Source organism: Mesoplodon mirus (assembly GCF_964341445.2).
Source record: "Mesoplodon mirus genome assembly, chromosome: 1".
NCBI lineage: Eukaryota > Metazoa > Chordata > Mammalia > Artiodactyla > Ziphiidae > Mesoplodon > Mesoplodon mirus.
The window spans coordinates 106,657,550-106,729,638 of record NC_138976.1 but is presented as its reverse complement, the minus strand read 5'-3'; positions in this window follow the sequence as shown (position 1 = coordinate 106,729,638).

Here is a 72,089-nt window from a genome sequence, read left to right as displayed (position 1 = left end):
ACATGGCTCATGGTGACACACCACATTGTGCCAGTGCCCATGGTGACTGTGCTCATGGTTGCAATACCCATGGTGACAGTGCTCAAAATGACAGTGACGGTGGTGGCAGTGACCATGGTGACAGTGCCTACGGTGACATCGCCTATAGTGACACTTCTCACGGTGACATTGCCAATGGTGACAGGGCTCATGTTGACGTGCTTATATTGACAGTGCTCACAGTGATAGTGCTCCTGGTGACATTGCCCATGGTGGAATTGCACACAATGCCAGTTCCCACAGTGGCAGTGCTCACGCTGAGAGTTGTCATGGTGATAGTGCCCATGGTGACAGTGCACATGGTCATACTGCCAATGGTGATAGTACTCATGGTTGCAGTACCCATGGTGACAGTGTGCAAAATGGCATTTCCTATGGTGACATTGCCCATGGTGACATTACCTATGGTGACACATCTCACGGTGACATTTCCCATGGTGACATTGCTCAAGGTGACACACGACATTGTGCCAGTGCCCATGGTGACAGTGCACATTGTGATACTCGCAATGGTGACAGTACTCATGGTGACAGCGCTTATGGTTGCAGTACCCATGGTGACAGTGCTCAAAATGATAGTGACAGTGGTGGCAGTGACCATGGTGACAGTGCCCACGATGACATTGCCTATAGTGACACTTCTCACAGTGACATTGCCCATGGTGACAGGGCTCATGTTGACGTGTTCATATTGACAGTGCTCACAACGATAATGTCCATGGTGACAATGACCATGGTGGAATTGCACACAATGCCAGTTCCCACAGTGACAGTGCTCATGCTGAGAGTTGTCATGGTGATAGTGCCCATGGTGACAATGCACATGGTCATACAGCCAATGGTTAAATTACTCATGGTGTTAGTACTCATGGTGGCAGTACCCATGGTGACAGTGCTCAAAATGGCAGTTCCCATGGTTACATTGACCATGGTGACATTGCCTATGGTGACAATTCTCACGTTGACATTTCCCATGGTGACATGGCTCATGGTGACACACCACATTGTGCCAGTGCCCTTGGTGACAGTGTTCACAGTGAAAGTGCTCATGGTAATACTGTTTACGTTGAGAGTGCCCAAGGTGAAAATACACATGGTGACATTACTCATTGAGAAATTGCCCATGGTTACAATTCTCATAGCAACAGTTATGTTGACAGTGCTCTTGGTGGAACTGCCCTGGGTGGCAGTGCTCGTGGTGTCAGTGCTCATGGTGGCAGTTCCCATGGTGAGAGTACCGATGGGGCAGTGCACATGGTGACAGTGCCCATGGTAACCGTGCTTACGGTGATATGACCCATGGTTACATTTATCATGATTGTGGTACCGATGCTGATAATGCTCCCGGAGTTAGTGCCCATGGTTAAGGTGCCCATGGTGACTGTGTTCAGTGTAATAGTGAGCATAGTGATAGTGTACTTGGTGACCGTGCCCATGGTGACAGTGCCCTTGGTGACAGTACACATGGTGATACTGCTCCATGTGATAGTGCCCTTGGGGACCCTGAGCATGGTGACAGTTCTCACGGTGACAGTGCCTATGGTGACAATGCTCATGGTGACAGTGCCCATGGTGACCGTTCTCATGTTCATAGTACCCATGGTGACAGTTCGTATGGTGAAAGTGCTCATGATGAGAGTGCCCATGTTGGTAGTTCCATTGGTGACTGTGCTCACAGTGATAGTGACCATGGTAAGATTGCAGATGGTGGCTGTGACATTGCCCATGATGAGAGTACTCATGGTGCCAGTGCTCATGGTGATAGTGTCCAAGGTGACAGTGCACATGGTTTTAATGCACATGGTGGCACAGAAAAATAGTTATAGTGCCCATGGTGACAGTGCTCATGTTGACAGTGCACAATGTGACAACCCATGCTGACAGTGCTCACGGTGACTGGGCTCATGGTTGCATTACCCATTGTGACAGTGCTCACAGTTACAATGCTCATGTTAACTGTGCTCACTCTGATAGTGTCTATGGTGACAGTGATCACAGTGATAGTGCCGATGGTGATAGTGCTAGGGTGATAGTGCCCATGATTAAGGTGCCCATGGTGACAGTGCTCACGGTCATAGTGAGCATAGTGGTAGTGCACTTGTTGACCGTGACCACGCTGAGAGTACAAATAGTGATAATTCTCAAGTTGGTTGTGTCCATGGTGGCAGTGCCCATGGACACCACCGGCAAAGTGATAGTGCTCACTGTGACAGGGCCCAAGGGGACAGTGCAAACCGTGACTTTGCCTATCGTGACAGTGTTCACAGTGACAAATTCCATCGTGACAGTGACCACCGTAACAGTTCTAATGCTGATAGTGCCCATAATGACAATACCCACGGTGACAGTACTCATGGTGATAATTCTCAAGGTGTTAGTGCCCATGGCGATCATTCCCATGGTGAGAGTCCTCACAGTGATAGTGTCCATGGTGACAGTTCCCATTCTGAAAGTGCTCATGATGACAGTGCCTATGTTGGTAATTCCCATGGTGACACTTCTCACAGTGATACTGACAATTGTTACAGTTCATATGTTGGCCATGCCCTTGGTGACAGTGCCCATGAAGACAGTACTTATGGTGACAGTGTTCTCGGTGATAGTGCCCATGGTGAGAGTGCACATGGTTGTAGTGCACATGGTGGCACTGAAAAATGGTGACAGTGCTCACGGTAAAAACCCATGCTGACAGTACTCACAGAGACACTGCTCATGGTGGCAGTACCCATGGTGACCGTGCTCACAGTGGCAGCGCCCACTGTATGAGTGCCCATGTTGACAGTGCTCATGGTGACAGTGCTCATGGTTGCAGTACCCATGGTTACAGTGCTCAAAATGACGGTGACAGTGGTGGCAGTGACCATGGGGACAGTGCCTACGGTGACATTGCCTATAGTGACACTTCTCACGGTGACATTGCTCATGGTGACAGGGCTCATGTAGACGTGCTCATATTGACAGAGCTTGCAGTGATAGTGCCCATGGTGACATTGCCCATGGTGGAATTGCACACAATGCCAGTGCTCACGCTGAGAGTTGTCATGGTGATAGTGCCCATGGTGACAGTGCACATGGTCATACTGCCAATGGTGACAGTACTCATGGTGACAGTACTCATGGTTGCAGTACCCATGGTGACAGTGCTAAAAAATGGCATTTCCCATGGTGACATTGCCCATGGTGACATTGCCTATGGTGACACTTCTCACGGTGACATTTCCCATGGTGACATGGCTCACGGTGACACACCGCATTGTGCCAGTGCCCATGGTGACAGTGCTCACAGTGAAAGTGCTAATGGTAATACTGTTTACGTTGAGAGTGCCCAAGGTGAAAATACACATGGTGACATTACTCATTGAGAAATTGCCCATGGTTACAATTCTCATAGCAACAGTTATGGTGACAGTGCTCATGGTGGTACTGCCCTGGGTGGCACTGCTCGTGGTGTCAGTGCTCATGGTGACAGTGCTCATGGTGGCAGTTCCCATGGTGAGAGTACCGATGGGGCAGTGCACATTGTGACAGTGCCCATGGTAACCGTGCTTACGGTGATATGACCCATGGTTACAGTTATCATGATTGTGGTACCGATGCTGATAATGCTCCCGGAGATAGTGCCCATGGTTAAGGTGCCCATGGTGACAGTGTTCAGAGTAATAGTGAGCATAGTGATAGTGTACTTGGTGACCGTGCCCATGGTGACAGTGCCCCTGGTGACAGTACACATGGTGATACTGCTCCATGTGATAGTGCCCTTGTTGACCCTGCACATGGTGACAGTTCTCACGGTGACAGTGCCTATGGTGACAATGCTCATGGTGACAGTGCCCATGGTGACCGTTCTCACGTTCATAGTGCCCATGGTGACAGTTCGTATGGTGAAAGTGCTCATGATGAGAGTGCCCATGTTGGTAGGTCGATTGGTGACTGTGCTCACAGTGATAGTGACCATGGTAAGATTGCAGATGGTGGCTGTGCCATTGCCCATGATGAGAGTACTCATGGTGACAGTGCTCATGGTGATAGTGTCCAAGGTGACAGTGCACATGGTTTTAATGCACATGGTGGCACAGAAAAATAGTTATAGTGCCCATGGTGACAGTGCTCATGTTGACAGTGCACAATGTAACAACCCATGCTGACAGTGCTCACGGTGACTGGGCTCATGGTTGCATTACCCATTGTGACAGTGCTCACAGTTACAATGCTCATGTTAACGGTGCTCACTCTGATAGTGTCTATGGTGACAGTGATCACAGTGATAGTGCCGATGGTGATAGTGCTAGGGTGATAGTGCCCATGATTAAGGTGCCCATGGTGACAGTGCTCACGGTCATAGTGAGCATAGTGGTAGTGCACTTGTTGACCGTGACCACGCTGAGAGTACAAATAGTGATAATTCTCAAGTTGGTAGTGTTCATGGTGGCAGTGCCCATGGACACCACCATCAAAGTGATATTGCTCACTGTGACAGGGCCCAAGTGGACAGTGCAAACCGGGACTTTGCCTATCGTGACAGTGCTCACAGTGACAAATTCCATCGTGACAGTGACCACGTTGACAGTTCTAATGCTGATAGTGCCCATGGCAATAATACCCATGGTGAGAGTCCTCACGCTGATAGTGCCCATGGTGACATTTCCCATTCTGAAAGTGCTCATGATGACAGTGCCAATGTTGGTAATTCCCATGGTGACACTTCTAACAGTGATACTGACAATGGTTACAGTTCACATGTTGGCCGTGCCCTTGGTGACAGTGCCCATGAAGACAGTACTTATGGTGACAGTGTTCTTGGTGATAGTGCCCATGGTGAGAGTGGACATGGTGGTAGTGCACATGGTGGCACTGAAAAATAGTGACAGGACTCATGGTGACTGTGCTCACGGTAAAAACCCATGCTGACAGTACTCACAGACACACTGTTCATGGTGGCAGTACCCAAGGTGACAGTGCTCACAGTGACAGTGCCCACTGTATGAGTGCCCATGTTGACAGTGCTCATGGTGACACTGACCATGGTGACATTGCCTATGGTGACAGTGCTCATGGTGACAGTGCCCATGGTGACACGGACCACAGTGAGAATGCTCACAGTGATAGTGCCAATGGTGCCAGCACTCATGTTGACAGCCCCCATTGTGCAAGGTGCCATGGTGACAGTGACCATGGTGAGAGATCTCACGGTGATAGCGCTCACGGTAATAATCCTCATGGTGACAGTGCAAATGGTGACAATACACAGGGTGACAGTACACATGGTGAAAATACCCATGGTAGCAGTTCTCATAGTGACAGTGCTCATGGGGGATGTGCCCATGCTGACAGTGCTCATTGGGGCAGTGCTCATGGTGACAGTACCGATGAGGCCCGTGATTATGGTGATGGTGTTCACAGCGGCTGTGCTCATGGAGATAGTGCTCACGGTGACCGTGCCCATGATGACAGTACCCAGGGTGACAGTGCTCACGGGGAAAGTGCCAATGATAACATTAACCATGGTGATAGTGCCCCTGGTGACACGGCCCACAGTGACATTGCTCATGGTGATAGTGCCTTTGGTGACAGTGCTCACGGAGAAGTTGCCCATCCTGACAATGCTCATGGTGACATTGACCTTCGAGATAGTACCCATGTTGACAGTGCCCATGGTGACGTGCTCATGTTGACAGTGCTCAAAGTGATAGTGCCCATGGTGACATTGCCAAGAGTGACAGTGCCCATGCTGACAGTTCTCATTGTGATAGTGCCCATGGTGACAGTGCACATGGTGATACTTGCAATGGTGACAGTGCTCATGGTGACAGCGCTCATGGTTGCAGTACCCATGGTGACAGTGCTCAAAATGACAGTGACAGTGGTGGCAGTGACCATGGTGACAGTGCCCACGGTGACATTGCCTATAGTGACACTTCTCACAGTGACATTGCCCATGGTGACAGGGCTCATGTTGACGTGCTCATATTGACAGTGCTCACAGCGATAATGTCCATGGTGACATTGCCCATGGTGGAATTGCACACAATGCCATTTCCAACAGTGACAGTGCTCACGCTGAGAGTTGTCATGGTGATAGTGCCCATGGTGACAGTGCACATGGTCATACTGCCAATGGTTAAATTACTCATGGTGACAGTACTCATGGTTGCAGTACCCATGGTGACAGTGCTCAAAATGGCAGTTCCCATGGTGACATTGCCCATGGTGACATTGTCTATGGTGACACTTCTCACGGTGACATTTCCCATGGTGACATGGCTCATGGTGACACACCACATTGTGCCAGTGCCCATGGTGACAGTGTTCACAGCGAAAGTTCTCATGGTAATACTGTTTACTTTGAGAGTGCCCAAGGTGAAAATACACATGGTGACATTACTCATTGAGAAATTGCCCATGGTTACAATTCTCATAGCAACAGTTATGGTGACAGTGCTCATGGTGGCACTGCCCTGGGTGACAGTGCTCGTGGTGTCAGTGCTCATGGTGACAGTGCTCATGATGAGAGTGCCTATGTTGTTAATTCCCATGGTGACATTTCTCACAGTGACACTGACAATGGTTACAGGTCACATGTTGGCCGTGCCCTTGGTGACAGTGCCCATGCAGACAGTACTTATGGTGACAGTGTTATCGGTGATAGTGCCCATGGTGAGAGTGCACATGGTGGTAGTGCACATGGTGGCACTGAAAAATGGTGACAGGGCTCATGGTGACCGTGCTCACGGTAAAAACCCATGCTGACAGTACTCACAGAGACACTGCTCATAGTGGCAGTAACCATGGTGACAGTTCGCACAGTGACAGTGCCCACTGTAGGAGTGCCCATGGAGACATTGCTCATGGTGACACTGACCACGGTGACATTGCCTATGGTGACAGTGCTCATGGTGACAGAGCCCATATTGACTCTGACCACAGTGAGAATGCTCACGGTGATAGTGCCAATGGTGACAGCACTCATGTTGACAGCACGCATTGTGCAAGGTGCCATGGTGACAGTGACCATGGTGAGAGATCTCACGGTGATAGCACTCACGGTAATAGTCCTGATGGTGACAGTGCAAATGGTGACAATACAGAGGGTGACAGTACTCATGGTGAAAATACCCATGCTAGGAGTTCTCATAGTGACAGTGATCATGGGGGAAGTGCCCATGCTGACAGTGCTCATTGTGGCAGTGCTCATGGTGACAGTACCGATGAGGCCAGTGATTATGGTGATGGTGTTCACAGTGGCTGTGCTCATGGAGATAGTGCTCACGGTGACCGTGCCCATGATGACAGTGCCCAGGGTGACAGTGCTCATGGGGAAAGTGCCAATGATAACATTAACCATGGTGATAGTGCCCCTGGTGACACGGCCCACAGTGACATTGCTCATGGTGATAGTGCCTTTGGTGACAGTGCTCATGGTGAAATTGCCCTTCCTGACAATGCTCATGGTGACATTGCCCTTCGAGATAGTACCCATGTTGACAGTGCCCATGGTGACGTGCTCATGTTGACAGTGCTCACAGTGATAGTGCCCATGGTGACATTGCCCATGGTGGAAGTGCCCACGGTGCCCTTGCCAACAGTGACAGTGCCCACGCTGACAGTTCTCATTGTGATAGTGCCCATGGTGACAGTACACATGGTGATAATCGCAATGGTGACAGTGCTCATGGTGACAGTGCTCATGGTTGCAATACCCATGGTGACAGTGCTCAAAATGACAGTGACAGTGGTGGCAGTGACCATGGTGACAGTGCCCACGGTGACATCGCCTATAGTGACACTTCTCACGGTGACATTGCCAATGGTGACAGGGCTCATGTTGACGTGCTTATATTGACAGTGCTCACAGTGATAGTGCCCATGGTGACATTGCCCATGGTGGAATTGCCCACAATGCCAGTTCCCACAGTGACAGTGCTCACGCTGAGAGTTGTCATGGTGATAGTGCCCATGGTGACAGTGCACATGGTCATACTGCCAATGGTGACAGTACTCATGGTTGCAGTACCCATGGTGACAGTGTGCAAAATGGCATTTCCCATGGTGACATTGCCCATGGTGACATTGCCTATGGTGACACATCTCACGGTGACATTTCCCATGGTGACATTGCTCAAGGTGACACACGACATTGTGACAGTGCCCATGGTGACAGTGCACATTGTGATACTCGCAATGGTGACAGTGCTCATGGTGAGAGCGCTCATGGTGGCAGTACCCAAAGTGACAGTGCTCACAGTGACAGTGCCCACTGTATGAGTGCCCATGTTGACAGTGCTCATGGTGACACTGACCATGGTGACATTGTCTATGGTGACAGTGCTCATGGTGACAGTGCCCATGGTGACACTGACCACAGTGAGAATGCTCACAGTGATAGTGCCAATGGTGCCAGCACTCATGTTGACAGCCCCCATTGTGCAAGGTGCCATGGTGACAGTGACCATGGTGAGAGATCTCACGGTGATAGCGCTCACGGTAATAGTCCTCATGGTGACAGTGCAAATGGTGACAATACACAGGGTGACAGTACACATGGTGAAAATACCCATGGTAGCAGTTCTCATAGTGACAGTGCTCATGGGGGATGTGCCCATGGTGACAGTGCTCATTGTGGCCGTGCTCATGGTGAGAGTACCGATGAGGCCACTGATTATGGTGATGGTGTTCACAGTGGCTGTGCTCATGGAGATAGTGCTCACGGTGACCGTGCCCATGATGACAGTGCCCAGGGTGACAGTGCTCACGGGGAAAGTGCCAATGATAACATTAACCATGGTGATAGTGCCCCTGGTGACACGGCCCACAGTGACATTGCTCATGGTGATAGTGCCATTGGTGACAGTGCTCACGGTGAAGTTGCCCATCCTGACAATGCTCATGGTGACATTGACCTTCGAGATAGTACCCATGTTGACAGTGCCCATGGTGACGTGCTCATGTTGACAGTGCTCAAAGTGATAGTGCCCATGGTGACATTGCCAAGAGTGACAGTGCCCATGCTGACAGTTGTCATTGTGATAGTGCCCATGGTTACAGTGCACATGGTGATACTTGCAATGGTGACAGTGCTCATGGTGACAGCGCTCATGGTTGCAGTACCCATGGTGACAGTGCTCAAAATGACAGTGACAGTGGTGGCAGTGACCATGGTGACAGTGCCCACGGTGACATTGCCTTTAGTGACACTTCTCACAGTGACATTGCCCATGGTGACAGGGCTCATGTTGACGTGCTCATATTGACAGTGCTCACAGCGATAATGTCCATGGTGACATTGCCCATGGTGGAATTGCACACAATGCCATTTCCAACAGTGACAGTGCTCACGCTGAGAGTTGTCATGATGATAGTGCCCATGGTGACAGTGCACATGGTCATACTGCCAATGGTTAAATTACTCATGGTGACAGTACTCATGGTTGCAGTACACATGGTGACAGTGCTCAAAATGGCAGTTCCCATGGTGACATTGCCCATGGTGACATTGCCTATGGTGACACTTCTCACGGTGACATTTCCCATGGTGACATGGCTCATGGTGACACACCACATTGTGCCAGTGCCCATGGTGACAGTGTTCACAGCGAAAGTACTCATGGTAATACTGTTTACTTTGAGAGTGCCCAAGGTGAAAATACACATGGTGACATTACTCATTGAGAAATTGCCCATGGTTACAATTCTCATAGCAACAGTTATGGTGACAGTGCTCATGGTGGCACTGCCCTGGGTGACAGTGCTCGTGGTGTCAGTGCTCATGGTGACAGTGCTCATGATGAGAGTGCCTATGTTGTTAATTCCCATGGTGACACTTCTCACAGTGACACTGACCATGGTTACATGTCACATGTTGGCCGTGCCCTTGGTGACAGTGCCCATGCAGACAGTACTTATGGTGACAGTGTTATCGGTGATAGTGCCCATGGTGAGAGTGCACATGGTGGTAGTGCACATGGTGGCACTGAAAAATGGTGAAAGGGCTCATGGTGACAGTGCTCACGGTAAAAACCCATGCTGACAGTACTCACAGAGACACTGCTCATAGTGGCAGTAACCATGGTGACAGTTCGCCCAGTGACAGTGCCCACTGTAGGGGTGCCCATGGAGACATTGCTCATGGTGACACTGACCACGGTGACATTGCCTATGGTGACAGTGCTCATGGTGACAGAGCCCATGTTGACTCTGACCACAGTGAGAATGCTCACGGTGATAGTGCCAATGGTGACAGCACTCATGTTGACAGCACGCATTGTGCAAGGTGCCATGGTGACAGTGACCATGGTGAGAGATCTCATGGTGATAGCACTCACGGTAATAGTCCTGATGGTGACAGTGCAAATGGTGACAATACAGAGGGTGACAGTACTCATGGTGAAAATACCCATGCTAGCAGTTCTCATAGTGACAGTGCTCATGGGGGAAGTGCCCATGCTGACAGTGCTCATTGTGGCAGTGCTCATGGTGACAGTACCGATGAGGCCAGTGATTATGGTGATGGTGTTCACAGTGGCTGTGCTCATGGAGATAGTGCTCACGGTGACCGTGCCCATGATGACAGTGCCCAGGGTTACAGTGCTCACGGGGAAAGTGCCAATGATAACATTAACCATGGTGATAGTGCCCCCGGTGACACGGCCCACAGTGACATTGCTCATGGTGATAGTGCCATTGGTGACAGTGCTCATGGTGAAGTTGCCCATCCTGACAATGCTCATGGTGACATTGACCTTCGAGATAGTACCCATGTTGACAGTGCCCATGGTGACGTGCTCATGTTGACAGTGCTCAAAGTGACAGTGCCCATGGTGACATTTCCAAGAGTGACAGTGCCCACGCTTACAGTGCTCATTGTGATAGTGCCCATGGTGACAGTGCACATGGTGATACTTGCAATGGTGACAGTGCTCATGGTGACAGCGCTCATGGTTGCAGTACCCATGGTGACAGTGCTCAAAATGACAGTGACAGTGGTGGCAGTGACCATGGTGACAGTGCCCACGGTGACATTGCCTATAGTGACACTTCTCACAGTGACATTGCCCATGGTGACAGGGCTCATGTTGACGTGCTCCTATTGACAGTGCTCACAGCGATAATGTCCATGGTGACATTGCCCATGGTGGAATTGCACACAATGCCATTTCCAACAGTGACAGTGCTCACGCTGAGAGTTGTCATGGTGATAGTGCCCATGGTGACAGTGCACATGGTCATACTGCCAATGGTTAAATTACTCATGGTGACAGTACTCATGGTTGCAGTACCCATGGTGACAGTGCTCAAAATGGCAGTTCCCATGGTGACATTGCCCATGGTGACATTGCCTATGGTGACACTTCTCACGGTGACATTTCCCATGGTGACATGGCTCATGGTGACACACCACATTGTGCCAGTGCCCATGGTGACAGTGTTCACAGCGAAAGTGCTCATGGTAATACTGTTTACTTTGAGAGTGCACAAGGTGGAAATACACATGGTGACATTACTCATTGAGAAATTGCCCATGGTTACAATTCTCATAGCAACAGTTATGGTGACAGTGCTCATGGTGGCACTGCCCTGGGTGACAGTGCTCGTGGTGTCAGTGCTCATGGTGACAGTGCTCATGATGAGAGTGCCTATGTTGTTAATTCCCATGGTGACACTTCTCACAGTGACACTGACAATGGTTACAGGTCACATGTTGGCCGTGCCCTTGGTGACAGTGCCCATGCAGACAGTACTTATGGTGACAGTGTTATCGGTGATAGTGCCCATGGTGAGAGTGCACATGGTGGTAGTGCACATGGTGGCACTGAAAAATGGTGACAGGTCTCATGGTGACAGTGCTCACGGTAAAAACCCATGCTGACAGTACTCACAGAGACACTGCTCATAGTGGCAGTAACCATGGTGACAGTTCGCACAGTGACAGTGCCCACTGTAGGAGTGCCCATGGAGACATTGCTCATGGTGACACTGACCACGGTGACATTGCCTATGGTGACAGTGCTCATGGTGACAGAGCCCATGTTGACTCTGACCACAGTGAGAATGCTCACGGTGATAATGCCAATGGTGACAGCACTCATGTTGACAGCACGCATTGTGCAAGGTGCCATGGTGACAGTGACCATGGTGAGAGATCTCACGGTGATAGCACTCACGGTAATAGTCCTGATGGTGACAGTGCAAATGGTGACAATACAGAGGGTGACAGTACTCATGGTGAAAATACCCATGCTAGCAGTTCTCATAGTGACAGTGCTCATGGGGGAAGTGCCCATGCTGACAGTGCTCATTGTGGCAGTGCTCATGGTGACAGTACCGATGAGGCCAGTGATTATGGTGATGGTTTTAACAGTGGCTGTGCTCATGGAGATAGTGCTCACGGTGACCGTGCCCATGATGACAGTGCCCAGGGTTACAGTGCTCATGGGGAAAGTGCCAATGATAACATTAACCATGGTGATAGTGCCCCCGGTGACACGGCCCACAGTGACATTGCTCATGGTGATAGTGCCATTGGTGAGAGTGCTCACGGTGAAGTTGCCCATCCTGACAATGCTCATGGTGACATTGACCTTCGAGATAGTACCCATGTTGACAGTGCCCATGGTGACGTGCTCATGTTGACAGTGCTCAAAGTGATAGTGCCCATGGTGACATTGCCAAGAGTGACAGTGCCCACGCTGACAGTTCTCATTGTGATAGTGCCCATGGTGACAGTGCACATGGTGATACTTGCAATGGTGACAGTGCTCATGGTGACAGCGCTCATGGTTGCAGTACCCATGGTGACAGTGCTCAAAATGACAGTGACAGTGGTGGCAGTGACCATGGTGACAGTGCCCACGGTGACATTGCCTATAGTGACACTTCTCACAGTGACATTGCCCATGGTGACAGGGCTCATGTTGACGTGCTCATATTGACAGTGCTCACAGCGATAATGTCCATGGTGACATTGCCCATGGTGGAATTGCACACAATGCCATTTCCAACAGTGACAGTGCTCACGCTGAGAGTTGTCATGGTGATAGTGCCCATGGTGACAGTGCACATGGTCATACTGCCAATGTTTAAATTACTCATGGTGACAGTACTCATGGTTGCAGTACCCATGGTGACAGTGCTCAAAATGGCAGTTCCCATGGTGACATTGCCCATGGTGACATTGCCTATGGTGACACTTCTCACGGTGACATTTCCCATGGTGACATGGCTCATGGTGACACACCACATTGTGCCAGTGCCCATGGTGACAGTGTTCACAGCGAAAGTGCTCATGGTAATACTGTTTACTTTGAGAGTGCACAAGGTGGAAATACACATGGTGACATTACTCATTGAGAAATTGCCCATGGTTACAATTCTCATAGCAACAGTTATGGTGACAGTGCTCATGGTGGCACTGCCCTGGGTGACAGTGCTCGTGGTGTCAGTGCTCATGGTGACAGTGCTCATGATGAGAGTGCCTATGTTGTTAATTCCCATGGTGACACTTCTCACAGTGACACTGACAATGGTTACAGGTCACATGTTGGCCGTGCCCTTGGTGACAGTGCCCATGCAGACAGTACTTATGGTGACAGTGTTATCGGTGATAGTGCCCATGGTGAGAGTGCACATGGTGGTAGTGCACATGGTGGCACTGAAAAATGGTGACAGGGCTCATGGTGACAGTGCTCACGGTAAAAACCCATGCTGACAGTACTCACAGAGACACTGCTCATAGTGGCAGTAACCATGGTGACAGTTCTCACAGTGACAGTGCCCACTGTAGGAGTGCCCATGGAGACATTGCTCATGGTGACACTGACCACGGTGACATTGCCTATGGTGACAGTGCTCATGGTGACAGAGACCATGTTGACTCTGACCACAGTGAGAATGCTCACGGTGATAGTGCCAATGGTGACAGCACTCATGTTGACAGCACGCATTGTGCAAGGTGCCATGGTGACAGTGACCATGGTGAGAGATCTCACGGTGATAGCGCTCACGGTAATAGTCCTGATGGTGACAGTGCAAATGGTGACAATACAGAGGGCGACAGTACTCATGGTGAAAATACCCATGCTAGCAGTTCTCATAGTGACAGTGCTCATGGGGGAAGTGCCCATGCTGACAGTGCTCATTGTGGCAGTGCTCATGGTGACAGTACCGATGAGGCCAGTGATTATGGTGATGGTGTTCCCAGTGGCTGTGCTCATGGAGATAGTGCTCACGGTGACCGTGCCCATGATGACAGTGCCCAGGGTGACAGTGCTCATGGGGAAAGTGCCAATGATAACATTAACCATGGTGATAGTGCCCCCGGTGACACGGCCCACAGTGACATTGCTCATGGTGATAGTGCCATTGGTGACAGTGCTCATGGTGATGTTGCCCATCCTGACAATGCTCATGGTGACATTGACCTTCGAGATAGTACCCATGTTGACAGTGCCCATGGTGACGTGCTCATGTTGACAGTGCTCAAAGTGATAGTGCCCATGGTGACATTGCCAAGAGTGACAGTGCCCACGCTGACAGTTCTCATTGTGATAGTGCCCATGGTGACAGTGCACATGGTGATACTTGCTTGCAATGGTGACAGTGCTCATGGTGACAGCGCTCATGGTTGCAGTACCCATGGTGACAGTGCTCAAAATGACAGTGACAGTGGTGGCAGTGACCATGGTGACAGTGCCCACGGTGACATTGCCTATAGTGACACTTCTCACAGTGACATTGCCCATGGTGACAGGGCTCATGTTGACGTGCTCATATTGACAGTGCTCACAGCGATAATGTCCATGGTGACATTGCCCATGGTGGAATTGCACACAATGCCATTTCCAACAGTGACAGTGCTCACGCTGAGAGTTGTCATGGTGATAGTGCCCATGGTGACAGTGCACATGGTCATACTGCCAATGGTTAAATTACTCATGGTGACAGTACTCATGGTTGCAGTACCCATGGTGACAGTGCTCAAAATGGCAGTTCCCATGCTGACATTGCCCATGGTGACATTGCCTATGGTGACACTTCTCACGGTGACATTTCCCATGGTGACATGGCTCATGGTGACACACCACATTGTGCCAGTGCCCATGGTGACAGTGTTCACAGCGAAAGTGCTCATGGTAATACTGTTTACTTTGAGAGTGCCCAAGGTGAAAATACACATGGTGACATTACTCATTGAGAAATTGCCCATGGTTACAATTCTCATAGCAACAGTTATGGTGACAGTGCTCATGGTGGCACTGCCCTGGGTGACAGTGCTCGTGGTGTCAGTGCTCATGGTGACAGTGCTCATGATGAGAGTGCCTATGTTGTTAATTCCCATGGTGACACTTCTCACAGTGACACTGACAATGGTTACAGGTCACATGTTGGCCGTGCCCTTGGTGACAGTGCCCATGCAGACAGTACTTATGGTGACAGTGTTATCGGTGATAGTGCCCATGGTGAGAGTGCACATGGTGGTAGTGCACATGGTGGCACTGAAAAATGGTGACAGGGCTCATGGTGACAGTGCTCACGGTAAAAACCCATGCTGACAGTACTCACAGAGACACTGCTCATAGTGGCAGTAACCATGGTGACAGTTCGCACAGTGACAGTGCCCACTGTAGGAGTGCCCATGGAGACATTGCTCATGGTGACACTGACCACGGTGACATTGCCTATGGTGACAGTGCTCATGGTGACAGAGCCCATGTTGACTCTGACCACAGTGAGAATGCTCACGGTGATAGTGCCAATGGTGACAGCACTCATGTTGACAGCACGCATTGTGCAAGGTGCCATGGTGACAGTGACCATGGTGAGAGATCTCACGGTGATAGCACTCACGGTAATAGTCCTGATGGTGACAGTGCAAATGGTGACAATACAGAGGGTGACAGTACTCATGGTGAAAATACCCATGCTAGCAGTTCTCATAGTGACAGTGCTCATGGGGGAAGTGCCCATGCTGACAGTGCTCATTGTGGCAGTGCTCATGGTGACAGTACCGATGAGGCCAGTGATTATGGTGATGGTGTTCCCAGTGGCTGTGCTCATGGAGATAGTGCTCACGGTGACCGTGCCCATGATGACAGTGCCCAGGGTGACAGTGCTCATGGGGAAAGTGCCAATGATAACATTAACCATGGTGATAGTGCCCCCGGTGACACGGCCCACAGTGACATTGCTCATGGTGATAGTGCCTTTGGTGACAGTGCTCATGGTGAAATTGCCCTTCCTGACAATGCTCATGGTGACATTGCCCTTCGAGATAGTACCCATGTTGACAGTGCCCATGGTGACGTGCTCATGTTGACAGTGCTCACAGTGATAGTGCCCATGGTGACATTGCCCATGGTGGAAGTGCCCACGGTGCCCTTGCCAACAGTGACAGTGCCCACACTGACAGTTCTAATTGTGATAGTGCCCATGGTGACAGTACACATGGTGATAATTGCAATGGTGACAGTGCTCATGGTGACAGTGCTCATGGTTGCAATAACCATGGTGACAGTGCTCAAAATGACAGTGACAGTGGTGGCAGTGACCATGGTGACAGTGCCCACAGTGACATCGCCTATAGTGACACTTCTCACGGTGACATTGCCAATGGTGACAGGGCTCATGTTGACATGCTTATATTGACAGTGCTCACAGTGATAGTGCCCATGGTGACATTGCCCATGGTGGAATTGCACACAATGCCAGTTCCCACAGTGACAGTGCTCACGCTGAGAGTTGTCATGGTGATAGTGCCCATAGTGACAGTGCACATGGTCATACTGCCAATGGTGACAGTACTCATGGTTGCAGTACCCATGGTGACAGTGTGCAAAATGGCATTTCCCATGGTGACATTGCCCATGGTGACATTGCCTATGGTGACACATCTCACGGTGACATTTCCCATGGTGACATTGCTCAAGGTGACACACGACATTTTGCCAGTGCCCATGGTGACAGTGCACATTGTAATACTCGCAATGGTGACAGTGCTCATGGTGACAGCGCTCATGGTGGCAGTACCCAAGGTGACAGTGCTCACAGTGACAGTGCCCACTGTATGAGTGCCCATGTTGACAGTGCTCATGGTGACACTGACCATGGTGACATTGCCTATGTTGACAGTGCTCATGGTGACAGTTCCCATGGTGACACTGACCACAGTGAGAATGCTCACAGTGATAGTGCCAATGGTGCCAACACTCATGTTGACAGCCCCCATTGTGCAAGGTGCCATGGTGACAGTGACCATGGTGAGAGATCTCACGGTGATAGCGCTCACGGTAATAGTCCTCATGGTGACAGTGCAAATGGTGACAATACACAGGGTGACAGTACACATGGTGAAAATACCCATGGTAGCAGTTCTCATAGTAACAGTGCTCATGGGGGATGTGCCCATGCTGACAGTGCTCATTGTGGCAGTGCTCATGGTGACAGTACCGATGAGGCCAGTGATTATGGTGATGGTGTTCACAGTGGCTGTGCTCATGGAGATAGTGCTCACGGTGACCGTGCCCATGATGACAGTGCCCAGGGTGACAGTGCTCACGGGGAAATTGCCAATGATAACATTAACCATGGTGATAGTGCCCCCGGTGACACGGCCCACAGTGACATTGCTCATGGTGATAGTGCCATTGGTGACAGTGCTCACGGTGAAGTTGCCCATCCTGACAATGCTCATGGTGACATTGACCTTCGAGATAGTACCCATGTTGACAGTGCCCATGGTGACGTGCTCATGTTGACAGTGCTCAAAGTGATAGTGCCCATGGTGACATTGCCAAGAGTGACAGTGCCCATGCTGACAGTTCTCATTGTGATAGTGCCCATGGTGACAGTGCACATGGTGATACTTGCAATGGTGACAGTGCTCATGGTGACAGCGCTCATGGTTGCAGTACCCATGGTGACAGTGCTCAAAATGACAGTGACAGTGGTGGCAGTGACCATGGTGACAGTGCCCACGGTGACATTGCCTATAGTGACACTTCTCACAGTGACATTGCCCATGGTGACAGGGCTCATGTTGACGTGCTCATGTTGACAGTGCTCATAGCGATAATGTCCATGGTGACATTGCCCATGGTGGAATTGCACACAATGCCATTTCCAACAGTGACAGTGCTCACGCTGAGAGTTGTCATGGTGATAGTGCCCATGGTGACAGTGCACATGGTCATACTGCCAATGGTAAAATTACTCATGGTGACAGTACTCATGGTTGCAGTACCCATGGTGACAGTGCTCAAAATGGCAGTTCCCATGGTGACATTGCCCATGGTGACATTGCCTATGGTGACACTTCTCACGGTGACATTTCCCATGGTGACATGGCTCATGGTGACACACCACATTGTGCCAGTGCCCATGGTGACAGTGTTCACAGCGAAAGTGCTCATGGTAATACTGTTTACTTTGAGAGTGCCCAAGGTGAAAATACACATGGTGACATTACTCATTGAGAAATTGCCCATGGTTACAATTCTCATAGCAACAGTTATGGTGACAGTGCTCATGGTGGCACTGCCCTGGGTGACAGTGCTCGTGGTGTCAGTGCTCATGGTGACAGTGCTCATGATGAGAGTGCCTATGTTGTTAATCCCCATGGTGACACTTCTCACAGTGACACTGACAATGGTTACAGGTCACATGTTGGCCGTGCCCTTGGTGACAGTGCCCATGCAGACAGTACTTATGGTGACAGTGTTATCAGTGATAGTGCCCATGGTGAGAGTGCACATGGTGGCACTGAAAAATGGTGACAGTGCTCATGGTGACAGTGCTCACGGGAAAAACCCATGCTGACAGTACTCACAGAGACACTGCTCATAGTGGCAGTAACCATGGTGACAGTTCGCACAGTGACAGTGCCCACTGTAGGAGTGCCCATGGAGACATTGCTCATGGTGACACTGACCACGGTGACATTGCCTATGGTGACAGTGCTCATGGTGACAGAGCCCATGTTGACTCTGACCACAGTGAGAATGCTCACGGTGATAGTGCCAATGGTGACAGCACTCATGTTGACAGCACGCATTGTGCAAGGTGCCATGGTGACAGTGACCATGGTGAGAGATCTCACGGTGATAGCACTCACGGTAATAGTCCTGATGGTGACAGTGCAAATGGTGACAATACAGAGGGTGACAGTACTCATGGTGAAAATACCCATGCTAGCAGTTCTCATAGTGACAGTGCTCATGGGGGAAGTGCCCATGCTGACAGTGCTCATTGTGGCAGTGCTCATGGTGACAGTACCGATGAGGCCAGTGATTATGGTGATGGTGTTCACAGTGGCTGTGCTCATGGAGATAGTGCTCACGGTGACCGTGCCCATGATGACAGTGCCCAGGGTGACAATGCTCACGGGGAATGTGCCAATGATAATTTTAACCATGGTGATAGTGCCCCCGGTGACACGGCCCACAGTGACATTGCTCATGGTGATAGTGCCATTGGTGACAGTGCTCACGGTGAAGTTGCCCATCCTGACAATTCTCATGGTGACATTGACCTTCGAGATACTACCCATGTTGACAGTGCCCATGGTGACGTGCTCATGTTGACAGTGCTCAAAGTGATAGTGCCCATGGTGACATTGCCAAGAGTGACAGTGCCCATGCTGACATTTCTCATTGTGATAGTGCCCATGGTGACAGTGCACATGGTGATACTTGCAATGGTGACAGTGCTCATGGTGACAGCGCTCATGGTTGCAGTACCCATGGTGACAGTGCTCAAATGACAGTGATAGTGGTGGCAGTGACCATGGTGACAGTGCCCACGGTGACATTGCCTATAGTGACACTTCTCACAGTGACATTGCCCATGGTGACAGGGCTCATGTTGACGTGCTCATATTGACAGTGCTCAGAGCAATAATGTCCATGGTGACATTGCCCATGGTGGAATTGCACACAATGCCATTTCCAACAGTGACAGTGCTCACGCTGAGAGTTGTCATGGTGATAGTGCCCATGGTGACAGTGCACATGGTCATACTGCCAATGGTTAAATTACTCATGGTGACAGTACTCATGGTTGCAGTACCCATGGTGACAGTGCTCAAAATGGCAGTTCCCATGGTGACAATGCCCATGGTGACATTCCCTATGGTGACACTTCTCACGGTGACATTTCCCATGGTGACATGGCTCATGGTGACACACCACATTGTGCCAGTGCCCATGGTGACAGTGTTCACAGTGAAAGTGCTCTTGGAAATACTGTTTACTTTGAGAGTGCCCAAGGTGAAAATACACATGGTGACATTACTCATTGAGAAATTGCCCATGGTTACAATTCTCATAGCAACAGTTATGGTGACAGTGCTCATGGTGGCACTGCCCTGGGTGACAGTGCTCGTGGTGTCAGTGCTCATGGTGACAGTGCTCAAGATGAGAGTGCCTATGTTGTTAATTCCCATGGTGACACTTCTCACAGTGACACTGACAATGGTTACAGGTCACATGTTGGCCGTGCCCTTGGTGACAGTGCCCATGCAGACAGTACTTATGGTGACAGTGTTATCGGTGATAGTGCCCATGGTGAGAGTGCACATGGTGGTAGTGCACATGGTGGCACTGAAAAATGGTGACAGGGCTCCTGCTGACAGTGCTCACGGTAAAAACCCATGCTGACAGTACTCACAGAGACACTGCTCATAGTGGCAGTAACCATGGTGACAGTTCGCACAGTGACAGTGCCCACTGTAGGAGTGCCCATGGAGACATTGCTCATGGTGACACTGACCACGGTGACATTGCCTATGGTGACAGTGCTCATGGTGACAGAGCCCATGTTGACTCTGACCACAGTGAGAATGCTCACGGTGATAGTGCCAATGGTGACAGCACTCATGTTGACAGCACGCATTGTGCAAGGTGCCATGGTGACAGTGACCATGGTGAGAGATCTCACGGTGATAGCACTCACGGTAATAGTCCTGATGGTGACAGTGCAAATGGTGACAATACACAGGGTGACAGTACTCATGGTGAAAATACCCATGCTAGCAGTTCTCATAGTGACAGTGCTCATGGGGGAAGTGCCCATGCTGACAGTGCTCATTGTGGCAGTGCTCATGGTGACAGTACCGATGAGGCCAGTGATTATGGTGATGGTGTTCACAGTGGCTGTGCTCATGGAGATAGTGCTCACGGTGACCGTACCCATGATGACAGTGCCCAGGGTGACAATGCTCACGGGGAAATTGCCAATGATAACATTAACCATGGTGATAGTGCCCCCGGTGACACGGCCCACAGTGACATTGCTCATGGTGATAGTGCCATTGGTGACAGTGCTCACGGTGAAGTTGCCCATCCTGACAATGCTCATGGTGACATTGACCTTCGAGATAGTACCCATGTTGACAGTGCCCATGGTGACGTGCTCATGTTGACAGTGCTCAAAGTGATAGTGCCCATGGTGACATTTCCAAGAGTGACAGTGCCCACGCTGACAGTTCTCATTGTGATAGTGCCCATGGTGACAGTGCACATGGTGATACTTGCAATGGTGACAGTGCTCATGGTGACAGCGCTCATGGTTGCAGTACCCATTGTGACAGTGCTCAAAATGACAGTGACAGTGGTGGCAGTGACCATGGTGACAGTGCCCACGGTGACATTGCCTATAGTGACACTTCTCACAGTGACATCGCCCATGGTGACAGGGCTCATGTTGACGTGCTCATATTGACAGTGCTCACAGCGATAATGTCCATGGTGACATTGCCCATGGTGGAATTGCACACAATGCCATTTCCAACAGTGACAGTGCTCACGCTGAGAGTTGTCATGGTGATAGTGCCCATGGTGACAGTGCACATGGTCATACTGCCAATGGTTAAATTACTCATGGTGACAGTACTCATGGTTGCAGTACCCATGGTGACAGTGCTCAAAATGGCAGTTCCCATGGTGACATTGCCCATGGTGACATTGCCTATGGTGACACTTCTCACGGTGACATTTCCCATGGTGACATGGCTCATGGTGACACACCACATTGTGCCAGTGCCCATGGTGACAGTTTTCACAGTGAAAGTGCTCATGGTAATACTGTTTACTTTGAGAGTGCCCGAGGTGAAAATACACATGGTGACATTACTCATTGAGAAATTGTCCATGGTTACAATTCTCATAGCAACAGTTATGGTGACAGTGCTCATGGTGGCACTGCCCTGGGTGACAGTGCTCGTGGTGTCAGTGCTCATGGTGACAGTGCTCATGATGAGAGTGCCTATGTTGTTAATTCCCATGGTGACACTTCTCACAGTGACACTGACAATGGTTACAGGTCACATGTTGGCCGTGCCCTTGGTGACAGTGCCCATGCAGACAGTACTTATGGTGACAGTGTTATCGGTGATAGTGCCCATGGTGAGAGTGCACATGGTGGTAGTGCACATGGTGGCACTGAAAAATGGTGACAGGACTCATGGTGACAGTGCTCACGGTAAAAACCCATGCTGACAGTACTCACAGAGACACTGCTCATAGTGGCAGTAACCATGGTGACACTTCGCACAGTGACAGTGCCCACTGTAGGAGTGCCCATGGAGACATTGCTCATGGTGACACTGACCACGGTGACATTGCCTATGGTGACAGTGCTCATGGTGACAGAGCCCATGTTGACTCTGACCACAGTGAGAATGCTCACGGTGATAGTGCCAATGGTGACAGCACTCATGTTGACAGCACGCATTGTGCAAGGTGCCATGGTGACAGTGACCATGGTGAGAGATCTCACGGTGATAGCACTCACGGTAATAGTCCTGATGGTGACAGTGCAAATGGTGACAATACAGAGGGTGACAGTACTCATGGTGAAAATACCCATGCTAGCAGTTCTCATAGTGACAGTGCTCATGGGGGAAGTGCCCATGCTGACAGTGCTCATTGTGGCAGTGCTCATGGTGACAGTACCGATGAGGCCAGTGATTATGGTGATGGTGTTCACAGTGGCTGTGCTCATGGAGATAGTGCTCACGGTGACCGTGCCCATGATGACAGTGCCCAGGGTGACAGTGCTCACGGGGAAAGTGCCAATGATAACATTAACCATGGTGATAGTGCCCCTGGTGACACGGCCCACAGTGACATTGCTCATGGTGATAGTGCCTTTGGTGACAGTGCTCATGGTGAAATTGCCCTTCCTGACAATGCTCATGGTGACATTGCCCTTCGAGATAGTACCCATGTTGACAGTACCCATGGTGACGTGCTCATGTTGACAGTGCTCACAGTGATAGTGCCCATGGTGACATTGCCCATGGTGGAAGTGCCCACGGTGCCCTTGCCAACAGTGACAGTGCCCACACTGACAGTTCTAATTGTGATAGTGCCCATGGTGACAGTACACATGGTGATAATTGCAATGGTGACAGTGCTCATGGTGACAGTGCTCATGGTTGCAATAACCATGGTGACAGTGCTCAAAATGACAGTGACAGTGGTGGCAGTGACCATGGTGACAGTGCCCACAGTGACATCGCCTATAGTGACACTTCTCACGGTGACATTGCCAATGGTGACAGGGCTCATGTTGACATGCTTATATTGACAGTGCTCACAGTGATAGTGCCCATGGTGACATTGCCCATGGTGGAATTGCACACAATGCCAGTTCCCACAGTGACAGTGCTCACGCTGAGAGTTGTCATGGTGATAGTGCCCATAGTGACAGTGCACATGGTCATACTGCCAATGGTGACAGTACTCATGGTTGCAGTACCCATGGTGACAGTGTGCAAAATGGCATTTCCCATGGTGACATTGCCCCTGGTGACATTGCCTATGGTGACACATCTCACGGTGACATTTCCCATGGTGACATTGCTCAAGGTGACCCACGACATTTTGCCAGTGCCCATGGTGACAGTGCACATTGTAATACTCGCAATGGTGACAGTGCTCATGGTGACAGCGCTCATGGTGGCAGTACCCAAGGTGACAGTGCTCACAGTGACAGTGCCCACTGTATGAGTGCCCATTTTGACAGTGCTCATGGTGACACTGACCATGGTGACATTGCCTATGGTGACAGTGCTCATGGTGACAGTTCCCATGGTGACACTGACCACAGTGAGAATGCTCACAGTGATAGTGCCAATGGTGCCAGCACTCATGTTGACAGCCCCCATTGTGCAAGGTGCCATGGTGACAGTGACCATGGTGAGAGATCTCATGGTGATAGCGCTCACGGTAATAGTCCTCATGGTGACAGTGCAAATGGTGACAATACACAGGGTGACAGTACACATGGTGAAAATACCCATGGTAGCAGTTCTCATAGTAACAGTGCTCATGGGGGATGTGCCCATGCTGACAGTGCTCATTGTGGCAGTGCTCATGGTGACAGTACCGATGAGGCCAGTGATTATGGTGATGGTGTTCACAGTGGCTGTGCTCATGGAGATAGTGCTCACGGTGACCGTGCCCATGATGACAGTGCCCAGGGTGACAGTGCTCACGGGGAAAGTGCCAATGATAACATTAACCATGGTGATAGTGCCCCTGGTGACACGGCCCAGAGTGACATTGCTCATGGTGATAGTGCCATTGGTGACAGTGCTCACGGTGAAGTTGCCCATCCTGACAATGCTCATGGTGACATTGACCTTCGAGATAGTACCCATGTTGACAGTGCCCATGGTGACGTGCTCATGTTGACAGTGCTCAAAGTGATAGTGCCCATGGTGACATTGCCAAGAGTGACAGTGCCCATGCTGACAGTTCTCATTGTGATAGTGCCCATGGTGACAGTGCACATGGTGATACTTGCAATGGTGACAGTGCTCATGGTGACAGCGCTCATGGTTGCAGTACCCATGGTGACAGTGCTCAAAATGACAGTGACAGTGGTGGCAGTGACCATGGTGACAGTGCCCACGGTGACATTGCCTATAGTGACACTTCTCACAGTGACATTGCCCATGGTGACAGGGCTCATGTTGACGTGCTCATATTGACAGTGCTCATAGCGATAATGTCCATGGTGACATTGCCCATGGTGGAATTGCACACAATGCCATTTCCAACAGTGACAGTGCTCACGCTGAGAGTTGTCATGGTGATAGTGCCCATGGTGACAGTGCACATGGTCATACTGCCAATGGTTAAATTACTCATGGTGACAGTACTCATGGTTGCAGTACCCATGGTGACAGTGCTCAAAATGGCAGTTCCCATGGTGACATTGCCCATGGTGACATTGCCTATGGTGACACTTCTCACGGTGACATTTCCCATGGTGACATGGCTCATGGTGACACACCACATTGTGCCAGTGCCCATGGTGACAGTGTTCACAGCGAAAGTGCTCATGGTAATACTGTTTACTTTGAGAGTGCCCAAGGTGAAAATACACATGGTGACATTACTCATTGAGAAATTGCCCATGGTTACAATTCTCATAGCAACAGTTATGGTGACAGTGCTCATGGTGGCACTGCCCTGGGTGACAGTGCTCGTGGTGTCAGTGCTCATGGTGACAGTGCTCATGATGAGAGTGCCTATGTTGTTAATTCCCATGGTGACACTTCTCACAGTGACACTGACAATGGTTACAGGTCACATGTTGGCCGTGCCCTTGGTGACAGTGCCCATGCAGACAGTACTTATGGTGACAGTGTTATCAGTGAGAGTGCCCATGGTGAGAGTGCCCATGGTGGCACTGAAAAATGGTGACAGTGCTCATGGTGACAGTGCTCACGGGAAAAACCCATGCTGACAGTACTCACAGAGACACTGCTCATAGTGGCAGTAACCATGGTGACAGTTCGCACAGTGACAGTGCCCACTGTAGGAGTGCCCATGGAGACATTGCTCATGGTGACACTGACCACGGTGACATTGCCTATGGTGACAGTGCTCATGGTGACAGAGCCCATGTTGACTCTGACCACAGTGAGAATGCTCACGGTGATAGTGCCAATGGTGACAGCACTCATGTTGACAGCACGCATTGTGCAAGGTGCCATGGTGACAGTGACCATGGTGAGAGATCTCACGGTGATAGCACTCACGGTAATAGTCCTGATGGTGACAGTGCAAATGGTGACAATACAGAGGGTGACAGTACTCATGGTGAAAATACCCATGCTAGCAGTTCTCATAGTGACAGTGCTCATGGGGGAAGTGCCCATGCTGACAGTGCTCATTGTGGCAGTGCTCATGGTGACAGTACCGATGAGGCCAGTGATTATGGTGATGGTGTTCACAGTGGCTGTGCTCATGGAGATAGTGCTCACGGTGACCGTGCCCATGATGACAGTGCCCAGGGTGACAATGCTCACGGGGAATGTGCCAATGATAATTTTAACCATGGTGATAGTGCCCCCGGTGACACGGCCCACAGTGACATTGCTCATGGTGATAGTGCCATTGGTGACAGTGCTCACGGTGAAGTTGCCCATCCTGACAATTCTCATGGTGACATTGACCTTCGAGATAGTACCCATGTTGACAGTGCCCATGGTGACGTGCTCATGTTGACAGTGCTCAAAGTGATAGTGCCCATGGTGACATTGCCAAGAGTGACAGTGCCCATGCTGACAGTTCTCATTGTGATAGTGCCCATGGTGACAGTGCACATGGTGATACTTGCAATGGTGACAGTGCTCATGGTGACAGCGCTCATGGTTGCAGTACCCATGGTGACAGTGCTCAAAATGACAGTGACAGTGGTGGCAGTGACCATGGTGACAGTGCCCACGGTGACATTGCCTATAGTGACACTTCTCACAGTGACATTGCCCATGGTGACAGGGCTCATGTTGACGTGCTCATATTGACAGTGCTCACAGCAATAATGTCCATGGTGACATTGCCCATGGTGGAATTGCACACAATGCCATTTCCAACAGTGACAGTGCTCACGCTGAGAGTTGTCATGGTGATAGTGCCCATGGTGACAGTGCACATGGTCATACTGCCAATGGTTAAATTACTCATGGTGACAGTACTCATGGTTGCAGTACCCATGGTGACAGTGCTCAAAATGGCAGTTCCCATGGTGACAATGCCCATGGTGACATTGCCTATGGTGACACTTCTCACGGTGACATTTCCCATGGTGACATGGCTCATGGTGACACACCACATTGTGCCAGTGCCCATGGTGACAGTGTTCACAGTGAAAGTGCTCTTGGAAATACTGTTTACTTTGAGAGTGCCCAAGGTGAAAATACACATGGTGACATTACTCATTGAGAAATTGCCCATGGTTACAATTCTCATAGCAACAGTTATGGTGACAGTGCTCATGGTGTCACTGCCCTGGGTGACAGTGCTCGTGGTGTCAGTGCTCATGGTGACAGTGCTCATGATGAGAGTGCCTATGTTGTTAATTCCCATGGTGACACTTCTCACAGTGACACTGACAATGGTTACAGGTCACATGTTGGCCGTGCCCTTGGTGACAGTGCCCATGCAGACAGTACTTATGGTGACAGTGTTATCGGTGATAGTGCCCATGGTGAGAGTGCACATGGTGGTAGTGCACATGGTGGCACTGAAAAATGGTCACAGGGCTCCTGGTGACAGTGCTCACGGTAAAAACCCATGCTGACAGTACTCACAGAGACACTGCTCATAGTGGCAGTAACCATGGTGACAGTTCACACAGTGACAGTGCCCACTGTAGGAGTGCCCATGGAGACATTGCTCATGGTGACACTGACCACGGTGACATTGCCTATGGTGACAGTGCTCATGGTGACAGAGCCCATGTTGACTCTGACCACAGTGAGAATGCTCACGGTGATAGTGCCAATGGTGACAGCACTCATGTTGACAGCACGCATTGTGCAAGGTGCCATGGTGACAGTGACCATGGTGAGAGATCTCACGGTGATAGCACTCACGGTAATAGTCCTGATGGTGACAGTGCAAATGGTGACAATACACAGGGTGACAGTACTCATGGTGAAAATACCCATGCTAGCAGTTCTCATAGTGACAGTGCTCATGGGGGAAGTGCCCATGATGACAGTGCTCATTGTGGCAGTGCTCATGGTGACAGTACCGATGAGGCCAGTGATTATGGTGATGGTGTTCACAGTGGCTGTGCTCATGGAGATAGTGCTCACGGTGACCGTGCCCATGATGACAGTGCCCAGGGTGACAATGCTCACGGGGAAAGTGCCAATGATAACATTAACCATGGTGATAGTGCCCCTGGTGACACGGCCCACAGTGACATTGCTCATGGTGATAGTGCCTTTGGTGACAGTGCTCATGGAGAAATTGCTCTTCCTGACAATGCTCATGGTAACATTGCCCTTCGAGATAGTACCCATGTTGACAGTGCCCATGGTGACGTGCTCATGTTGACAGTGCTCAAAGTGATAGTGCCCATGGTGACATTTCCAAGAGTGACAGTGCCCACGCTGACAGTTCTCATTGTGATAGTGCCCATGGTGACAGTGCACATGGTGATACTTGCAATGGTGACAGTGCTCATGGTGACAGCGCTCATGGTTGCAGTACCCATTGTGACAGTGCTCAAAATGACAGTGACAGTGGTGGCAGTGACCATGGTGACAGTGCCCACGGTGACATTGCCTATAGTGACACTTCTCACAGTGACATCGCCCATGGTGACAGGGCTCATGTTGACGTGCTCATATTGACAGTGCTCACAGCGATAATGTCCATGGTGACATTGCCCATGGTGGAATTGCACACAATGCCATTTCCAACAGTGACAGTGCTCACGCTGAGAGTTGTCATGGTGATAGTGCCCATGGTGACAGTGCACATGGTCATACTGCCAATGGTTAAATTACTCATGGTGACAGTACTCATGGTTGCAGTACCCATGGTGACAGTGCTCAAAATGGCAGTTCCCATGGTGACATTGCCCATGGTGACATTGCCTATGGTGACACTTCTCACGGTGACATTTCCCATGGTGACATGGCTCATGGTGACACACCACATTGTGCCAGTGCCCATGGTGACAGTGTTCACAGTGAAAGTGCTCATGGTAATACTGTTTACTTTGAGAGTGCCCGAGGTGAAAATACACATGGTGACATTACTCATTGAGAAATTGCCCATGGTTACAATTCTCATAGCAACAGTTATGGTGACAGTGCTCATGGTGGCACTGCCCTGGGTGACAGTGCTCGTGGTGTCAGTGCTCATGGTGACAGTGCTCATGATGAGAGTGCCTATGTTGTTAATTCCCATGGTGACACTTCTCACAGTGACACTGACAATGGTTACAGGTCACATGTTGGCCGTGCCCTTGGTGACAGTGCCCATGCAGACAGTACTTATGGTGACAGTGTTATCGGTGATAGTGCCCATGGTGAGAGTGCACATGGTGGTAGTGCACATGGTGGCACTGAAAAATGGTGACAGGGCTCATGGTGACAGTGCTCACGGTAAAAACCCATGCTGACAGTACTCACAGAGACACTGCTCATAGTGGCAGTAACCATGGTGACACTTCGCACAGTGACAGTGCCCACTGTAGGAGTGCCCATGGAGACATTGCTCATGGTGACACTGACCACGGTGACATTGCCTATGGTGACAGTGCTCATGGTGACAGAGCCCATGTTGACTCTGACCACAGTGAGAATGCTCACGGTGATAGTGCCAATGGTGACAGCACTCATGTTGACAGCACGCATTGTGCAAGGTGCCATGGTGACAGTGACCATGGTGAGAGATCTCACGGTGATAGCACTCACGGTAATAGTCCTGATGGTGACAGTGCAAATGGTGACAATACAGAGGGTGACAGTACTCATGGTGAAAATACCCATGCTAGCAGTTCTCATAGTGACAGTGCTCATGGGGGAAGTGCCCATGCTGACAGTGCTCATTGTGGCAGTGCTCATGGTGACAGTACCGATGAGGCCAGTGATTATGGTGATGGTGTTCACAGTGGCTGTGCTCATGGAGACAGTGCTCACGGTGACCGTGCCCATGATGACAGTGCCCAGGGTGACAGTGCTCACGGGGAAAGTGCCAATGATAACATTAACCATGGTGATAGTGCCCCTGGTGACACGGCCCACAGTGACATTGCTCATGGTGATAGTGCCTTTGGTGACAGTGCTCATGGTGAAATTGCCCTTCCTGACAATGCTCATGGTGACATTGCCCTTCGAGATAGTACCCATGTTGACAGTGCCCATGGTGACGTGCTCATGTTGACAGTGCTCACAGTGATAGTGCCCATGGTGACATTGCCCATGGTGGAAGTGCCCACGGTGCCCTTGCCAACAGTGACAGTGCCCACACTGACAGTTCTAATTGTGATAGTGCCCATGGTGACAGTACACATGGTGATAATTGCAATGGTGACAGTGCTCATGGTGACAGTGCTCATGGTTGCAATAACCATGGTGACAGTGCTCAAAATGACAGTGACAGTGGTGGCAGTGACCATGGTGACAGTGCCCACAGTGACATCGCCTATAGTGGCACTTCTCATGGTGACATTGCCAATGGTGTCAGGGCTCATGTTGACGTGCTTATATTGACAGTGCTCACAGTGATAGTGCCCATGGTGACATTGCCCATGGTGGAACTGCACACAATGACAGTTCCCACAGTGACAGTGCTCACGCTGAGAGTTGTCATGGTGATAGTGCCCATAGTGACAGTGCACATGGTCATACTGCCAATGGTGACAGTACTCATGGTTGCAGTACCCATGGTGACAGTGTGCAAAATGGCATTTCCCATGGTGACATTGCCCATGGTGACATTGCCTATGGTGACACATCTCACGGTGACATTTCCCATGGTGACATTGCTCAAGGTGACACACGACATTGTGCCAGTGCCCATGGTGACAGTGCACATTGTAATACTCGCAATGGTGACAGTGCTCATGGTGACAGCGCTCATGGTGGCAGTACCCAAGGTGACAGTGCTCACAGTGACAGTGCCCAGTGTATGAGTGCCCATGTTGACAGTGCTCATGGTGACACTGACCATGGTGACATTGCCTATGGTGACAGTGCTCATGGTGACAGTTCCCATGGTGACACTGACCACAGTGAGAATGCTCACAGTGATAGTGCCAATGGAGCCAGCACTCATGTTGACAGCCCCCATTGTGCAAGGTGCCATGGTGACAGTGACCATGGTGAGAGATCTCACGGTGATAGCGCTCACGGTAATAGTCCTCATGGTGAGAGTGCAAATGGTGACAATACACAGGGTGACAGTACACATGGTGAAAATACCCATGGTAGCAGTTCTCATAGTAACAGTGCTCATGGGGGATGTGCCCATGCTGACAGTGCTCATTGTGGCAGTGCTCATGGTGACAGTACCGATGAGGCCAGTGATTATGGTGATGGTGTTCACAGTGGCTGTGCTCATGGAGATAGTGCTCACGGTGACCGTGCCCATGATGACAGTGCCCAGGGTGACAGTGCTCCCGGGGAAATTGCCAATGATAACATTAACCATGGTGATAGTGCCCCTGGTGACACGGCCCACAGTGACATTGCTCATGGTGATAGTGCCATTGGTGACAGTGCTCACGGTGAAGTTGCCCATCCTGACAATGCTCATGGTGACATTGACCTTCGAGATAGTACCCATGTTGACAGTGCCCATGGTGACGTGCTCATGTTGACAGTGCTCAAAGTGATAGTGCCCATGGTGACATTGCCAAGAGTGACAGTACCCATGCTGACAGTTCTCATTGTGATAGTGCCCATGGTGACAGTGCACATGGTGATACTTGCAATGGTGACAGTGCTCATGGTGACAGCGATCATGGTTGCAGTACCCATGGTGACAGTGCTCAAAATGACAGTGACAGTGGTGGCAGTGACCATGGTGACAGTGCCCACGGTGACATTGCCTATAGTGACACTTCTCACAGTGACATTGCCCATGGTGACAGGGCTCATGTTGACGTGCTCATATTGACAGTGCTCATAGCGATAATGTCCATGGTGACATTGCCCATGGTGGAATTGCACACAATGCCATTTCCAACAGTGACAGTGCTCACGCTGAGAGTTGTCATGGTGATAGTGCCCATGGTGACAGTGCACATGGTCATACTGCCAATGGTTAAATTACTCATGGTGACAGTACTCATGGTTGCAGTACCCATGGTGACAGTGCTCAAAATGGCAGTTCCCATGGTGACATTGCCCATGGTGACATTGCCTATGGTGACACTTCTCACGGTGACATTTCCCATGGTGACATGGCTCATGGTGACACACCACATTGTGCCAGTGCCCATGGTGACAGTGTTCACAGTGAAAGTGCTCATGGTAATACTGTTTACTTTGAGAGTGCCCGAGGTGAAAATACACATGGTGACATTACTCATTGAGAAATTGCCCATGGTTACAATTCTCATAGCAACAGTTATGGTGACAGTGCTCATGGTGGCACTGCCCTGGGTGACAGTGCTCGTGGTGTCAGTGCTCATGGTGACAGTGCTCATGATGAGAGTGCCTATGTTGTTAATTCCCATGGTGACACTTCTCACAGTGACACTGACAATGGTTACAGGTCACATGTTGGCCGTGCCCTTGGTGACAGTGCCCATGCAGACAGTACTTATGGTGACAGTGTTATCGGTGATAGTGCCCATGGTGAGAGTGCACATGGTGGTAGTGCACATGGTGGCACTGAAAAATGGTGACAGGGCTCATGGTGACAGTGCTCACGGTAAAAACCCATGCTGACAGTACTCACAGAGACACTGCTCATAGTGGCAGTAACCATGGTGACAGTTCGCACAGTGACAGTGCCCACTGTAGGAGTGCCCATGGAGACATTGCTCATGGTGACACTGACCACGGTGACATTGCCTATGGTGACAGTGCTCATGGTGACAGAGCCCATGTTGACTCTGACCACAGTGAGAATGCTCACGGTGATAGTGCCAATGGTGACAGCACTCATGTTGACAGCACGCATTGTGCAAGGTGCCATGGTGACAGTGACCATGGTGAGAGATCTCACGGTGATAGCACTCACGGTAATAGTCCTGATGGTGACAGTGCAAATGGTGACAATACAGAGGGTGACAGTACTCATGGTGAAAATACCCATGCTAGCAGTTCTCATAGTGACAGTGCTCATGGGGGAAGTGCCCATGCTGACAGTGCTCATTGTGGCAGTGCTCATGGTGACAGTACCGATGAGGCCAGTGATTATGGTGATGGTGTTCACAGTGGCTGTGCTCATGGAGACAGTGCTCACGGTGACCGTGCCCATGATGACTGTGCCCAGGGTGACAGTGCTCACGGGGAAAGTGCCAATGATAACATTAACCATGGTGATAGTGCCCCTGGTGACACGGCCCACAGTGACATTGCTCATGGTGATTGTGCCTTTGGTGACTGCTCATGGTGAAATTGCCCTTCCTGACAATGCTCATGGTGACATTGCCCTTCGAGATAGTACCCATGTTGACAGTGCCCATGGTGACGTGCTCATGTTGACAGTGCTCAAAGTGATAGTGCCCATGGTGACATTGCCCATGGTGGAAGTGCCCACGGTGCCCTTGCCAACAGTGACAGTGCCCACACTGACAGTTCTAATTGTGATAGTGCCCATGGTGACAGTACACATGGTGATAATTGCAATGGTGACAGTGCTCATGGTGACAGTGCTCATGGTTGCAATAACCATGGTGACAGTGCTCAAAATGACAGTGACAGTGGTGGCAGTGACCATGGTGACAGTGCCCACAGTGACATCGCCTATAGTGGCACTTCTCACGGTGACATTGCCAATGGTGACAGGGCTCATGTTGACGTGCTTATATTGACAGTGCTCACAGTGATAGTGCCCATGGTGACATTGCCCATGGTGGAATTGCACACAATGACAGTTCCCACAGTGACAGTGCTCACGCTGAGAGTTGTCATGGTGATAGTGCCCATAGTGACAGTGCACATGGTCATACTGCCAATGGTGACAGTACTCATGGTTCCAGTACCCATGGTGACAGTGTGCAAAATGGCATTTCCCATGGTGACATTGCCCATGGTGACATTGCCTATGGTGACACATCTCACGGTGACATTTCCCATGGTGACATTGCTCAAGGTGACACACGACATTGTGCCAGTGCCCATGGTGACAGTGCACATTGTAATACTCGCAATGGTGACAGTGCTCATGGTGACAGCGCTCATGGTGGCAGTACCCAAGGTGACAGTGCTCACAGTGACAGTGCCCACTGTATGAGTGCCCATGTTGACAGTGCTCATGGTGACACTGACCATGGTGACATTGCCTATGGTGACAGTGCTCATGGTGACAGTTCCCATGGTGACACTGACCACAGTGAGAATGCTCACAGTGATAGTGCCAATGGTGCCAGCACTCATGTTGACAGCCCCCATTGTGCAAGGTGCCATGGTGACAGTGACCATGGTGAGAGATCTCACGGTGATAGCGCTCACGGTAATAGTCCTCATGGTGACAGTGCAAATGGTGACAATACACAGGGTGACAGTACACATGGTGAAAATACCCATGGTAGCAGTTCTCATAGTAACAGTGCTCATGGGGGATGTGCCCATGCTGACAGTGCTCATTGTGGCAGTGCTCATGGTGACAGTACCGATGAGGCCAGTGATTATGGTGATGGTGTTCACAGTGGCTGTGCTCATGGAGATAGTGCTCACGGTGACCGTGCCCATGATGACAGTGCCCAGGGTGACAGTGCTCACGGGGAAATTGCCAATGATAACATTAACCATGGTGATAGTGCCCCTGGTGACACGGCCCACAGTGACATTGCTCATGGTGATAGTGCCATTGGTGACAGTGCTCACGGTGAAGTTGCCCATCCTGACAATGCTCATGGTGACATTGACCTTCGAGATAGTACCCATGTTGACAGTGCCCATGGTGACGTGCTCATGTTGACAGTGCTCAAAATGATAGTGCCCATGGTGACATTGCCAAGAGTGACAGTGCCCATGCTGACAGTTCTCATTGTGATAGTGCCCATGGTGACAGTGCACATGGTGATACTTGCAATGGTGACAGTGCTCATGGTGACAGCGCTCATGGTTGCAGTACCCATGGTGACAGTGCTCAAAATGACAGTGACAGTGGTGGCAGTGACCATGGTGACAGTGCCCACGGTGACATTGCCTATAGTGACACTTCTCACAGTGACATTGCCCATGGTGACAGGGCTCATGTTGACGTGCTCATATTGACAGTGCTCATAGCGATAATGTCCATGGTGACATTGCCCATGGTGGAATTGCACACAATGCCATTTCCAACAGTGACAGTGCTCACGCTGAGAGTTGTCATGGTGATAGTGCCCATGGTGACAGTGCACATGGTCATACTGCCAATGGTAAAATTACTCATGGTGACAGTACTCATGGTTGCAGTACCCATGGTGACAGTGCTCAAAATGGCAGTTCCCATGGTGACATTGCCCATGGTGACATTGCCTATGGTGACACTTCTCACGGTGACATTTCCCATGGTGACATGGCTCATGGTGACACACCACATTGTGCCAGTGCCCATGGTGACAGTGTTCACAGCGAAAGTGCTCATGGTAATACTGTTTACTTTGAGAGTGCCCAAGGTGAAAATACACATGGTGACATTACTCATTGAGAAATTGCCCATGGTTACAATTCTCATAGCAACAGTTATGGTGACAGTGCTCATGGTGGCACTGCCCTGGGTGACAGTGCTCGTGGTGTCAGTGCTTATGGTGACAGTGCTCATGATGAGAGTGCCTATGTTGTTAATCCCCATGGTGACACTTCTCACAGTGACACTGACAATGGTTACAGGTCACATGTTGGCCGTGCCCTTGGTGACAGTGCCCATGCAGACAGTACTTATGGTGACAGTGTTATCAGTGATAGTGCCCATGGTGAGAGTGCCCATGGTGGCACTGAAAAATGGTGACAGTGCTCATGGTGACAGTGCTCACGGGAAAAACCCATGCTGACAGTACTCACAGAGACACTGCTCATAGTGGCAGTAACCATGGTGACAGTTCGCACAGTGACAGTGCCCACTGTAGGAGTGCCCATGGAGACATTGCTCATGGTGACACTGACCACGGTGACATTGCCTATGGTGACAGTGCTCATGGTGACAGAGCCCATGTTGACTCTGACCACAGTGAGAATGCTCACGGTGATAGTGCCAATGGTGACAGCACTCATGTTGACAGCACGCACTGTGCAAGGTGCCATGGTGACAGTGACCATGGTGAGAGATCTCACGGTGATAGCACTCACGGTAATAGTCCTGATGGTGACAGTGCAAATGGTGACAATACAGAGGGTGACAGTACTCATGGTGAAAATACCCATGCTAGCAGTTCTCATAGTGACAGTGCTCATGGGGGAAGTGCCCATGCTGACAGTGCTCATTGTGGCAGTGCTCATGGTGACAGTACCGATGAGGCCAGTGATTATGGTGATGGTGTTCACAGTGGCTGTGCTCATGGAGATAGTGCTCACGGTGACCGTGCCCATGATGACAGTGCCCAGGGTGACAATGCTCACGGGGAATGTGCCAATGATAAATTTAACCATGGTGATAGTGCCCCCGGTGACACGGCCCACAGTGACATTGCTCATGGTGATAGTGCCATTGGTGACAGTGCTCACGGTGAAGTTGCCCATCCTGACAATCCTCATGGTGACATTGACCTTCGAGATAGTACCCATGTTGACAGTGCCCATGGTGACGTGCTCATGTTGACAGTGCTCAAAGTGATAGTGCCCATGGTGACATTGCCAAGAGTGACAGTGCCCATGCTGACAGTTCTCATTGTGATAGTGCCCATGGTGACAGTGCACATGGTGATACTTGCAATGGTGACAGTGCTCATGGTGACAGCGCTCATGGTTGCAGTACCCATGGTGACAGTGCTCAAAATGACAGTGACAGTGGTGGCAGTGACCATGGTGACAGTGCCCACGGTGACATTGCCTATAGTGACACTTCTCACAGTGACATCGCCCATGGTGACAGGGCTCATGTTGACGTGCTCATATTGACAGTGCTCACAGCGATAATGTCCATGGTGACATTGCCCATGGTGGAATTGCACACAATGCCATTTCCAACAGTGACAGTGCTCACGCTGAGAGTTGTCATGGTGATAGTGCCCATGGTGACAGTGCACATGGTCATACTGCCAATGGTTAAATTACTCATGGTGACAGTACTCATGGTTGCAGTACCCATGGTGACAGTGCTCAAAATGGCAGTTCCCATGGTGACATTGCCCATGGTGACATTGCCTATGGTGACACTTCTCACGGTGACATTTCCCATGGTGACATGGCTCATGGTGACACACCACATTGTGCCAGTGCCCATGGTGACAGTGTTCACAGTGAAAGTGCTCATGGTAATACTGTTTACTTTGAGAGTGCCCAAGGTGAAAATACACATGGTGACATTACTCATTGAGAAATTGCCCATGGTTACAATTCTCATAGCAACAGTTATGGTGACAGTGCTCATGGTGGCACTGCCCTGGGTGACAGTGCTCGTGGTGTCAGTGCTCATGGTGACAGTGCTCATGATGAGAGTGCCTATGTTGTTAATTCCCATGGTGACACTTCTCACAGTGACACTGACAATGGTTACAGGTCACATGTTGGCCGTGCCCTTGGTGACAGTGCCCATGCAGACAGTACTTATGGTGACAGTGTTATCGGTGATAGTGCCCATGGTGAGAGTGCACATGGTGGCACTGAAAAATGGTGACAGGGCTCATGGTGACAGTGCTCACGGTAAAAACCCATGCTGACAGTACTCACAGAGACACTGCTCATAGTGGCAGTAACCATGGTGACAGTTCGCACAGTGACAGTGCCCACTGTAGGAGTGCCCATGGAGACATTGCTCATGGTGACACTGACCACGGTGACATTGCCTATGGTGACAGTGCTCATGGTGACAGAGCCCATGTTGACTCTGACCACAGTGAGAATGCTCACGGTGATAGTGCCAATGGTGACAGCACTCATGTTGACAGCACGCATTGTGAAAGGTGCCATGGTGACAGTGACCATGGTGAGAGATCTCACGGTGATAGCACTCACGGTAATAGTCCTGATGGTGACAGTGCAAATGGTGACAATACAGAGGGTGACAGTACTCATGGTGAAAATACCCATGCTAGCAGTTCTCATAGTGACAGTGCTCATGGGGGAAGTGCCCATGCTGACAGTGCTCATTGTGGCAGTGCTCATGGTGACAGTACCGATGAGGCCAGTGATTATGGTGATGGTGTTCACAGTGGCTGTGCTCATGGAGATAGTGCTCACGGTGACCGTGCCCATGATGACAGTGCCCAGGGTGACAGTGCTCACGGGGAAAGTGCCAATGATAACATTAACCATGGTGATAGTGCCCCTGGTGACACGGCCCACAGTGACGTTGCTCATGGTGATAGTGCCATTGGTGACAGTGCTCACGGTGAAGTTGCCCATCCTGACAATGCTCATGGTGACATTGCCCTTCGAGATAGTACCCATGTTGACAGTGCCCATGGTGACGTGCTCATGTTGACAGTGCTCAAAGTGATAGTGCCCATGGTGACATTGCCAAGAGTGACAGTGCCCATGCTGACAGTTCTCATTGTGATAGTGCCCATGGTGACAGTGCACATGGTGATACTTGCAATGGTGACAGTGCTCATGGTGACAGCGCTCATGGTTGCAGTACCCATGGTGACAGTGCTCAAAATGACAGTGACAGTGGTGGCAGTGACCATGGTGACAGTGCCCACGGTGACACTGCCTATAGTGACACTTCTCACAGTGACATTGCCCATGGTGACAGGGCTCATGTTGACGTGCTCCTATTGACAGTGCTCACAGCGATAATGTCCATGGTGTCATTGCCCATGGTGGAATTGCACACAATGCCATTTCCAACAGTGACAGTGCTCACGCTGACAGTTGTCATGGTGATAGTGCCCATGGTGACAGTGCACATTGTCATACTGCCAATGGTTAAATTACTCATGGTGACAGTACTCATGGTGGCAGTACCCATGGTGACAGTGCTCAAAATGGCAGTTCCCATGGTGACATTGCCCATGGTGACATTGCCTATGGTGACACTTCTCATGGTGACATTTCCCATGGTGACATGGCTCATGGTGACCCACCACATTGTGCTAGTGCCCATGGTGACAGTGCTCATGGTTGCAATACCCATGGTGACAGTGCTCAAAATGACAGTGACAGTGGTGGCAGTGACCATGGTGACAGTGCCCACGGTGACATCGCCTATAGTGACACTTCTCACGGTGACATTGCCAATGGTGACAGGGCTCATGTTGACGTGCTTATATTGACAGAGCTCACAGTGGTAGTGCCCCTGGTGACATTGCCCATGGTGGAATTGCACACAATGCCAGTTCCCACAGTGGCAGTGCTCACGCTGAGAGTTGTCATGGTGATAGTGCCCATGGTGACAGTGCACATGGTCATACTGCCAATGGTGACAGTACTCATGGTTCCAGTACCCATGGTGACAGTGTGCAAAATGGCATTTCCTATGGTGACATTGCCCATGGTGACATTGCCTATGGTGACACATCTCACGGTGACATTTCCCATGGTGACATTGCTCAAGGTGACACACGACATTGTGCCAGTGCCCATGGTGACAGTGCACATTGTGATACTCGCAATGGTGACAGTGCTCATGGTGACAGCGCTCATGGTTGCAGTACCCATGGTGACAGTGCTCAAAATGATAGTGACAGTGGTGGCAGTGACCATGGTGACAGTGCCCACGATGACCTTGCCTATAGTGACACTTCTCACAGTGACATTGCCCATGGTGACAGGGCTCATGTTGACGTGTTCATATTGACAGTGCTCACAACGATAATGTCCATGGTGACAATGACCATGGTGGAATTGCACACAATGCCAGTTCCCACAGTGACAGTGCTCATGCTGAGAGTTGTCATGGTGATAGTGCCCATGGTGTCAATGCACATGGTCATACTGCTAATGGTTAAATTACTCAGGGTGACAGTACTCATGGTGGCAGTACCCATGGTGACAGTGCTCAAAATGGCAGTTCCCATGGTGACATTGCCCATGGTGACATTGCCTATGGTGACAATTCTCACGTTGACATTTCCCATGGTGACATGGCTCATGGTGACACACCACATTGTGCCAGTGCCCTTGGTGACATTGTTCACAGTGAAAGTGCTCATGGTAATAGTGTTTACCTTGAGAGTGCCCAAGGTGAAAATACACATGGTGACATTACTCATTGAGAAATTGCCCATGGTTACAATTCTCATAGCAACAGTTATGGTGACAGTGCTCTTGGTGGAACTGCCCTGGGTGGCAGTGCTCGTGGTGTCAGTGCTCATGGTGGCAGTTCCCATGGTGAGAGTACCGATGGGGCAGTGCACATGGTGACAGTGCCCATGGTAACCGTGCTTACGGTGATATGACCCATGGTTACAGTTATCATGATTGTGGTACCGATGCTGATAATGTTCCCGGAGATAGTGCCCATGGTTAAGGTGCCCATGGTGACAGTGTTCAGAGTAATAGTGAGCATAGTGATAGTGTACTTGGTGACCGTGCCCATGGTGACAGTGCCCTTGGTGACAGTACACATGGTGATACTGCTCCATGTGATAGTGCCCTTGTTGACCCTGCACATGGTGACAGTTCTCACGGTGACAGTGCCTATGGTGACAATGCTCATGGTGACAGTGCCCATGGTGACCGTTCTCACGTTCATAGTGCCCATGGTGACAGTTCGTATGGTGAAAGTGCTCATGATGAGAGTGCCCATGTTGGTAGTTCGATTGGTGTCTGTGCTCACAGTGATAGTGACCATGGTAAGATTGCAGATGGTGGCTGTGCCATTGCCCATGATGAGAGTACTCATGGTGACAGTGCTCATGGCGATAGTGCCAAGGTGACTGTGCACATGGTTTTAATGCACATGGTGGCACAGAAAAATAGTTATAGTGCCCATGGTGACAGTGCTCATGTTGACAGTGCACAATGTAACAACCCATGCTGACAGTGCTCACGGTGACTGGGCTCAAGGTTGCATTACCCATTGTGACAGTGCTCACAGTTACAATGCTCATGTTAACTGTGCTCACTCTGATAGTGTCTATGGTGACAGTGATCACAGTGATAGTGCCGATGGTGATAGTGCTAGGGTGATAGTGCCCATGATTAAGGTCCCCATGGTGACAGTGCTCACGGTCATAGTGAGCATAGTGATAGTGCAATTGTTGACCGAGACCACGCTGAGAGTACAAATGGTGATAATTCTCAAGTTGGTAGTGTCCATGGTGGCAGTGCCCATGGACACCACCATCAAAGTGATATTGCTCACTGTGACAGGGCCCAATTAGACAGTGCAAACCGTGACTTTGCCTATCGTGACAGTGTTCACAGTGACAAATTCCATCGTGACAGTGACCACGTTGACAGTTCTAATGCTGATAGTGCCCATGGCAATAATACCCATGGTGAGAGTCCTCACGCTGATAGTGCCCATGGTGACATTTCCCATTCTGAAAGTGCTCATGATGACAGTGCCAATGTTGGTAATTCCCATGGTGACACTTCTAACAGTGATACTGACAATGGTTACAGTTCACATGTTGGCCGTGCCCTTGGTGACATTGCCCATGAAGACAGTACTTATGGTGACAGTGTTCTTGGTGATAGTGCCCATGGTGAGAGTGGACATGGTGGTAGTGCACATGGTGGCAGTGAAAAATAGTGACAGGACTCATGGTGACAGTGCTCACGGTAAAAACCCATGCTGACAGTACTCACAGAGACACTGCTCATGGTGGCAGTACCCAAGGTGACAGTGCTCACAGTGACAGTGCCCACTGTATGAGTGCCCATGTTGACAGTGCTCATGGTGACACTGACCATGGTGACATTGCCTATGGTGACAGTGCTCATGGTGACAGTGCCCATGGTGACACTGACCACAGTGAGAATGCTCACAGTGATAGTGCCAATGGTGCCAGCACTCATGTTGACAGCCCCCATTGTGCAAGGTGCCATGGTGACAGTGACCATGGTGAGAGATCTCATGGTGATAGCGCTCACGGTAATAGTCCTCATGGTGACAGTGCAAATGGTGACAATACACAGGGTGACAGTACACATGGTGAAAATACCCATGGTAGCAGTTCTCATAGTGACAGTGCTCATGGGGGATGTGCCCATGCTGACAGTGCTCATTGTGGCAGTGCTCATGGTGACAGTACCGAAGAGGCCAGTGATTATGGTGATGGTGTTCACAGCGGCTGTGTTCAAGGAGATAGTGCTCACGGTGACCGTGCCCATGATGACAGTGCCCAGGGTGACAGTGCTCACGGGGAAAGTGCCAATGATAACATTAACCATGGTGATAGTGCCCCTGGTGACACGGCCCACAGTGACATTGCTCATGGTGATAGTGCCATTGGTGACAGTGCTCATGGTGAAGTTGCCCATCGTGACAATGCTCATGGTGACATTGACCTTCGAGATAGTACCCATGTTGACAGTGCCCATGGTGACGTGCTCATGTTGACAGTGCTCAAAGTGATAGTGCCCATGGTGACATTGCCAAGAGGGACAGTGCCCATGCTGACAGTTCTCATTGTGATAGTGCCCATGGTGACAGTGCACATGGTGATACTTGCAATGGTGACAGTGCTCATGGTGACAGCGCTCATGGTTGCAGTACCCATGGTGACAGTGCTCAAAATGACAGTGACAGTGGTGGCAGTGACCATGGTGACAGTGCCCACGGTGACATTGCCTATAGTGACACTTCTCACAGTGACATTGCCCATGGTGACAGGGCTCATGTTGACGTGCTCCTATTGACAGTGCTCACAGCGATAATGTCCATGGTGACATTGCCCATGGTGGAATTGCACACAATGCCATTTCCAACAGTGACAGTGCTCACGCTGAGAGTTGTCATGGTGATAGTGCCCATGGTGACAGTGCACATGGTCATACTGCCAATGGTTAAATTATTCATGGTGACAGTACTCATGGTTGCAGTACCCATGATGACAGTGCTCAAAAAGGCAGTTCCCATGGTGACATTGCCCATGGTGACATTGCCTATGGTGACACTTCTCACGGTGACATTTCCCATGGTGACATGGCTCATGGTGATACACCACATTGTGCCAGTGCCCATGGTGACAGTGTTCACAGTGAAAGTGCTCATGGTAATACTGTTTACTTTGAGAGTGCCCAAGGTGAAAATACACATGGTGACATTACTCATTGAGAAATTGCCCATGGTTACAATTCTCATAGCAACAGTTATGGTGACAGTGCTCATGGTGGCACTGCCCTGGGTGACAGTGCTCGTGGTGTCAGTGCTCATGGTGACAGTGCTCATGATGAGAGTGCCTATGTTGTTAATTCCCATGGTGACACTTCTCACAGTGACACTGACATTGGTTACAGGTCACATGTTGGCCGTGCCCTTGGTGACAGTGCCCAAGCAGACAGTACTTATGGTGACAGTGTTATCGGTGATAGTGCCCATGGTGAGAGTGCACATGGTGGTAGTGCACATGGTGGCACTGAAAAATGGTGACAGGTCTCATGGTGACAGTGCTCACGGTAAAAACCCATGCTGACAGTACTCACAGAGACACTGCTCATAGTGGCAGTAACCATGGTGACAGTTCGCACAGTGACAGTGCCCACTGTAGGAGTGCCCATGGAGACATTGCTCATGGTGACACTGACCACGGTGACATTGCCTATAGTGACACTTCTCACAGTGACATTGCCCATGGTGACAGGGCTCATGTTGACGTGCTCCTATTGACAGTGCTCACAGCGATAATGTCCATGGTGACATTGCCCATGGTGGAATTGCACACAATGCCATTTCCAACAGTGACAGTGCTCACGCTGAGAGTTGTCATGGTGATAGTGCCCATGGTGACAGTGCACATGGTCATACTGCCAATGGTTAAATTACTCATGGTGACAGTACTCATGGTGGCAGTACCCATGGTGACAGTGCTCAAAATGGCAGTTGCCATGGTGACATTGCCCATGGTGACATTGCCTATGGTGACACTTCTCACGGTGACATTTCCCATGGTGACATGGCTCATGGTGACACACCACATTGTGCCAGTGCCCATGGTGACAGTGTTCACAGTGAAAGTGCTCATGGTAATACTGTTTACTTTGAGAGTGCCCAAGGTGAAAATACACATGGTGACATTACTCATTGAGAAATTGCCCATGGTTACAATTCTCATAGCAACAGTTATGGTGACAGTGCTCATGGTGGCACTGCCCTGGGTGACAGTGCTCGTGGTGTCAGTGCTCATGGTGACAGTGCTCATGATGAGAGTGCCCATGTTGTTAATTCCCATGGTGACACTTCTCACAGTGACACTGACAATGGTTACAGGTCACATGTTGGCCGTGCCCTTGGTGACAGTGCCCATGCAGACAGTACTTATGGTGACAGTGTTATCGGTGATAGTGCCCATGGTGAGAGTGCACATGGTGGTAGTGCACATGGTGGCACTGAAAAATGGTGACAGGGCTCATGGTGACAGTGCTCACGGTAAAAACCCATGCTGACTGTACTCACAGAGACACTGCTCATAGTGGCAGTAACCATGGTGACACTTCGCACAGTGACAGTGCCCACTGTAGGAGTGCCCATGGAGACATTGCTCATGGTGACACTGACCACGGTGACATTGCCTATGGTGACAGTGCTCATGGTGACAGAGCCCATGTTGACTCTGACCACAGTGAGAATGCTCACGGTGATAGTGCCAATGGTGACAGCACTCATGTTGACAGCACGCATTGTGCAAGGTGCCATGGTGACAGTGACCATGGTGAGAGATCTCACGGTGATAGCACTCACGGTAATAGTCCTGATGGTGACAGTGCAAATGGTGACAATACAGAGGGTGACAGTACTCATGGTGAAAATACCCATGCTAGCAGATCTCATAGTGACAGTGCTCATGGGGGAAGTGCCCATGCTGACAGTGCTCATTATGGCAGTGCTCATGGTGACAGTACCGATGAGGCCAGTGATTATGGTGATGGTGTTCACAGTGGCTGTGCTCATTGAGATAGTGCTCACGGTGACCGTGCCCATGATGACAGTGCCCAGGGTGACACTGCTCACGGGGAAAGTGCCAATGATAACATTAACCATGGTGATAGTGCCCCTGGTGACATGGCCCACAGTGACATTGCTCATGGTGATAGTGCCTTTGGTGACAGTGCTCATGGTGAAGTTGCCCTTCCTGACAATGCTCATGGTGACATTGCCCTTCGAGATAGTACCCATGTTGACAGTGCCCATGGTGATGTGCTCATGTTGACAGTGCTCACAGTGATAGTGCCCATGGTGACATTGCCCATGGTGGAAGTGCCCACGGTGCCCTTGCCAACAGTGACAGTGCCCACGCTGACAGTTCTCATTGTGATAGTGCCCATGGTGACAGTACACATGGTGATAATCGCAATGGTGACAGTGCTCATGGTGACAGTGCTCATGGTTGCAATACCCATGGTGACAGTGCTCAAAATGACAGTGACAGTGGTGGCAGTGACCATGGTGACAGTGCCCACGGTGACATCGCCTATAGTGACACTTCTCACGGTGACATTGCCAATGGTGACAGGGCTCATGTTGACGTGCTTATATTGACAGTGCTCACAGTGATAGTGCCCATGGTGACATTGCCCATGGTGGAATTGCACACAATGCCAGTTCCCACAGTGACAGTGCTCACGCTGAGAGTTGTCATGGTGATAGTGCCCATGGTGACAGTGCACATGGTCATACTGCCAATGGTGACAGTACTCATGGTTGCAGTACCCATGGTGACAGTGTGCAAAATGGCATTTCCCATGGTGACATTGCCCATGGTGACATTGCCTATGGTGACACATCTCACGGTGACATTTCCCATGGTGACTTTGCTCAAGGTGACACACGACATTGTGCCAGTGCCCATGGTGACAGTGAACATTGTGATACTCGCAATGGTGACAGTGCTCATGGTGACAGCGCTCATGGTGGCAGTACCCAAGGTGACAGTGCTCACAGTGACAGTGCCCACTGTATGAGTGCCCATGTTGACAGTGCTCATGGTGACACTGACCATGGTGACATTGCCTATGGTGACAGTGCTCATGGTGACAGTGCCCATGGTGACACTGACCACAGTGAGAATGCTCACAGTGATAGTGCCAATGGTGCCAGCACTCATGTTGACAGCCCCCATTGTGCAAGGTGCCATGGTGACAGTGACCATGGTGAGAGATCTCACGGTGATAGCGCTCACGGTAATAGTCCTCATGGTGACAGTGCAAATGGTGACAATACACAGGGTGACAGTACACATGGTGAAAATACCCATGGTAGCAGTTCTTATAGTGACAGTGCTCATGGGGGATGTGCCCATGCTGACAGTGCTCATTGTGGCAGTGCTCATGGTGACAGTACCGATGAGGCCAGTGATTATGGTGATGGTGTTCCCAGTGGCTGTGCTCATGGAGATAGTGCTCACGGTGACCGTGCCCATGATGACAGTGCCCAGGGTGACAGTGCTCACGGGGAAATTGCCAATGATAACATTAACCATGGTGATAGTGCCCCTGGTGACACGGCCCACAGTGACATTGCTCATGGTGATAGTGCCATTGGTGACAGTGCTCACGGTGAAGTTGCCCATCCTGACAATGCTCATGGTATCATTGACCTTCGAGATAGTACCCATGTTGACAGTGCCCATGGTGACGTGCTCATGTTGACAGTGCTCAAAGTGATAGTGCCCATGGTGACATTGCCAAGAGTGACAGTGCCCATGCTGACAGTTCTCATTGTGATAGTGCCCATGGTGACAGTGCACATGGTGATACTTGCACTAGTGACAGTGCTCATGGTGACAGCGCTCATGGTTGCAGTACCCATGGTGACAGTGCTCAAAATGACAGTGACAGTGGTGGCAGTGAACATGGTGACAGTGCCCACGGTGACATTGCCTATAGTGACACTTCTCACAGTGACATTGCCCATGGTGACAGGGCTCATGTTGACGTGCTCATATTGACAGTGCTCACAGCGATAATGTCCATGGTGACATTGCCCATGTTGGAATTGCACACAATGCTATTTCCAACAGTGACAGTGCTCACGCTGAGAGTTGTCATGGTGATAGTGCCCATGGTGACAGTGCACATGGTCATACTGCCAATGGTTAAATTACTCATGGTGACAGTACTCATGGTGGCAGTACCCATGGTGACAGTGCTCAAAATGGCAGTTCCCATGGTGACATTGCCCATGGTGACGTTGCCTATGGTGACAATCCTCACGGTGACATTTCCCATGGTGACATGGCTCATGGTGACACACCACATTGTGCCAGTGCCCATGGTGACAGTTTTCACAGTGAAAGTGCTCTTGGAAATACTGTTTACTTTGAGAGTGCCCAAGGTGAAAATACACAAGGTGACATTACTCATTGAGAAATTGCCCATGGTTACAATTCTCATAGCAACAGTTATGGTGACAGTGCTCATGGTGGCACTGCCCTGGGTGACAGTGCTCGTGGTGTCAGTGCTCATGGTGACAGTGCTCATGATGAGAGTGCCTATGTTGTTAATTCCCATTGTGACACTTCTCACAGTGACACTGACAATGGTTACAGGTCACATGTTGGCCGTGCCCTTGGTGACAGTGCCCATGCAGACAGTACTTATGGTGACAGTGTTATCGGTGATAGTGCCCATGGTGAGAGTGCACATGGTGGTAGTGCACATGGTGGCACTGAAAAATGGTGACAGGTCTCATGGTGACAGTGCTCACGGTAAAAACCCATGCTGACAGTACTCACAGAGACACTGCTCATAGTGGCAGTAACCATGGTGACAGTTCGCACAGTGACAGTGCCCACTGTAGGAGTGCCCAGGGAGACATTGCTCATGGTGACACTGACCACGGTGACATTGCCTATGGTGACAGTGCTCATGGTGACAGAGCCCATGTTGACTCTGACCACAGTGAGAATGCTCACGGTGATAGTGCCAATGGTGACAGCACTCATGTTGACAGCACGCATTGTGCAAGGTGCCATGGTGACAGTGACCATGGTGAGAGATCTCACGGTGATAGCACTCACGGTAATAGTCCTGATGGTGACAGTGCAAATGGTGACAATACAGAGGGTGACAGTACTCATGGTGAAAATACCCATGCTAGCAGATCTCATAGTGACAGTGCTCATGGGGGAAGTGCCCATGCTGACAGTGCTCATTATGGCAGTGCTCATGGTGACAGTACCGATGAGGCCAGTGATTATGGTGATGGTGTTCACAGTGGCTGTGCTCATTGAGATAGTGCTCACGGTGACCGTGCCCATGATGACAGTGCCCAGGGTGACACTGCTCACGGGGAAAGTGCCAATGATAACATTAACCATGGTGATAGTGCCCCTGGTGACATGGCCCACAGTGACATTGCTCATGGTGATAGTGCCTTTGGTGACAGTGCTCATGGTGAAGTTGCCCTTCCTGACAATGCTCATGGTGACATTGCCCTTCGAGATAGTACCCATGTTGACAGTGCCCATGGTGATGTGCTCATGTTGACAGTGCTCACAGTGATAGTGCCCATGGTGACATTGCCCATGGTGGAAGTGCCCACGGTGCCCTTGCCAACAGTGACAGTGCCCACGCTGACAGTTCTCATTGTGATAGTGCCCATGGTGACAGTACACATGGTGATAATCGCAATGGTGACAGTGCTCATGGTGACAGTGCTCATGGTTGCAATACCCATGGTGACAGTGCTCAAAATGACAGTGACAGTGGTGGCAGTGACCATGGTGACAGTGCCCACGGTGACATCGCCTATAGTGACACTTCTCACGGTGACATTGCCAATGGTGACAGGGCTCATGTTGACGTGCTTATATTGACAGTGCTCACAGTGATAGTGCCCATGGTGACATTGCCCATGGTGGAATTGCACACAATGCCAGTTCCCACAGTGACAGTGCTCACGCTGAGAGTTGTCATGGTGATAGTGCCCATGGTGACAGTGCACATGGTCATACTGCCAATGGTGACAGTACTCATGGTTGCAGTACCCATGGTGACAGTGTGCAAAATGGCATTTCCCATGGTGACATTGCCCATGGTGACATTGCCTATGGTGACACATCTCACGGTGACATTTCCCATGGTGACTTTGCTCAAGGTGACACACGACATTGTGCCAGTGCCCATGGTGACAGTGAACATTGTGATACTCGCAATGGTGACAGTGCTCATGGTGACAGCGCTCATGGTGGCAGTACCCAAGGTGACAGTGCTCACAGTGACAGTGCCCACTGTATGAGTGCCCATGTTGACAGTGCTCATGGTGACACTGACCATGGTGACATTGCCTATGGTGACAGTGCTCATGGTGACAGTGCCCATGGTGACACTGACCACAGTGAGAATGCTCACAGTGATAGTGCCAATGGTGCCAGCACTCATGTTGACAGCCCCCATTGTGCAAGGTGCCATGGTGACAGTGACCATGGTGAGAGATCTCACGGTGATAGCGCTCACGGTAATAGTCCTCATGGTGACAGTGCAAATGGTGACAATACACAGGGTGACAGTACACATGGTGAAAATACCCATGGTAGCAGTTCTTATAGTGACAGTGCTCATGGGGGATGTGCCCATGCTGACAGTGCTCATTGTGGCAGTGCTCATGGTGACAGTACCGATGAGGCCAGTGATTATGGTGATGGTGTTCCCAGTGGCTGTGCTCATGGAGATAGTGCTCACGGTGACCGTGCCCATGATGACAGTGCCCAGGGTGACAGTGCTCACGGGGAAATTGCCAATGATAACATTAACCATGGTGATAGTGCCCCTGGTGACACGGCCCACAGTGACATTGCTCATGGTGATAGTGCCATTGGTGACAGTGCTCACGGTGAAGTTGCCCATCCTGACAATGCTCATGGTATCATTGACCTTCGAGATAGTACCCATGTTGACAGTGCCCATGGTGACGTGCTCATGTTGACAGTGCTCAAAGTGATAGTGCCCATGGTGACATTGCCAAGAGTGACAGTGCCCATGCTGACAGTTCTCATTGTGATAGTGCCCATGGTGACAGTGCACATGGTGATACTTGCACTAGTGACAGTGCTCATGGTGACAGCGCTCATGGTTGCAGTACCCATGGTGACAGTGCTCAAAATGACAGTGACAGTGGTGGCAGTGAACATGGTGACAGTGCCCACGGTGACATTGCCTATAGTGACACTTCTCACAGTGACATTGCCCATGGTGACAGGGCTCATGTTGACGTGCTCATATTGACAGTGCTCACAGCGATAATGTCCATGGTGACATTGCCCATGTTGGAATTGCACACAATGCTATTTCCAACAGTGACAGTGCTCACGCTGAGAGTTGTCATGGTGATAGTGCCCATGGTGACAGTGCACATGGTCATACTGCCAATGGTTAAATTACTCATGGTGACAGTACTCATGGTGGCAGTACCCATGGTGACAGTGCTCAAAATGGCAGTTCCCATGGTGACATTGCCCATGGTGACGTTGCCTATGGTGACAATCCTCACGGTGACATTTCCCATGGTGACATGGCTCATGGTGACACACCACATTGTGCCAGTGCCCATGGTGACAGTTTTCACAGTGAAAGTGCTCTTGGAAATACTGTTTACTTTGAGAGTGCCCAAGGTGAAAATACACAAGGTGACATTACTCATTGAGAAATTGCCCATGGTTACAATTCTCATAGCAACAGTTATGGTGACAGTGCTCATGGTGGCACTGCCCTGGGTGACAGTGCTCGTGGTGTCAGTGCTCATGGTGACAGTGCTCATGATGAGAGTGCCTATGTTGTTAATTCCCATTGTGACACTTCTCACAGTGACACTGACAATGGTTACAGGTCACATGTTGGCCGTGCCCTTGGTGACAGTGCCCATGCAGACAGTACTTATGGTGACAGTGTTATCGGTGATAGTGCCCATGGTGAGAGTGCACATGGTGGTAGTGCACATGGTGGCACTGAAAAATGGTGACAGGTCTCATGGTGACAGTGCTCACGGTAAAAACCCATGCTGACAGTACTCACAGAGACACTGCTCATAGTGGCAGTAACCATGGTGACAGTTCGCACAGTGACAGTGCCCACTGTAGGAGTGCCCAGGGAGACATTGCTCATGGTGACACTGACCACGGTGACATTGCCTATGGTGACAGTGCTCATGGTGACAGAGCCCATGTTGACTCTGACCACAGTGAGAATGCTCACGGTGATAGTGCCAATGGTGACAGCACTCATGTTGACAGCACGCATTGTGCAAGGTGCCATGGTGACAGTGACCATGGTGAGAGATCTCACGGTGATAGCACTCACGGTAATAGTCCTGATGGTGACAGTGCAAATGGTGACAATACAGAGGGTGACAGTACTCATGGTGAAAATACCCATGCTAGCAGATCTCATAGTGACAGTGCTCATGGGGGAAGTGCCCATGCTGACAGTGCTCATTATGGCAGTGCTCATGGTGACAGTACCGATGAGGCCAGTGATTATGGTGATGGTGTTCACAGTGGCTGTGCTCATTGAGATAGTGCTCACGGTGACCGTGCCCATGATGACAGTGCCCAGGGTGACACTGCTCACGGGGAAAGTGCCAATGATAACATTAACCATGGTGATAGTGCCCCTGGTGACATGGCCCACAGTGACATTGCTCATGGTGATAGTGCCTTTGGTGACAGTGCTCATGGTGAAGTTGCCCTTCCTGACAATGCTCATGGTGACATTGCCCTTCGAGATAGTACCCATGTTGACAGTGCCCATGGTGATGTGCTCATGTTGACAGTGCTCACAGTGATAGTGCCCATGGTGACATTGCCCATGGTGGAAGTGCCCACGGTGCCCTTGCCAACAGTGACAGTGCCCACGCTGACAGTTCTCATTGTGATAGTGCCCATGGTGACAGTACACATGGTGATAATCGCAATGGTGACAGTGCTCATGGTGACAGTGCTCATGGTTGCAATACCCATGGTGACAGTGCTCAAAATGACAGTGACAGTGGTGGCAGTGACCATGGTGACAGTGCCCACGGTGACATCGCCTATAGTGACACTTCTCACGGTGACATTGCCAATGGTGACAGGGCTCATGTTGACGTGCTTATATTGACAGTGCTCACAGTGATAGTGCCCATGGTGACATTGCCCATGGTGGAATTGCACACAATGCCAGTTCCCACAGTGACAGTGCTCACGCTGAGAGTTGTCATGGTGATAGTGCCCATGGTGACAGTGCACATGGTCATACTGCCAATGGTGACAGTACTCATGGTTGCAGTACCCATGGTGACAGTGTGCAAAATGGCATTTCCCATGGTGACATTGCCCATGGTGACATTGCCTATGGTGACACATCTCACGGTGACATTTCCCATGGTGACTTTGCTCAAGGTGACACACGACATTGTGCCAGTGCCCATGGTGACAGTGAACATTGTGATACTCGCAATGGTGACAGTGCTCATGGTGACAGCGCTCATGGTGGCAGTACCCAAGGTGACAGTGCTCACAGTGACAGTGCCCACTGTATGAGTGCCCATGTTGACAGTGCTCATGGTGACACTGACCATGGTGACATTGCCTATGGTGACAGTGCTCATGGTGACAGTGCCCATGGTGACACTGACCACAGTGAGAATGCTCACAGTGATAGTGCCAATGGTGCCAGCACTCATGTTGACAGCCCCCATTGTGCAAGGTGCCATGGTGACAGTGACCATGGTGAGAGATCTCACGGTGATAGCGCTCACGGTAATAGTCCTCATGGTGACAGTGCAAATGGTGACAATACACAGGGTGACAGTACACATGGTGAAAATACCCATGGTAGCAGTTCTTATAGTGACAGTGCTCATGGGGGATGTGCCCATGCTGACAGTGCTCATTGTGGCAGTGCTCATGGTGACAGTACCGATGAGGCCAGTGATTATGGTGATGGTGTTCCCAGTGGCTGTGCTCATGGAGATAGTGCTCACGGTGACCGTGCCCATGATGACAGTGCCCAGGGTGACAGTGCTCACGGGGAAATTGCCAATGATAACATTAACCATGGTGATAGTGCCCCTGGTGACACGGCCCACAGTGACATTGCTCATGGTGATAGTGCCATTGGTGACAGTGCTCACGGTGAAGTTGCCCATCCTGACAATGCTCATGGTATCATTGACCTTCGAGATAGTACCCATGTTGACAGTGCCCATGGTGACGTGCTCATGTTGACAGTGCTCAAAGTGATAGTGCCCATGGTGACATTGCCAAGAGTGACAGTGCCCATGCTGACAGTTCTCATTGTGATAGTGCCCATGGTGACAGTGCACATGGTGATACTTGCACTAGTGACAGTGCTCATGGTGACAGCGCTCATGGTTGCAGTACCCATGGTGACAGTGCTCAAAATGACAGTGACAGTGGTGGCAGTGAACATGGTGACAGTGCCCACGGTGACATTGCCTATAGTGACACTTCTCACAGTGACATTGCCCATGGTGACAGGGCTCATGTTGACGTGCTCATATTGACAGTGCTCACAGCGATAATGTCCATGGTGACATTGCCCATGTTGGAATTGCACACAATGCTATTTCCAACAGTGACAGTGCTCACGCTGAGAGTTGTCATGGTGATAGTGCCCATGGTGACAGTGCACATGGTCATACTGCCAATGGTTAAATTACTCATGGTGACAGTACTCATGGTGGCAGTACCCATGGTGACAGTGCTCAAAATGGCAGTTCCCATGGTGACATTGCCCATGGTGACGTTGCCTATGGTGACAATCCTCACGGTGACATTTCCCATGGTGACATGGCTCATGGTGACACACCACATTGTGCCAGTGCCCATGGTGACAGTGTTCACAGTGAAAGTGCTCTTGGAAATACTGTTTACTTTGAGAGTGCCCAAGGTGAAAATACACAAGGTGACATTACTCATTGAGAAATTGCCCATGGTTACAATTCTCATAGCAACAGTTATGGTGACAGTGCTCATGGTGGCACTGCCCTGGGTGACAGTGCTCGTGGTGTCAGTGCTCATGGTGACAGTGCTCATGATGAGAGTGCCTATGTTGTTAATTCCCATTGTGACACTTCTCACAGTGACACTGACAATGGTTACAGGTCACATGTTGGCCGTGCCCTTGGTGACAGTGCCCATGCAGACAGTACTTATGGTGACAGTGTTATCGGTGATAGTGCCCATGGTGAGAGTGCACATGGTGGTAGTGCACATGGTGGCACTGAAAAATGGTGACAGGTCTCATGGTGACAGTGCTCACGGTAAAAACCCATGCTGACAGTACTCACAGAGACACTGCTCATAGTGGCAGTAACCATGGTGACAGTTCGCACAGTGACAGTGCCCACTGTAGGAGTGCCCAGGGAGACATTGCTCATGGTGACACTGACCACGGTGACATTGCCTATGGTGACAGTGCTCATGGTGACAGAGCCCATGTTGACTCTGACCACAGTGAGAATGCTCACGGTGATAGTGCCAATGGTGACAGCACTCATGTTGACAGCACGCATTGTGCAAGGTGCCATGGTGACAGTGACCATGGTGAGAGATCTCACGGTGATAGCACTCACGGTAATAGTCCTGATGGTGACAGTGCAAATGGTGACAATACAGAGGGTGACAGTACTCATGGTGAAAATACCCATGCTAGCAGATCTCATAGTGACAGTGCTCATGGGGGAAGTGCCCATGCTGACAGTGCTCATTATGGCAGTGCTCATGGTGACAGTACCGATGAGGCCAGTGATTATGGTGATGGTGTTCACAGTGGCTGTGCTCATTGAGATAGTGCTCACGGTGACCGTGCCCATGATGACAGTGCCCAGGGTGACACTGCTCACGGGGAAAGTGCCAATGATAACATTAACCATGGTGATAGTGCCCCTGGTGACATGGCCCACAGTGACATTGCTCATGGTGATAGTGCCTTTGGTGACAGTGCTCATGGTGAAGTTGCCCTTCCTGACAATGCTCATGGTGACATTGCCCTTCGAGATAGTACCCATGTTGACAGTGCCCATGGTGATGTGCTCATGTTGACAGTGCTCACAGTGATAGTGCCCATGGTGACATTGCCCATGGTGGAAGTGCCCACGGTGCCCTTGCCAACAGTGACAGTGCCCACGCTGACAGTTCTCATTGTGATAGTGCCCATGGTGACAGTACACATGGTGATAATCGCAATGGTGACAGTGCTCATGGTGACAGTGCTCATGGTTGCAATACCCATGGTGACAGTGCTCAAAATGACAGTGACAGTGGTGGCAGTGACCATGGTGACAGTGCCCACGGTGACATCGCCTATAGTGACACTTCTCACGGTGACATTGCCAATGGTGACAGGGCTCATGTTGACGTGCTTATATTGACAGTGCTCACAGTGATAGTGCCCATGGTGACATTGCCCATGGTGGAATTGCACACAATGCCAGTTCCCACAGTGACAGTGCTCACGCTGAGAGTTGTCATGGTGATAGTGCCCATGGTGACAGTGCACATGGTCATACTGCCAATGGTGACAGTACTCATGGTTGCAGTACCCATGGTGACAGTGTGCAAAATGGCATTTCCCATGGTGACATTGCCCATGGTGACATTGCCTATGGTGACACATCTCACGGTGACATTTCCCATGGTGACTTTGCTCAAGGTGACACACGACATTGTGCCAGTGCCCATGGTGACAGTGAACATTGTGATACTCGCAATGGTGACAGTGCTCATGGTGACAGCGCTCATGGTGGCAGTACCCAAGGTGACAGTGCTCACAGTGACAGTGCCCACTGTATGAGTGCCCATGTTGACAGTGCTCATGGTGACACTGACCATGGTGACATTGCCTATGGTGACAGTGCTCATGGTGACAGTGCCCATGGTGACACTGACCACAGTGAGAATGCTCACAGTGATAGTGCCAATGGTGCCAGCACTCATGTTGACAGCCCCCATTGTGCAAGGTGCCATGGTGACAGTGACCATGGTGAGAGATCTCACGGTGATAGCGCTCACGGTAATAGTCCTCATGGTGACAGTGCAAATGGTGACAATACACAGGGTGACAGTACACATGGTGAAAATACCCATGGTAGCAGTTCTTATAGTGACAGTGCTCATGGGGGATGTGCCCATGCTGACAGTGCTCATTGTGGCAGTGCTCATGGTGACAGTACCGATGAGGCCAGTGATTATGGTGATGGTGTTCCCAGTGGCTGTGCTCATGGAGATAGTGCTCACGGTGACCATGCCCATGATGACAGTGCCCAGGGTGACAGTGCTCACGGGGAAATTGCCAATGATAACATTAACCATGGTGATAGTGCCCCTGGTGACACGGCCCACAGTGACATTGCTCATGGTGATAGTGCCATTGGTGACAGTGCTCACGGTGAAGTTGCCCATCCTGACAATGCTCATGGTATCATTGACCTTCGAGATAGTACCCATGTTGACAGTGCCCATGGTGACGTGCTCATGTTGACAGTGCTCAAAGTGATAGTGCCCATGGTGACATTGCCAAGAGTGACAGTGCCCATGCTGACAGTTCTCATTGTGATAGTGCCCATGGTGACAGTGCACATGGTGATACTTGCACTAGTGACAGTGCTCATGGTGACAGCGCTCATGGTTGCAGTACCCATGGTGACAGTGCTCAAAATGACAGTGACAGTGGTGGCAGTGAACATGGTGACAGTGCCCACGGTGACATTGCCTATAGTGACACTTCTCACAGTGACATTGCCCATGGTGACAGGGCTCATGTTGACGTGCTCATATTGACAGTGCTCACAGCGATAATGTCCATGGTGACATTGCCCATGTTGGAATTGCACACAATGCTATTTCCAACAGTGACAGTGCTCACGCTGAGAGTTGTCATGGTGATAGTGCCCATGGTGACAGTGCACATGGTCATACTGCCAATGGTTAAATTACTCATGGTGACAGTACTCATGGTGGCAGTACCCATGGTGACAGTGCTCAAAATGGCAGTTCCCATGGTGACATTGCCCATGGTGACGTTGCCTATGGTGACAATCCTCACGGTGACATTTCCCATGGTGACATGGCTCATGGTGACACACCACATTGTGCCAGTGCCCATGGTGACAGTGTTCACAGTGAAAGTGCTCTTGGAAATACTGTTTACTTTGAGAGTGCCCAAGGTGAAAATACACAAGGTGACATTACTCATTGAGAAATTGCCCATGGTTACAATTCTCATAGCAACAGTTATGGTGACAGTGCTCATGGTGGCACTGCCCTGGGTGACAGTGCTCGTGGTGTCAGTGCTCATGGTGACAGTGCTCATGATGAGAGTGCCTATGTTGTTAATTCCCATTGTGACACTTCTCACAGTGACACTGACAATGGTTACAGGTCACATGTTGGCCGTGCCCTTGGTGACAGTGCCCATGCAGACAGTACTTATGGTGACAGTGTTATCGGTGATAGTGCCCATGGTGAGAGTGCACATGGTGGTAGTGCACATGGTGGCACTGAAAAATGGTGACAGGTCTCATGGTGACAGTGCTCACGGTAAAAACCCATGCTGACAGTACTCACAGAGACACTGCTCATAGTGGCAGTAACCATGGTGACAGTTCGCACAGTGACAGTGCCCACTGTAGGAGTGCCCAGGGAGACATTGCTCATGGTGACACTGACCACGGTGACATTGCCTATGGTGACAGTGCTCATGGTGACAGAGCCCATGTTGACTCTGACCACAGTGAGAATGCTCACGGTGATAGTGCCAATGGTGACAGCACTCATGTTGACAGCACGCATTGTGCAAGGTGCCATGGTGACAGTGACCATGGTGAGAGATCTCACGGTGATAGCACTCTCGGTAATAGTCCTGATGGTGACAGTGCAAATGGTGACAATACAGAGGGTGACAGTACTCATGGTGAAAATACCCATGCTAGCAGTTCTCATAGTGACAGTGCTCATGGGGGAAGTGCCCATGCTGACAGTGCTCATTGTGGCAGTGCTCATGGTGACAGTACCGATGAGGCCAGTGATTATGGTGATGGTGTTCACAGTGGCTGTGCTCATGGAGATAGTGCTCACGGTGACCGTGCCCATGATGACAGTGCCCAGGGTGACAGTGCTCACGGGGAAAGTGCCAATGATAACATTAACCATGGTGATAGTGCCCCTGGTGACACGGCCCACAGTGACATTGCTCATGGTGATAGTGCCTTTGGTGACAGTGCTCATGGTGAAATTGCCCTTCCTGACAATGCTCATAGTGACATTGCGCTTCGAGATAGTACCCATGTTGACAGTGCCCATCCTGACGTGCTCATGTTGACAGTGCTCACAGTGATAGTGCCCACGGTGACACTGCCTATAGTGACACTTCTCACAGTGACATTGCCCATGGTGACAGGGCTCATGTTGACGTGCTCCTATTGACAGTGCTCACAGCGATAATGTCCATGGTGACATTGCCCATGGTGGAATTGCACACAATGCCATTTCCAACAGTGTCAGTGCTCACGCAGACAGTTGTCATGGTGATAGTGCCCATGGTGACAGTGCACATGGTCATACTGCCAATGGTTAAATTACTCATGGTGACAGTACTCATGGTGGCAGTACCCATGGTGACAGTGCTCAAAATGGCAGTTCCCATGGTGACATTGCCCATGGTGACATTGCCTATGGTGACACTTCTCATGGTGACATTTCCCATGGTGACATGGCTCATGGTGACCCACCACATTGTGCTAGTGCCCATGGTGACAGTGCTCATGGTTGCAATACCCATGGTGACAGTGCTCAAAATGACAGTGACAGTGGTGGCAGTGACCATGGTGACAGTGCCTACGGTGACATCGCCTATAGTGACACTTCTCACGGTGACATTGCCAATGGTGACAGGGCTCATGTTGACGTGCTTATATTGACAGTGCTCACAGTGATAGTGCCCATGGTGACATTGCCCATGGTGGAATTGCACACAATGCCAGTTCCCACTGTGACAGTGCTCACGCTGAGAGTTGTCATGGTGATAGTGCCCATGGTGACAGTGCACATGGTCATACTGCCAATGGTTAAATTACTCATGGTGACAGTACTCATGGTTGCAGTACCCATGGTGACAGTGCTCAAAATGGCAGTTCCCATGGTGACATTGCCCATGGTGACATTGCCTATGGTGACACTTCTCACGGTGACATTTCCCATGGTGACATGGCTCATGGTGACACACCACATTGTGCCAGTGCCCATGGTGACAGTGCCCTTGGTGACAGTACACATGGTGATACTGCTCCATGTGATAGTGCCCTTGGGGACCCTGAGCATGGTGACAGTTCTCACGGTGACAGTGCCTATGGTGACAATGCTCATGGTGACAGTGCCCATGGTGACCGTTCTCACGTTCATAGTGCCCATGGTGACAGTTCGTATGGTGAAAGTGCTCATGATGAGAGTGCCCATGTTGGTAGTTCCATTGGTGACTGTGCTCACAGTGATAGTGACCATGGTAAGATTGCAGATGGTGGCTGTGCCATTGCCCATGATGAGAGTACTCATGGTGGCAGTGCTCATGGTGATAGTGTCCAAGGTGACAGTGCACATGGTTTTAATGCACATGGTGGCACAGAAAAATAGTTATAGTGCCCATGGTGACAGTGCTCATGTTGACAGTGCACAATGTGACAACCCATGCTGACAGTGCTCACGGTGACTGGGCTCATGGTTGCATTACCCATTGTGACAGTGCTCACAGTTACAATGCTCATGTTAACTGTGCTCACTCTGATAGTGTCTATGGTGACAGTGATCACAGTGATAGTGCCGATGGTGATAGTGCTAGGGTGATAGTGCCCATGATTAAGGTCCCCATGGTGACAGTGCTCACGGTCATAGTGAGCATAGTGATAGTGCAATTGTTGACCGTGACCACGCTGAGAGTACAAATGGTGATAATTCTCAAGTTGGTAGTGTCCATGGTGGCAGTGCCCATGGACACCACCATCAAAGTGATATTGCTCACTGTGACAGGGCCCAATTAGACAGTGCAAACCGTGACTTTGCCTATCGTGACAGTGTTCACAGTGACAAATTCCATCGTGACAGTGACCACGTTGACAGTTCTAATGCTGATAGTGCCCATGGCAATAATACCCATGGTGAGAGTCCTCACGCTGATAGTGCCCATGGTGACATTTCCCATTCTGAAAGTGCTCATGATGACAGTGCCAATGTTGGTAATTCCCATGGTGACACTTCTAACAGTGATACTGACAATGCTTACAGTTCACATGTTGGCCGTGCCCTTGGTGACATTGCCCATGAAGACAGTACTTATGGTGACAGTGTTCTTGGTGATAGTGCCCATGGTGAGAGTGGACATGGTGGTAGTGCACATGGTGGCACTGAAAAATAGTGACAGGACTCATGGTGACAGTGCTCAGGGTAAAAACCCATGCTGACAGTACTCACAGAGACACTGTTCATGGTGGCAGTACCCAAGGTGACAGTGCTCACAGTGACAGTGCCCACTGTATGAGTGCCCATGTTGACAGTGCTCATGGTGACACTGACCATGGTGACATTGTCTATGGTGACGGTGCTCATGGTGACAGTGCCCATGGTGACACTGACCACAGTGAGAATGCTCACAGTGATAGTGCCAATGGTGCCAGCACTCATGTTGACAGCCCCCATTGTGCAAGGTGCCATGGTGACAGTGACCATGGTGAGAGATCTCACGGTGATAGCGCTCACGGTAATAGTCCTCATGGTGACAGTGCAAATGGTGACAATACACAGGGTGACAGTACACATGGTGAAAATACCCATGGTAACAGTTCTCATAGTGACAGTGCTCATGGGGGAAGTGCCCATGGTGACAGTGCTCATTGTGGCAGTGCTCATGGTGACAGTACCGATGAGGCCAGTGATTATGGTGATGGTGTTCACAGTGGCTGTGCTCATGGAGATAGTGCTCACGGTGACCGTGCCCATGATGACAGTGCCCAGGGTGACAGTGCTCACGAGGAAAGTGCCAATGATAACATTAACCATGGTGATAGTGCCCCTGGTGACACGGCCCACAGTGACATTGCTCATGGTGATAGTGCCATTGGTGACAGTGCTCACGGTGAAGTTGCCCATCCTGACAATGCTCATGGTGACATTGACCTTCGAGATTGTACCCATGTTGACAGTGCCCATGGTGACGTGCTCATGTTGACAGTGCTCAAAGTGATAGTGCCCATGGTGACATTGCCAAGAGTGACAGTGCCCACGCTGACAGTTCTCATTGTGATAGTGCCCATGGTGACAGTGCACATGGTGATACTTGCAATGGTGACAGTGCTCATGGTGACAGCGCTCATGGTTGCAGTACCCATGGTGACAGTGCTCAAAATGACAGTGACAGTGGTGGCAGTGACCATGGTGACAGTGCCCACGGTGACATTGCCTATAGTGACACTTCTCACAGTGACATTGCCCATGGTGACAGGGCTCATGTTGACGTGCTCCTATTGACAGTGCTCACAGCGATAATGTCCATGGTGACATTGCCCATGGTGGAATTGCACACAATGCCATTTCCAACAGTGACAGTGCTCACGCTGAGAGTTGTCATGGTGATAGTGCCCATGGTGACAGTGCACATGGTCATACTGCCAATGGTTAAATTACTCATGGTGACAGTACTCATGGTTGCAGTACCCATGGTGACAGTGCTCAAAATGGCAGTTCCCATGGTGACATTGCCCATGGTGACATTGCCTATGGTGACACTTCTCACGGTGACATTTCCCATGGTGACATGGCTCATGGTGACACACCACATTGTGCCAGTGCCCATGGTGACAGTGTTCACAGTGAACGTGCTCATGGTAATACTGTTTACTTTGAGAGTGCCCAAGGTGAAAATACACATGGTGACATTACTCATTGAGAAATTGCCCATGGTTACAATTCTCATAGCAACAGTTATGGTGACAGTGCTCATGGTGGCACTGCCCTGGGTGACAGTGCTCGTGGTGTCAGTGCTCATGGTGACAGTGCTCATGATGAGAGTGCCTATGTTGTTAATTCCCATGGTGACACTTCTCACAGTGACACTGACAATGGTTACAGGTCACATGTTGGCCGTGCCCTTGGTGACAGTGCCCATGCAGACAGTACTTATGGTGACAGTGTTATCGGTGATAGTGCCCATGGTGAGAGTGCACATGGTGGTAGTGCACATGGTGGCACTGAAAAATGGTGACAGGTCTCATGGTGACAGTGCTCACGGTAAAAACCCATGCTGACAGTACTCACAGAGACACTGCTCATAGTGGCAGTAACCATGGTGACAGTTCGCACAGTGACAGTGCCCACTGTAGGAGTGCCCATGGAGACATTGCTCATGGTGACACTGACCACGGTGACATTGCCTATGGTGACAGTGCTCATGGTGACAGAGCCCATGTTGACTCTGGCCACAGTGAGAATGCTCACGGTGATAGTGCCAATGGTGACAGCACTCATGTTGACAGCACGCATTGTGCAAGGTGCCATGGTGACAGTGACCATGGTGAGAGATCTCACGGTGATAGCACTCACGGTAATAGTCCTGATGGTGACAGTGCAAATGGTGACAATACAGAGGGTGACAGTACTCATGGTGAAAATACCCATGCTAGCAGTTCTCATAGTGACAGTGCTCATGGGGGAAGTGCCCATGCTGACAGTGCTCATTGTGGCAGTGCTCATGGTGACAGTACCGATGAGGCCAGTGATTATGGTGATGGTGTTCACAGTGGCTGTGCTCATGGAGATAGTGCTCACGGTGACCGTGCCCATGATGACAGTGCCCAGGGTGACAGTGCTCACGGGGAAAGTGCCAATGATAACATTAACCATGGTGATAGTGCCCCTGGTGACATGGCCCACAGTGACATTGCTCATGGTGATAGTGCCATTGGTGACAGTGCTCACGGTGAAGTTGCCCATCCTGACAATGCTCATGGTGACATTGACCTTCGAGATAGTACCCATGTTGACAGTGCCCATGATGACGTGCTCATGTTGACAGTGCTCAAAGTGATAGTGCCCATGGTGACATTGCCAAGAGTGACAGTGCCCATGCTGACAGTTGTCATTGTGATAGTGCCCATGGTGACAGTGCACATGGTGATACTTGCAATGGTGACAGTGCTCATGGTGACAGCGCTCATGGTTGCAGTACCCATGGTGACAGTGCTCAAAATGACAGTGACAGTGGTGGCAGTGACCATGGTGACAGTGCCCACGGTGACATTGCTTATAGTGACACTTCTCACAGTGACATTGCCCATGGTGACAGGGCTCATGTTGACGTGCTCATATTGACAGTGCTCACAGCGATAATGTCCATGGTGACATTGCCCATGGTGGAATTGCACACAATGCCATTTCCAACAGTGACAGTGCTCACGCTGAGAGTTGTCATGGTGATAGTGCCCATGACAGTGCACATGGTCATACTGCCAATGGTTAAATTACTCATGGTGACAGTACTCATGGTGGCAGTACCCATGGTGACAGTGCTCAAAATGGCAGTTCCCATGGTGACATTGCCCATGGTGACATTGCCTATGGTGACACTTCTCACGGTGACATTTCCCATGGTGACATGGCTCATGGTGACACACCACATTGTGCCAGTGCCCATGGTGACAGTGCTCATGGTTGCAATACCCATGGTGACAGTGCTCAAAATGACAGTGACAGTGGTGGCAGTGACCATGGTGCCAGTGCCCACGGTGACATCGCCTATAGTGACACTTCTCACGGTGACATTGCCAATGGTGACAGGGCTCATGTTGACGTGCTTATATTGACAGTGCTCACAGTGATAGTGCCCCTGGTGACATTGCCCATGGTGGAATTGCACACAATGCCAGTTCCCACAGTGGCAGTGCTCACGCTGAGAGTTGTCATGGTGATAGTGCCCATGGTGACAGTGCACATGGTCATACTGCCAATGGTGACAGTACTCATGGTTGCAGTACCCATGGTGACAGTGTGCAAAATGGCATTTCCTATGGTGACATTGCCCATGGTGACATTGCCTATGGTGACACATCTCACGGTGACATTTCCCATGGTGACATTGCTCAAGGTGACACACGACAATGTGCCAGTGCCCATGGTGACAGTGCACATTGTGATACTCGCAAAGGTGACAGTGCTCATGGTGACAGCGCTCATGGTTGCAGTACCCATGGTGACAGTGCTCAAAATGATAGTGACAGTGGTGGCAGTGACCATGGTGACAGTGCCCACGATGACATTGCCTATAGTGACACTTCTCACTGTGACATTGCCCATGGTGACAGGGCTCATGTTGACGTGCTCCTATTGACAGTGCTCATAACGATAATGTCCATGGTGACAATGACCATGGTGGAATTGCACACAATGCCAGTTCCCACAGTGACAGTGCTCATGCTGAGAGTTGTCATGGTGATAGTGCCCGTGGTGAAAGTGCACATGGTCATACTGCCAATGGTAAATTTACTCATGGTGACAGTACTCATGGTGGCAGTACCCATGGTGAGAGTGCTCTAAATGGCAGTTCCCATGGTGACATTGCCAATGGTGACATTGCCTATGGTGACAATTCTCACGTTGACATTTCCCATGGTGACATGGCTCATGGTGACACACCACATTGTGCCAGTGCCCTTGGTGACAGTGTTCACAGTGAAAGTGCTCATGGTAATACTGTTTACGTTGAGAGTGCCCAAGGTGAAAATACACATGGTGACATTACTCATTGAGAAATTGCCCATGGTTACAATTCTCATAGCAACAGTTATGGTGACAGTGCTCTTGGTGGAACTGCCCTGGGTGGCAGTGCTCGTGGTGTCAGTGCTCATGATGGCAGTTCCCATGGTGAGAGTACCGATGGGGCAGTGCACATGGTGACAGTGCCCATGGTAACAGTGCTTACGGTGATATGACCCATGGTTACAGTTATCATGATTGTGGTACCGATGCTGATAATGCTCCCGGAGTTAGTGCCCATGGTTAAGGTGCCCATGGTGAGAGTGTTCAGAGTAATAGTGAGCATAGTGATAGTGTACTTGGTGACCGTGCCCATGGTGACAGTGCCCTTGGTGACAGTACACATGGTGATACTGCTCCATGTGATAGTGCCCTTGGGGACCCTGAGCATGGTGACAGTTCTCACGGTGACAGTGCCTATGGTGACAATGCTCATGGTGACAGTGCCCATGGTGACCGTTCTCATGTTCATAGTACCCATGGTGAGAGTTCGTATGGTGAAAGTGCTCATGATGAGAGTGCCCATGTTGGTAGTTCCATTGGTGACTGTGCTCACAGTGATAGTGACCATGGTAAGATTGCAGATGGTGGCTGTGACATTGCCCATGATGAGATTACTCATGGTGACAGTGCTCATGGTGATAGTGTCCAAGGTGACTGTGCACATGGTTTTAATGCACATGGTGGCACAGAAAAATAGTTATAGTGCCTATGGTGACAGTGCTCATGTTGACAGTGCACAATGTGACAACCCATGCTGACAGTGCTCACGGTGACTGGGCTCATGGTTGCATTACCCATTGTGACAGTGCTCACAGTTACAATGCTCATGTTAACTGTGCTCACTCTGATAGTGTCTATGGTGACAGTGATCACAGTGATAGTGCCGATGGTGATAGTGCTAGGGTGATAGTGGCCATGATTAAGGTGCCCATGCTGACAGTGCTCACGGTCATAGTGAGCATAGTGATAGTGCAATTGTTGACCGTGACCACGCTGAGAGTACAAATGGTGATAATTCTCAAGGTGGTAGTGTCCATGGGGGCAGTGCCCATGGACACCACCATCAAAGTGATATTGCTCACTGTGACAGGGCCCAAGTGCACAGTGCAAACCGTGACTTTGCCTATCGTGACAGTGCTCACAGTGACAAATTCCATCGTGACAGTGACCACGTTGACAGTTCTAATGCTGATAGTGCCCATGGCAATAATACCCATGGTGAGAGTCCTCACGCTGATAGTGCCCATGGTGACATTTCCCATTCTGAAAGTGCTCATGATGACAGTGCCAATGTTGGTAATTCCCATGGTGACACTTCTAACAGTGATACTGACAATGGTTACAGTTCACATGTTGGCCGTGCCCTTGGTGACAGTGCCCATGAAGACAGTACTTATGGTGACAGTGTTCTTGGTGATAGTGCCCATGGTGAGAGTGGACATGGTGGTAGTGCACATGGTGGCACTGAAAAATAGTGACAGGACTCATGGTGACAGTGCTCACGGTAAAAACCCATGCTGACAGTACTCACAGAGACACTGTTCATGGTGGCAGTACCCAAGTTGACAGTGCTCACAGTGACAGTGCCCACTGTATGAGTGCCCATGTTGACAGTGCTCATGGTGACACTGACCATGGTGACATTGCCTATGGTGACAGTGCTCATGGTGACAGTGTCCATGGTGACACGGACCACAGTAAGAATGCTCACAGTGATAGTGCCAATGGTGCCAGCACTCATGTTGACAGCCCCCATTGTGCAAGGTGCCATGGTGACAGTGACCATGGTGAGAGATCTCACGGTGATAGTGCTCACGGTAATAGTCCTCATGGTGACAGTGCAAATGGTGACAATACACAGGGTGACAGTACACATGGTGAAAATACCCATGGTAGCAGTTCTCATAGTGACAGTGCTCATGGGGGATGTGCCCATGCTGACAGTGCTCATTGTGGCAGTGCTCATGATGACAGTACCGATGAGGCCCGTGATTATGGTGATGGTGTTCACAGTGGCTGTGCTCATGGAGATAGTGCTCACGGTGACCGTGCCCATGATGACAGTACCCAGGGTGACAGTGCTCACGGGGAAAGTGCCAATGATAACATTAACCATGGTGATAGTGCCCCTGGTGACACGGCCCACAGTGACATTGCTCATGGTGATAGTGCCATTGGTGACAGTGCTCACGGAGAAGTTGCCCATCCTGACAATGCTCATGGTGACATTGACCTTCGAGATAGTACCCATGTTGACAGTGCCCATGGTGACGTGCTCATGTTGACATTGCTCAAAGTGATAGTGCCCATGGTGACATTGCCAAGAGTGACAGTGCCCATACTGACAGTTCTCATTGTGATAGTGCCCATGGTGACAGTGCACATGGTGATACTTGCAATGGTGACAGTGCTCATGGTGACAGCGCTCATGGTTGCAGTACCCATGGTGACAGTGCTCAAAATGACAGTGACAGTGGTGGCAGTGACCATGGTGACAGTGCCCACGGTGACATTGCCTATAGTGACACTTCTCACAGTGACATTGCCCATGGTGACAGGGCTCATGTTGACGTGCTCATATTGACAGTGCTCACAGCGATAATGTCCATGGTGACATTGCCCATGGTGGAATTGCACACAATGCCATTTCCAACAGTGACAGTGCTCACGCTGAGAGTTGTCATGGTGATAGTGCCCATGGTGTCAGTGCACATGGTCATACTGCCAATGGTTAAATTACTCATGGTGACAGTACTCATGGTTGCAGTACCCATGGTGACAGTGCTCAAAATGGCAGTTCCCATGGTGACATTGCCCATGGTGACATTGTCTATGGTGACACTTCTCACGGTGACATTTCCCATGGTGACATGGCTCATGGTGACACACCACATTGTGCCAGTGCCCATGGTGACAGTGTTCACAGCGAAAGTGCTCATGGTAATACTGTTTACTTTGAGAGTGCCCAAGGTGAAAATACACAAGGTGACATTACTCATTGAGAAATTGCCCATGGTTACAATTCTCATAGCAACAGTTATGGTGACAGTGCTCATGGTGGCACTGCCCTGGGTGACAGTGCTCGTGGTGTCAGTGCTCATGGTGACAGTGCTCATGATGAGAGTGCCTATGTTGTTAATTCCCATGGTGACATTTCTCACAGTGACACTGACAATGGTTACAGGTCACATGTTGGCCGTGCCCTTGGTGACAGTGCCCATGCAGACAGTACTTATGGTGACAGTGTTATCGGTGATAGTGCCCATGGTGAGAGTGCACATGGTGGTAGTGCACATGGTGGCACTGAAAAATGGTGACAGGGCTCATGGTGACAGTGCTCACGGTAAAAACCCATGCTGACAGTACTCACAGAGACACTGCTCATAGTGGCAGTAACCATGGTGACAGTTCGCACAGTGACAGTGCCCACTGTAGGAGTGCCCATGGAGACATTGCTCATGGTGACACTGACCACGGTGACATTGCCTATGGTGACAGTGCTCATGGTGACAGAGCCCATGTTGACTCGGACCACAGTGAGAATGCTCACGGTGATAGTGCCAATGGTGACAGCACTCATGTTGACAGCACGCATTGTGCAAGGTGCCATGGTGACAGTGACCATGGTGAGAGATCTCACGGTGATAGCACTCACGGTAATAGTCCTGATGGTGACAGTGCAAATGGTGACAATACAGAGGGTGACAGTACTCATGGTGAAAATACCCATGCTAGCAGTTCTCATAGTGACAGTGCTCATGGGGGAAGTGCCCATGCTGACAGTGCTCATTGTGGCAGTGCTCATGGTGACAGTACCGATGAGGCCAGTGATTATGGTGATGGTGTTCACAGTGGCTGTGCTCATGGAGATAGTGCTCACGGTGACCGTGCCCATGATGACAGTGCCCAGGGTGACAGTGCTCACGGGGAAAGTGCCAATGATAACATTAACCATGGTGATAGTGCCCCTGGTGACACGGCCCACAGTGACATTGCTCATGGTGATAGTGCCTTTGGTGACAGTGCTCATGGTCAAATTGCCCTTCCTGACAATGCTCATGGTGACATTGCCCTTCGAGATAGTACCCATGTTGACAGTGACCATGGTGACGTGCTCATGTTGACAGTGCTCACAGTGATAGTGCCCATGGTGACATTGCCCATGGTGGAAGTGCCCACGGTGCCCTTGCCAACAGTGACAGTGCCCACGCTGACAGTTCTCATTATGATAGTGCCCATGGTGACAGTACACATGGTGATAATCGCAATGGTGACAGTGCTCATGGTGACAGTGCTCATGGTTGCAATACCCATGGTGACAGTGCTCAAAATGACAGTGACAGTGGTGGCAGTGACCATGGTGACAGTGCCCACGGTGACATCGCCTATAGTGACACTTCTCACGGTGACATTGCCAATGGTGACAGGGCTCATGTTGACGTGCTTATATTGACAGTGCTCACAGTGATAGTGCCCATGGTGACATTGCCCATGGTGGAATTGCACACAATGCCAGTTCCCACAGTGACAGTGCTCACGCTGAGAGTTGTCATGGTGATAGTGCCCATGGTGACAGTGCACATGGTCATACTGCCAATGGTGACAGTACTCATGGTTGCAGTACCCATGGTGACAGTGTGCAAAATGGCATTTCCCATGGTGACATTGCCCATGGTGACATTGCCTATGGTGACACATCTCACGGTGACATTTCCCATGGTGACATTGCTCAAGGTGACACACGACATTGTGACAGTGCCCATGGTGACAGTGCACATTGTGATACTCGCAATGGTGACAGTGCTCATGGTGACAGCGCTCATGGTGGCAGTACCCAAGGTGACAGTGCTCACAGTGACAGTGCCCACTGTATGAGTGCCCATGTTGACAGTGCTCATGGTGACACTGACCATGGTGACATTGTCTGTGGTGACAGTGCTCATGGTGACAGTGCACATGGTGACACTGACCACAGTGAGAATGCTCACAGTGATAGTGCCAATGGTGCCAGCACTCATGTTGACAGCCCCCATTGTGCAAGGTGCCATGGTGACAGTGACCATGGTGAGAGATCTCACGGTGATAGCGCTCACGGTAATAACCCTCATGGTGACAGTGCAAATGGTGACAATACACAGGGTGACAGTACACATGGTGAAAATACCCATGGTAGCAGTTCTCATAGTGACAGTGCTCATGGGGGAAGTGCCCATGGTGACAGTGCTCATTGTGGCAGTGCTCATGGTGACAGTACCGATGAGGCCAGTGATTATGGTGATGGTGTTCACAGTGGCTGTGCTCATGGAGATAGTGCTCACGGTGACCGTGCCCATGATGACAGTGCCCAGGGTGACAGTGCTCACGAGGAAAGTGCCAATGATAACATTAACCATGGTGATAGTGCCCCTGGTGACACGGCCCACAGTGACATTGCTCATGGTGATAGTGCCATTGGTGACAGTGCTCACGGTGAAGTTGCCCATCCTGACAATGCTCATGGTGACATTGACCTTCGAGATAGTACCCATGGTGACAGTGCCTATGGTGACGTGCTCATGTTGACAGTGCTCAAAGTGATAGTGCCCATGGTGACATTGCCAAGAGTGACAGTGCCCATGCTGACAGTTGTCATTGTGATAGTGCCTATGGTGACAGTGCACATGGTGATACTTGCAATGGTGACAGTGCTCATGGTGACAGCGCTCATGGTTGCAGTACCCATGGTGACAGTGCTCAAAATGACAGTGACAGTGGTGGCAGTGACGATGGTGACAGTGCCCACGGTGACATTGCCTTTAGTGACACTTCTCACAGTGACATTGCCCATGGTGACAGGGCTCATGTTGACGTGCTCATATTGACAGTGCTCACAGCGATAATGTCCATGGTGACATTGCCCATGGTGGAATTGCACACAATGCCATTTCCAACAGTGACAGTGCTCACGCTGAGAGTTGTCATGGTGATAGTGCCCATGGTGACAGTGCACATGGTCATACTGCCAATGGTTAAATTACTCATGGTGACAGTACTCATGGTTGCAGTACCCATGGTGACAGTGCTCAAAATGGCAGTTCCCATGGTGACATTGCCCATGGTGACATTGCCTATGGTGACACTTCTCACGGTGACATTTCCCATGGTGACATGGCTCATGGTGACACACCACATTTTGCCAGTGCCCATGGTGACAGTGCTCATGGTTGCAATACCCATGGTGACAGTGCTCAAAATGACAGTGACAGTGGTGGCAGTGACCATGGTGACAGTGCCCACGGTGACATCGCCTATAGTGACACTTCTCACGGTGACATTGCCAATGGTGACAGGGCTCATGTTGACGTGCTTATATTGACAGTGCTCACAGTGATAGTGCTCCTGGTGACATTGCCCATGGTGGAATTGCACAGAATGCCAGTTCCCACAGTGGCAGTGCTCACGCTGAGAGTTGTCATGGTGATAGTGCCCATGGTGACAGTGCACATGGTCATAATGCCAATGGTGACAGTACTCATGGTTCCAGTACCCATGGTGACAGTGTGCAAAATGGCATTTCCTAGGTGACATTGCCCATGGTGACATTACCTATGGTGACACATCTCACGGTGACATTTCCCATGGTGACATTGCTCAAGGTGACACACGACAATGTGCCAGTGCCCATGGTGACAGTGCACATTGTGATACTCGCAATGGTGACAGTGCTCATGGTGACAGCGCTCATGGTTGCAGTACCCATGGTGACAGTGCTCAAAATGATAGTGACAGTGGTGGCAGTGACCATGGTGACAGTGCCCACGATGACATTGCCTATAGTGACACTTCTCACTGTGACATTGCCCATGGTGACAGGGCTCATGTTGACGTGTTCATTTTGACAGTGCTCATAACGATAATGTCCATGGTGACAATGACCATGGTGGAATTGCACACAATGCCAGTTCCCACAGTGACAGTGCTCATGCTGAGAGTTGTCATGGTGATAGTGCCCGTGGTGAAAGTGCACATGGTCATACTGCCAATGGTAAATTTACTCATGGTGACAGTACTCATGGTGGCAGTACCCATGGTGACAGTGC